Source organism: Phoenix dactylifera, chromosome 2 (assembly GCF_051530095.1).
Source record: "Phoenix dactylifera cultivar Ajwa chromosome 2, Ajwa_hap1_PhDact_Kaust_v1.1, whole genome shotgun sequence".
Classification (NCBI taxonomy): Eukaryota; Viridiplantae; Streptophyta; class Magnoliopsida; order Arecales; family Arecaceae; genus Phoenix; species Phoenix dactylifera.
The window spans coordinates 44,222,692-44,292,678 of NC_143191.1; the positions used below are offsets into that span (position 1 = coordinate 44,222,692).

Consider the following 69,987-nt stretch of genomic DNA (forward strand, 5'->3'; position numbering starts at 1 on the left):
CAGAGAGTTTTTTCACCCTTCAACCTTCAGCTTGTATCTTTTTTAGATAAAGGAGTTTGTCAAGTCAAAACTTCACTGCTCGTTAGAGGAGGATTGGGCTAAGCGGGATTGTTGTACCTTAGAAATGACATCGCCGCAGACATGCATGTAAGAAGCAAATCACATTCTTACGACAGTATGCATCATATGCCTTGATTCAAACAAGCACTTTTCAATCTCTTAATTTTATTCTAATAAATTATTTCTTTATAAAAATTTTATAAAATAAAAATATAGCAGGTAAAATATTTTCAACACCACCTTCCGTCGGGTTTTGGCGTGTAGAAGCAGGTTGAAAAGGCCCCATTGCTCTTCCATTCTTGCAACACTGCTATAGCCATTGTTAGTGCTCTTTCTTTGACCAAAAGGCCGCATAGCTGTTCCGTTCTTTTAGCTCATTTGCCACCGTTGTCTTGCCCTTTTTTTTTGTTCCTTCTCTTTTTCTTTTCTTTCTTCTAATACCGCTATTGAACTTTTCTTTACTCTCTCCTCTTTTATTATCTCTTTCTTTTAAATATTTCCAAATCCCTACATTTCCTTGGTTTTCGGTCTTAATAAATTTGATGTGGGAGCATGTCTTCAGTTTCCTTTCATAAAAAAAAAAAAGACAAATGTCAAATCATGATAAGATGAGACAGGTAGGGATAACATGAGGTAGGATTTTTTATTTTCTAATATCCGACCTATTCCGGATTTAATAGAATTGATTTAATAAAATCCTATAATTTTTTTTTAAAAAATAAAATTTAAAATCAAAACTCATTGAGATTTGAAAAAAGCTTGAAATTTAATCATTGGCTACCCACTACTTGAACTCGATTATATATAATATATATATATATAATATAAAATTTTACAAAAATATAGAAAAAATAGAGGTGCAAAGGGATTATGAACTTAAATTAATATTATGAATTATGGTTGTTTATTTAAATTTGAATTGGATGTTCGATATTTTATTGATTTTTACTTAATATTAGTTAAGTTCATGTCATTATGCAAAAATCTTTCTCTTTGTCCTTCCTCCTCTTTATTATTTTTTTTAAATTTTAGGTCACGTACTCAACCAACCTAAATAACCCGATCGAAGTAAAGTTTAACCAGACAGGTCAGTATCCAATGAATTTACTATTTTTTATAAGATGGGTTTGAAATTTTTTAATGAATCTGTAATCGGATTTGTGATATGTTTAAATTGTAGGATTCTGAACGGGTTCAGATGTGAATATGGCAAATTTTGCAAGATACTTTATCCATTATCATTCCTAGAAACAAGCTCACAATCTTTTATCTTCTTTGATTGGTTTTCATTCTCCAGTGATGGACGAATTAAACTTTAACTAATATTTGTTGACTTGCTTCAACAAGGAAAAAAAGAATAAAAAAAAAATCCTATGATTCATGCTTTTCCATCTCTAGTAGGTTGAACTTATGCTCTAGTTCCCTGCAATTATGATATCAGTGGTAGAGCCGCTAGCATTGTTGGCTTCTGCTGGGCTTTTAATATTTATAGTAGAATATTTTCAGCCTTGGGCATGCATAAAATCTATCTCAAGTTGGCATTTCGTTGTTAATAAAATCCAAAAACTATGTTTCGAGGTCTGGCATATTGCTAACCTTCCAAGAATTTGGCAAAGGCCTTATCTCGATTAGCATTCAAAGTACCATATCTTGCAGTGAGTGAACAAAGAACACATTATCAACTGTCTATTAATTGCAAGAGTACTCAACTGCTTTTAGTAAAAACTTGAGTTCAGCAAGCAAGAATTGCTTCTTGGTAGCTATAAAGGATGCAACCAAAGTTAAAAAGCACAGTAAACATAGTTCATGATGTCAAAGAACGATACTAAAAAGATAATAACTAATAAAGAAAATTAATAAAATCGAGTTTCTGACAAGACACAAGGTGTTCATGAAAAGGAAGAGCGGGAACAGATAGGGAGCAAATCTTGCACTTGAGCAAGGAAGAGGTGATTTGATCCAGTCTTTCAAATTAGTAGAAAGACTTCGAGTTGGATCAAATGTGAGTCCCAGAAGGAGCATGGCCAATTGCAACGAAGCTACGATCTCTATAGATTGATAAGCAACTTGGCTCCGAGTCATATGTGTTGGTTACTAAACTTAGTTTTAATATTTAGTAACTTATGGTTTTATTTTCAATAATTGTATGTCACGCCCCAAATCCGGATCATGACACGGCCGTGCTATTGCAATCTTATGCACACAATAACACGAAGCCACTTAAAATTTCGTAATGAAAATAAATAGTTTCATTTACTAATGTCATAACATTGTTCATGAAGTTGGAACAGTACAGAGCTTCTAAAATCTGATTATTACATAACATTTTCAATTACCCCAACCCTGAATAACATCAAGCTCCCTGCTCCTAGTGGTCTTAATCATCTGTAGGGAAAAAAGTAGATAAAAAGGTATGAGCTACACAGCTCAGTAAGTAACCAGGTACTATCTTATTGGATCAAGTACAATTATGCCAATGCAGCGATTAAAAAGCCAACAGTTGATGTAAAATAAAACATTTTATAGATGATATACACAAATCAGGTCATAAAGCAATGCATGTTCTATCCATAAAAGTTCATGATCATGATAATGCAAGTCATATAAAAATATTGCCATTTATCCATACTTTATAAAACATACTCTCAGACGGATGTGCTGCTATGGTCACTATAATCCCGTGACAGGGCCTGTTAATCTTAGTCGACTAATTCTGTTATTCGTTACCAACTTTAACCCGTTGGCAGAGGGCCTGTTATTCTTTGGATGCTAGCTCCAGGGTGTCGACTGGCCTCTATTTCTAGAGGTGGTCATAGCTATCTGAGAGTTCATAAATCATATTCTTTTTCTTTCATAAATCATAATCATCATAAATAGGTTTGAAAATGATAAATGGCATTATATAATTTAAAATGCATAAACATGCCTCAAATATCATTTTTCATACAATCTAACATAATCATAATTTCATAACTCATACACCATCAAATATTCATGAGGATGCTCTTTAATCAAATTCATGAATTACATGCAATCATATACTTGATCCTAATTTTGAGAAAAATATATCATAAGCAATACATTTTCATAATGATGAATAAACAGTAATTTAAAAACTTTAAGATCAGTGCCAAGGTTACTTACCGCAATATGCTTTCCAATTTCTTACGTCCGGGTGACAAATCCTTGATCACCTAAATAAATCACATAGGGGTCACATTATTCTCTATTTATTTCATAATTTTCTAATTTATCATAACATGAATTTACTTGCTTGGATCTCAAGTCCAATTTATTTAATTTAGAGCCCTTGGCCTCGATTTAGAACCAGATTGGGTTCACGTAGGTCAATTAGGTCTTTAATTAAAGAATTGGGCTCGGTTCCTGATTGGATCTAGCCCCATCGGGTTAATTTGGTCTTAATTTAGTTAAACTGGTTTTGATTTGGGCTTGATTCATATTCAATTTGGGTCTGCTGAGACTAACTCAGCTTAATTAGGTTCAGACCCAACTCAATTGGGCTTAATTTGGTTCGGATTTAACCCAATTTATAGTTTGGGTTCGTCCGGACTTAGCCCAATCTGATTGGGCTCAGTTTTAGTCAAATTTGACTAAACTCATTTTTTTTTCTTTTCTTTTATTTGGGCCTAACAGGTTCGGACCCAAACTCGGATCCGACCCGTTAGGTCGGACCCGTTAAGGGTCTCTCCCTTTTTTTTTTTTTTCTTTTCTTTTCTTTTCTTTTTCTTCTTTTCTTCTTTTTCTTTTCATCCCTCTTCCTTCCCGAACCTTCTTCTCCCCTTCTTTCTTCTTTCATTTTTTTTTTTCTTCTCCTCCTCTTCTCTTCTCCCGATTTCACCTTCCCCCTTTCTTCTCATTTCTTGTCCCGTGGAGGGAGGAGGGCGAGCTCGGGAGGTTTGGGAGGAACGGGCAGCGGCCAATGGCGCCCGGCGGCCGGCCTGCGGCGCCCTCGGCCACACCCGCGGCCGTGCCCGTGGTCGTGCTCGGGGGCGCATCGGCGGCCTGCGGCCGCGTCGGCGTCCTGCGGCCGCGTCGGCGTCCTGCGGCCGCGTCGGCGTCCTGCGGCAGGCAACCCACGGCCTGCGGCCGAGGCCGGCACCCGCGATTGCGGCTGCGGATCACCCACTGGTAAGTCTCTCTCTTTTTTTTTTTTTTCTCCTCCCCCTTCCTTCTCCCGTGAAGGGGGATCGGCTCGGGAGAGGGCCGGCTTGAGGCCGGCGGCACCAGCTGCGCCTATGGCAGCCTCGGTAGCCGCGGTCTGCCTCCCCTTCTTCATCTCTCTTTCTTCCCTCTTCTTTCTGTTTTAATTTTTATTTTGTTCTAAATCTACTCTACAAAGCATAATTTGTAGAGAACAGGAATTAGAGCTTACCTGACCTGAAGGTGGTCGTCCGCCTCCTACTCCGGCGATGCGGCCCTTTACTCCGGCGGCGTGGGTCTAACACCGGGTCCTGCCAATCGGAGAGGATTGTGAGAGAGGGAGACAAACAGTGGAGGAGGAAGATGAGCGGGTGGTGAAATGGTAGCCGATCGGGGCTTCTTGTAGCCTCGATCACTGGGAAGGCGGACGGTTGTAACCGCCCACCATCAGGCGTTACGAACGCCTGCACGATGGTGTAATGCCCTCCCCCCCTCCGTTTCTCTTGGAAGTGGGGCGGTTATCACATTCTCTCCTCCTTATTAGAATTTCGTCCTCGAAATTTACATACCTGTATTCTCAAAGAGTTGCGGATGTCTTGCTCGCATATCCTCCTCAAGTTCCCATGTGGCCTCTCTCTCCGAATGGTTGCTCCACTGAACTTTCACATAGGGGATGATACGTCGTCTCAGGACCTGCTCCTTATGATCAATGATGCGTAAAGGATACTCTTCATAGGTCAGGTCTCTATCAATCTGCAGGGGCTCGTGCTGTACTATATGGCTGGGATCAGAAATGTATCTCCGTAGTAGAGAAACGTGAAAGACATTATGCACACTGGATAACTCTGGTGGCAAAGCCAGTCTGTAAGCAACCTCCCCTACTCTGGCAAGAATCTCAAAGGGTCCAATGTAGCGAGGATTCAATTTACTATGTCTTCCAAATCTTGTAACACCTTTCGAGGGTGAAACTTTTAAGAATACAAAGTCCCCCTCCTGAAAGTTTACTTCTCTTCTTTTCTTATCTGCCCAGCTTTTCTGTCTATCTTGAGCTGCCTTGAGCCTTTTCCTGATCAGTAGAATCTTTTCCTTGGCAATCTGAACTAATTCAGGGCCCAACAATTTCTTCTCTCCAACATCATCCCAATGTAGAGGAGACCGACATTTTCTTCCATACAAGGCTTCATAAGGTGCCATCTGGATGCTAGAATGATAACTATTATTATAAGCAAACTCCACTAGTGATATGTGATCATCCCAACAACCTCCCAGATCAACAGTGCAAGTCCGCAACATATCCTCCAGGGTTTGGATCGTCCTCTCTGACTGACCATCAGTCTGAGGGTGATAAGCAGTGCTGAGTCTCAGATCAGTGCCCATGGCAGTCTGGAAGCTTCTCCAAAATCCAGATACAAAACGGGGGTCCCGATCAGATACAATGCTTACTGATACCCCATGTAAGCGCACAATATCATCAATATACCTCTGAGCCAACTTGTCAAGTGAAGTGCCAACCCTAAAGGGTAAAAAGTGAGCTGACTTTGTGAGGCGATCAACAATCACCCACACTGCATCATTCCTCCTTACTGTCCTCGGAAGCCCAATGACAAAATCCATAGTAATGTGCTCCCATTTCCACTCTGGAATCTCTAGTGGTTCTAGCAAACCAGCCGGTCTCTGATGCTCAGCTTTTACTTGCTGACATACCAAGCACCGAGCTACAAATCCTGCTATCTCTCTTTTCATGCCGTTCCACCAGAAATGTTCCCGTAAATCTCTATACATTTTAGTGCTGCCGGGATGAATAGAGAAACGAGACTGATGAGCTTCCTCCAGAATTTCTCTTTTTAGATCAGCATCCCTGGGCACACATAATCTACTGCCAAAACGCAGAGTACCATCCAGGTGGATTCGGAGTTCGGGTCGTAACCCTCTCTCCACATCATTTCTAAGCTGACATAAATGTGCATCTGTCTGTTGAGCAGCTTTTATTCTTTCTATCAAGGTAGGTTGCACCAACAAACTAGCCAACATACTTCCAGCACCCTTGGTAATCACCTCGATCTGCATCATATCAAAATCTTTCAAAATCTGCTTCTGAGTGGTAAGCAAAGATATGGAGCCCACTGCTGACTTCCTACTGAGAGCATCTGCCACAACATTAGCCTTTCCCGGATGATATTTAATGCTTAGATCATAATCTTTTAGTAACTCAAGCCATCTTCTTTGCCTCATGTTTAATTCCTTCTGAGTAAATATATACTTTAGGCTTTTATGATCAGTAAAAACCTCACAAGGCTCACCATATAGATAATGTCGCCAAATCTTCAGAGCAAAAACCACTGCTGCCAACTCCAAATCATGTGTCGGATAGTTCTGCTCATATGGCTTCAGCTGTCTAGAGGCATAGGCTACTACTTTATCATTCTGCATTAGTACACAGCCTAATCCTTTCTTGGAGGCATCACTATAAATGATAAAACCCCCAGTACTGGTTGGCAAAGTAAGAACAGGAGCAGATACCAGCCTTTGCTTTAGCTCTTGAAAACTTTGCTCACAATCTTCACTCCATACAAACTTTGCTCGTTTCTGGGTTAAACGAGTCAAAGGAGTAGCGATCCGAGAGAATCCTTCCACAAATCTTCTATAATAACCAGCCAAACCCAAGAAGCTTCTGATTTCAGTGACATTTGTAGGACGAGGCCAATCCACCACTGCTTCAATTTTCTTTGGGTCCACTGATACCCCTTCTTTAGAGATTACATGACCAAGAAATGCAATACTATCCAGCCAGAAATCACATTTGCTCAGTTTGGCATATAATCTATTCTCCTGAAGAATCTGTAATACCACTCTCAAGTGATCTTCATGTTCTTCTTTGCTCTTAGAATAGATCAGTATATCATCAATGAAAACAATAACAAACTGATCCAAATACTGCTTAAAGACCCTGTTCATCAGATCCATAAAAGCAGCTGGCGCATTGGTTAGTCCAAATGGCATAACTAAAAATTCATAGTGCCCATACCTGGTTCGAAATGCAGTCTTCGGCACATCATCTGCTAGGATTTTCAATTGATGATACCCAGATCGCAGATCTATCTTGGAGAAGACTTGGGCACCTTGTAGCTGATCAAATAAATCATCAATCCGGGGCAGAGGGTATTTGTTTTTCACTGTCACCTTGTTCAACTCTCGGTAATCAATACACAGCCGCATACTTCCATCCTTCTTCTTGACAAATAGTACAGGAGCTCCCCACGGTGAAACACTCGGGCGAATGAATTTCTTCTCTAGGAGTTCCTGTAGCTGGATCTTCAACTCTCTCAACTCTGCCGGGGCCATCCGATAAGGAGCCTTCGAGATAGGTCCAACACCCGGTAAGAGATCGATTCGAAAATCAATCTCCCGATCAGGAGGTAATCCGGGTAGATCATCAGGGAACACTTCTGGATACTCTCTTACAATATGGATATCCTCTAGCCTTATTTCTTTTGTTGTGTCTATCACACAAGCTAGATAAGCCTGACATCCCTTTCTGAGGGCCTTCCTTGCACTCATTGCAGAGATAAAGTGCAAAGAGGGATTCATAGTGGGTGCATCACCCTGATAGAAAATTTCCCGTTCACCAGGTATCTGAAACACTACCCTTTTGCCAAAACAATCAATGTGAGCATGATATTCAGACAGCCAATTCATACCAAGGATGACATCAAAATCATACATGTCTAACAGTACCAAGTCAGCCAATAATTTTCTGTCCTCTATCTGAACTATGCAGTTTTTATGAACAGAATCAACCACTACTGTCTTCTTAAGAGGGGTAGCAACAAGTAAAGGCTCATCTAACTTATCAGGCATAAGGTGCAAGGATGCAGAGAACTTGGAGGATATAAAGGAATGTGTAGCGCCAGAATCAAATAGTACTGAAGCATCAACAGAATTGATGGGAATCATACCTGCCACAACACTGTCACTGGCACTAGCATCCTGTCGTGTCAGTGCGAACACCCGTGCAGCTCCTTTCTGCTTCTGATCAGCTGGTCTAGAAGGTCCAGATTCAACCTTCTTTTTGTTTGGGCAATCTCTGGCTATGTGTCCTGGCTGCCCACATATAAAACAAGCTCCCATCCTCTTCAAGCAAGGACCAGTATGCATTTTACCACAGTAATCACAAGCTTTAAATTTCTTCTTGCTAGGAGGGCCTTCAAAGTTCCTTGACCGGTTCCTCAGATTTTTTGACATCTCGGGCCTTTTCTGTTCACCTCTTTCCTTCTCTGATTTCTTCAGATCTGTTTCTACCTTCAATGATCTCTCCAGGACCTCTCCATAGCTGGTGAGAATCAGAACTGACAACCGGGATCGAATGTCGTCCCTCAAGCCCTGCTCAAATCTATTAGCCTTGCTTCTCTCAACCTCTATCATTTGAGGACAAAACCGACCCAGCTCAGTAAATTTGTTGGCATATTCTAGCACAGTCATATCATCTGTCTGCCTCAGAGATAAAAACTCATTTTCTTTAGATATTCTGACTGACTCAGGAAAATACTGGTCATAAAACATCTTCTTGAATTCCTCCCATGTCGGTAGCTCATCCTCACCCTCGAGTGCAGCTTCAATAGCCGTCCACCAGAACTCTGCATTCCCCTTCAGCATAGGGATAGCCAATCTGACCTTTACTTCTTCGGGATATTGCAAGGCTTTGAACATCTTCTCTACCTCCCGAATCCAGGTCTCAGCAACCAGAGGGTCAGCTCCACCGTCAAACATAGGTGGGTTGAGCCTACGGAATCGCTCATAGTAGGACTCAATGGACTGTGCAGGTCGGACAGTGGCCTGCACATGCTGCTGCATCTGCATCTGCATCTGCTGCTGCACCTGCTGCTGCATCTGCATCTGCTGTTGCATCTGCTGCTGCATTTGCTGCTGCATCTGAAGGAGCTGAGTCATCACCTGACTTGCTCCTGCAAAATCGGCATGGGTGGCAGCTGGGTTAGGAGTTTGCTCGGCTGGCTGCCTGGCAACTCCTCTCCCTCTTGCTCCTCTCCTCCGAGCTGCAATATTTGCCAAGACTTCATTCTCTCTGTTCCTCATTTTCACCTATAAAAAAAATATTAGCATAATTCAATTAACTAATTTTCTTTATTTTGAATATGCCGAATTTAATTTAACAGGACTTAACTACCCATTTCCCTTACTAAAACTTTTTTTTTTTACCCTTTATTAAACCTATTGCTCTGATACCACTAAATGTCACGCCCCAAATCCGGATCATGACACGGCCGTGCTATTGCAATCTTATGCACACAATAACACGAAGCCACTTAAAATTTCGTAATGAAAATAAATAGTTTCATTTACTAATGTCATAACATTGTTCATGAAGTTGGAACAGTACAGAGCTTCTAAAATCTGATTATTACATAACATTTTCAATTACCCCAACCCTGAATAACATCAAGCTCCCTGCTCCTAGTGGTCTTAATCATCTGTAGGGAAAAAAGTAGATAAAAAGGTATGAGCTACACAGCTCAGTAAGTAACCAGGTACTATCTTATTGGATCAAGTACAATTATGCCAATGCAGCGATTAAAAAGCCAACAGTTGATGTAAAATAAAACATTTTATAGATGATATACACAAATCAGGTCATAAAGCAATGCATGTTCTATCCATAAAAGTTCATGATCATGATAATGCAAGTCATATAAAAATATTGCCATTTATCCATACTTTATAAAACATACTCTCAGACGGATGTGCTGCTATGGTCACTATAATCCCGTGACAGGGCCTGTTAATCTTAGTCGACTAATTCTGTTATTCGTTACCAACTTTAACCCGTTGGCAGAGGGCCTGTTATTCTTTGGATGCTAGCTCCAGGGTGTCGACTGGCCTCTATTTCTAGAGGTGGTCATAGCTATCTGAGAGTTCATAAATCATATTCTTTTTCTTTCATAAATCATAATCATCATAAATAGGTTTGAAAATGATAAATGGCATTATATAATTTAAAATGCATAAACATGCCTCAAATATCATTTTTCATACAATCTAACATAATCATAATTTCATAACTCATACACCATCAAATATTCATGAGGATGCTCTTTAATCAAATTCATGAATTACATGCAATCATATACTTGATCCTAATTTTGAGAAAAATATATCATAAGCAATACATTTTCATAATGATGAATAAACAGTAATTTAAAAACTTTAAGATCAGTGCCAAGGTTACTTACCGCAATATGCTTTCCAATTTCTTACGTCCGGGTGACAAATCCTTGATCACCTAAATAAATCACATAGGGGTCACATTATTCTCTATTTATTTCATAATTTTCTAATTTATCATAACATGAATTTACTTGCTTGGATCTCAAGTCCAATTTATTTAATTTAGAGCCCTTGGCCTCGATTTAGAACCAGATTGGGTTCACGTAGGTCAATTAGGTCTTTAATTAAAGAATTGGGCTCGGTTCCTGATTGGATCTAGCCCCATCGGGTTAATTTGGTCTTAATTTAGTTAAACTGGTTTTGATTTGGGCTTGATTCATATTCAATTTGGGTCTGCTGAGACTAACTCAGCTTAATTAGATTCAGACCCAACTCAATTGGGCTTAATTTGGTTCGGATTTAACCCAATTTATAGTTTGGGTTCGTCCGGACTTAGCCCAATCTGATTGGGCTCAGTTTTAGTCAAATTTGACTAAACTCATTTTTTTTTCTTTTCTTTTATTTGGGCCTAACAGGTTCGGACCCAAACTCGGATCCGACCCGTTAGGTCGGACCCGTTAAGGGTCTCTCCCTTTTTTTTTTTTCTTTTCTTTTCTTTTCTTTTTCTTCTTTTCTTCTTTTTCTTTTCATCCCTCTTCCTTCCCGAACCTTCTTCTCCCCTTCTTTCTTCTTTCATTTTTTTTTTTCTTCTCCTCCTCTTCTCTTCTCCCGATTTCACCTTCCCCCTTTCTTCTCATTTCTTGTCCCGTGGAGGGAGGAGGGCGAGCTCGGGAGGTTTGGGAGGAACGGGCAGCGGCCAATGGCGCCCGGCGGCCGGCCTGCGGCGCCCTCGGCCACACCCGCGGCCGTGCCCGTGGTCGTGCTCGGGGGCGCATCGGCGGCCTGCGGCCGCGTCGGCGTCCTGCGGCCGCGTCGGCGTCCTGCGGCCGCGTCGGCGTCCTGCGGCAGGCAACCCACGGCCTGCGGCCGAGGCCGGCACCCGCGATTGCGGCTGCGGATCACCCACTGGTAAGTCTCTCTCTTTTTTTTTTTTTTCTCCTCCCCCTTCCTTCTCCCGTGAAGGGGGATCGGCTCGGGAGAGGGCCGGCTTGAGGCCGGCGGCACCAGCTGCGCCTATGGCAGCCTCGGTAGCCGCGGTCTGCCTCCCCTTCTTCATCTCTCTTTCTTCCCTCTTCTTTCTGTTTTAATTTTTATTTTGTTCTAAATCTACTCTACAAAGCATAATTTGTAGAGAACAGGAATTAGAGCTTACCTGACCTGAAGGTGGTCGTCCGCCTCCTACTCCGGCGATGCGGCCCTTTACTCCGGCGGCGTGGGTCTAACACCGGGTCCTGCCAATCGGAGAGGATTGTGAGAGAGGGAGACAAACAGTGGAGGAGGAAGATGAACGGGTGGTGAAATGGTAGCCGATCGGGGCTTCTTGTAGCCTCGATCACTGGGAAGGCGGACGGTTGTAACCGCCCACCATCAGGCGTTACGAACGCCTGCACGATGGTGTAATGCCCTCCCCCCCTCCGTTTCTCTTGGAAGTGGGGCGGTTATCACAGTATGGTGAGGAGTTATATGTCTTTTGGGTTTTTGGTCACGTGGGAGTTACATGGAGTTATAAGAAATTTATTTAGAGGGAGTTATTTGAGATTTATTTGGGGTTATGAATGGTGTAATGACTAATTCAATTAGGGAGGTTAAAAGACCATCTAAAGTTCCTATAAATATTCATGTACTCTAATTGTTTTTATGTGAGTTGAATGAAAATTATTTTTCTTCCAAACTTTCTTTTTGAGTGTTCTTCCTAATATTTTTTTTATCTAACAGAGTGGCATCAGAGCTAGATTGATCCAATGGCCAACAATACAATGGCATTTTCGGTTCCTCAACTCACCAAAGACAACTATAAAAATTGGTGCATCAAAATGAAGGCACTTCTTGGCTCGCAAGATGCATGGGAGATGGTTGAAAAAGGCTATGTAGAGCCTGAAGACGAGGCGACTTTGACGGAGAATCAAAGGCAATCGCTAAGGGAGTCAAGGAAGAAAGACAAGAAGGCTCTTTTCTTAATTTATCAAGGGTTAGATGAAGCCACCTTTGAGATTGTTGGAGCTGCTACAACATCAAGACAAGCTTAGGAATTTCTTCAAAAAGCATACAAGGGTATTGATAAGGTAAAGAAGATTCGTCTTCAAAGCCTTAGAAGTGATTTTGAATCTTTACAAATGAAAGATTCAGAATCTATTGCTGATTATTTTACAAGAGTTATGGTGATTGTTATTCAATTAAGGAGGAATGGTGAAACTCTAACCAATGTTCGAGTGGTGGAAAAGGTGTTGCGGTCTTTGGACCCGAAATTTGATTTTGTTGTTGCATCCATAGAAGAATCCAAAGATTTGAAGGAAGTGACAATTGAAAAAATTATGGGCTCTTTGCCAGTTCATGAGAAAAAGCTTAACAAAAGAAAGGAAGAAAGCCATTGGAACAAGTTCTACAAACGAAGCTTACTACCAAAGAAAATTATGGGAGAACTCAAGAAAGAGCCCGAGGACGAGGTCGAGGCCGTGGCCGAGGATGAGGAAGAGGAAGAATCAATCGTGGCTCATCAAGCAATGAAGAGAAGGAGCAAGGTTCAAATCCTACAAGAGGAAGAGGACGTGGTAGAGGAAGGCCATATGAAAGAAAGTGGTATGATAGATCTAATATTCAATGTTATAATTGCAAGAAGTTTGGGCACTACTCTTCAAATTGTTGAAGTGCTACTAATCAAGTTGATGAGAAGGTTAATTATGGTGGAAAGAGAAATGAAGAAGAAGAGCTATTTCTATTATTAGCATATAAAGGAGAACAAAACAACAAAGAGGAAGCATGGTATCTTGATACTCGAGCGAGCAATCACATGTGTGGCAAAAGAAGCTTATTTGCGGAGCTTGATGAATCAGTCGATGGTCAAGTTACTTTTGGAGATTCTTCTGAAATTCCGGTAAGGGGCAAAGGCACTATTTTGATTTGTTTGAAGAATGGCACTCATACATTTATTTCTAATGTTTTCTATGTGCCAAATATGAAAAATAATATTTTGAGCCTGGGGCAACTTTTAGAAAAAGGTTACAATATTCAAATGCAAAATCATACTCTTTCTATAAGAGATTCAAGAAATAGATTGATTGCAAATATTGAAATGACAAAGAATAGAATGTTTCTTCTAAACATTCAAAGTGAAGTTGCTATGTCTTTGAAGGCATGTTTTAAAGATTCATCATGGCTTTGGCATTTGAGATATGATCATCTTAACTTTGGTGCTTTAAAGCTTTTATCTAAGCATGATTTAGTGAAGGGATTGCCATTCATAGAAGATCCAAAGCAGCTTTGTGAAGGTTGTCTTCTCGGCAAGCATCATAGAAGGAGCTTTCCAAATGAAGCAACATATCGAGCACGGGAGCCACTAGAACTTGTGCACACAGATGTTTGTGGGCCAATTGTTCCTACCTCTTTTGGTGAGCACAAATATTTTCTCACTTTTATTGATGATTTCAGTAGAAAAATATGGATTTATTTCTTGAAAAACAAATCTGAAGCTTTTAGTACTTTCAAAAGATTTAAGATATATGTTAAGAAAGAAAGTGGTTATACTATTAAATCCTTGAGATCCGATAGAGGTGGAGAATTTACTTCTAAAGAATTTGAAGCTTATTGTGAAGAGAATGGAATTCGTAGACTTTTACAGTTTCATACTCTTTACAATAAAATGGAGTTGTAGAAAGAAGAAATAGAACTATTCTTGATATGGTGAGATGCATGTTGAAAAGCAAAAGTATGCCGAAGCAATTTTGGGCTGAAGCAGCAAATTGTGCCGTTTACATTTTGAATAGATGCCCCACAAAAGGCTTGCAAAATATCACACCACAAGAAGCATGGTCCGGTAAGAAGCCTATTGTTTCTCATTTAAGAGTTTTTAGAAGTATTGCTTATGCTCATTTACCAGAAGAAAAGAGAACTAAACTTGATGATAGAAGTACTAAATATGTTTTCATTGGTTATGATGCTCGCTCAAAGGGGTATAAATTATATAATCTATGTAATGGAAAAGTTGTTGTTAGTAAAGATGTTGAATTTGATGAAGAAGGCATATGGGATTGGAGTTCTCAAGAAGAAAAAAGGCAATCCGGCACATTTATTGAAGAAGAGTAACCAAGAAATGAAAAGTTACAAGCACCTACACCATCTTCATCTTTATTCCCAGCAGAATGAAGTTCAAAGCCAAGCAAAATGAGAAGACTAAGTGAAATATATGAGGTAACAGAGAATGAAAATAATCTAACTCTTGTTTGTCTTCTTGCCAATTGTGAGCCTATAGATTTTGAAGAAGCCATTAAAGATCCCAAATGGAAGAAGGCTATGGATGAAGAAATCAAGGCTATTGAGAAAAATGACACATGGAAGTTAGCTACTTTACCACATGGGCAAAAGGCAATTGGAGTAAAATGGGTATACAAGATGAAGAAGAATGCACAAGATGATGTAGAAAAGTACAAAGCAAGGTTGGTGGCCAAAGGATATAGTCAAAGGTATGGTATTGATTATGAAGAGGTATTTGCTCCCGTTGCTCGTATAGAAACAATTAGATTGATAATTTCTTTGGCAGCTCAATTTAAATGGAAAATATTTCAAATGGATGTAAAATTGGCAGTTTGAATGGTTTTCTTGATGAAGAAATATATGTTGAACAACCACAAGATTCAAGATATATGTTAAGAAAGAAAGTGGTTATACTATTAAATCCTTGAGATTCAATAGAGGTGGAGAATTTACTTCTAAAGAATTTGAAGCTTATTGTGAAGAGAATGGAATTGTAGACCTTTGACAGTTTCATACTCTCCACAACAAAATGGAGTTGTAGAAAAAAGAAATAGAACTATTCTTGATATGGTGAGATGCATGTTGAAAAGCAAAAGTATGCCGAAGCAATTTTGGGCCGAAGCAGCAAATTGTGCCGTTTACATCTTGAATAGATGCCCCACAAAAGGCTTGCAAAATATCACACCACAAGAAGCATGGTCCGGTAAGAAGCCTATTGTTTCTCATTAAGAGTTTTTGGAAGTATTGCTTATGCTCATTTACCAGAAGAAAAGAGAACTAAACTTGATGATAGAAGTACTAAATATGTTTTCATTGGTTATGATGCTCGCTCAAAGGGGTATAAATTATATAATATATGTAATGGAAAAGTTGTTGTTAGTAGAGATATTGAATTTGATGAAGAAGGCACATGGGATTGGAGTTCTCAAGAAGAAAAAAGGCAATCCGGCACATTTATTGAAGAAGAGTAATCAAGAAATGAAGAGTTACAAGCACCTACACTATCTTCATCTTTATTCCCAGCAGAACCAAGTTCAAAGCCAAGCAAAATGAGAAGACTAAGTGAAATATATGAGGTAACAGAGAATGAAAATAATCTAACTCTTGTTTGTCTTCTTGCCAATTGTGAGCCTATAGATTTTGAAGAAGCCATTAAAGATCACAAATGGAAGAAGGCTATGGATGAAGAAATCAAGGCTATTGAGAAAAATGACACATGAAAGTTAGCTACTTTACCACATGGGCAAAAGGCAATTGGAGTAAAATGGGTATACAAGATGAGGAAGAATGCACAAGGTGATGTAGAAAAGTACAAAGCAAGGTTGGTGGCCAAAGGATATAGTCAAAGGTATGGTATTGATTATGAAGAGGTATTTGCTTCCGTTGCTCATATGGAAACAATTAGATTGATAATTTCTTTGGCGGCTCAATTTAAATGGCAAATATTTCAAATGGATGTAAAATCGGCATTTTTGAATGATTTTCTTGATGAAGAAATATATATTGAACAACCACAAGGTTATATCAAAAAAGGAGAAGAGGAGAAAGTTCTCAAGCTAAATAAGGTTTTATATGGCTTAAAGCAAGCTCCAAGGGTGTGGAACCGAAGAATTGATTCTTACTTCCTTGAAAATAATTTTATGAAGTGTCCTTATGAGCATAGTAAGGTGAATGAAAATGGAGATATATTTCTTGTTTGCTTGTATGTTGATGACTTGATCTTCACAGGAAGCAATCCAAACATGTTTATGCAATTCAAGAAATCTATAATTCGGGAGTTTGAAATGGCAAACATTGGCCTTATGTCCTACTTTTTGGGCATAGAAGTGAAGCAAAATGAAAATGACATTTTTATTTTACAAGAAGGATATGCAAAGGCAATATTAAAGAAGTTCAAGATGGAATATTGTAATCCAGCAAACACTCCGGTGGAATGTGGCACAAAATTAACGAAGTATGGTGATACAGAAAAGATTGATCCTACTATGTTCAAGAGCCTAGTTGGAAGTCTTCGTTACTTGACATGCACAAGGCCGGATATATTATATGGAGTTGGATTTGTGAGTCGTTATATGGAGGAGCCAAAATCATATCACTTGAAGACCGCTAAAAGAATCCTTCGATACATCAAAGGTACTATTGGACAAGGCTTATTTTATTCTTCTTCCAAAGATTTTTGTCTTGTAGGTTACTCGGATAGCGATTGAGGAGGAGACTTGGATGACAGAAAAAGTACTTCCGACTATGTATTTTACTTGGGAGACACTGCATTCACATGGTATTCGAAGAAGCAGCTAATTGTTACACTTTCTACATGTGAAGCCGAATATGTAGCTGCCTCCTCCGGTGTTTGTCATGCAATTTGGCTAAGGAAGCTACTAAAGGAGATACAATTTCCACAAAAACAACCTACAAGATTGTTCATTGACAACAAATCTGCCATATCACTAGCCAAGAACCCCATCTATCATGAAAGAAGCAAGCACATTGATACTCAATATCATTTTATAAGAGAGCACGTGAAGGACAAGGAGATCGAGCTTGTACATGTCAAATCTCAAGATCAAGTAGCGAATATATTCACTAAGCCCCTCAAGAGTGAAACTTTTTGCAAGTTAAGGAGTTTGCTTGGAGTTGCAAAACCAAGTTTAAGGAGGGGTGTTGGTTACTAAACTTAGTTTTTAATATTTAGTAACTTATGGTTTTATTTTCAATAATTGCATAATAGTATGGTGAGGAGTTATATGTCTTTTGGGTTTTTGGTCATGTGGGAGTTACATGGAGTTATAAGGAATTTATTTAGAGGGAGTTATTTGAGATTTATTTGGGGTTATGAATGGTGTAATGACTAATTCAATTAGGGATTGTTTATCTAACAATATGAAGGTTGGAGTAGAGAGATTGTGGCTGAAGGAAAAGCATAGAACAAAAACTCGGGAGTAGACCGCAACCCAACTAAGAACCACAGTGCACCCTGATACCATGGCAAATATTGGTGGAAATCAGAAAAATCTGATATTATATTGTATTTTTTTAGTATAATACAAGTTATATAATATATGATACATGGATAGATACAGAAGTAATTATGATCAGCTATCAAAGACAACATTTCAAGCTAAATAAAGCAAAAAGGATCGGCTATAAATGTCATCATATCAAGCTAAATAAAATAAGAGGGGTCAGCTATAAATGGTAGCATATCAAGCTAAATAAGGTGATGCAAATATGGAAGATAACTGCATGCTAACGTAGAAGATAACCATGTAGCTAGATTTCAGAATTTAAAACGAGCCAACTAATTAATTATTTCCAATTAGAGAGAACAAAAACAACGAAGTGGATGCAGATTGATGCTGCAGAATGCGAGCCTCCGCCAGCAGAGGTTTCTTCATTCTCTCTCTCTCAATGGCTTCTTCTCCTAGTACTCCGTCTTTCTCTATGTTTCCTCGTTTCCTCTCCTTTGCTTATGGTGTACTCATCTTCTCTTCTTTCCGCCATTGTCGGGGTCTCCAAGATTCTCTGGAAGGACCGACGCTCGACTCGGTGAGAGCTTTCCTCACCAGGGAGGAGGACACGATTGTGTTCAGCCTCATAGAGAGGGCCAAATACCCGTACAATTCCCCGACTTACGATCCCTCCTACCTCCATGGTAAGATCTCCCTTGCCGAGCTCTTTGTCGAGGAGACGGAGGCTGTTCACGCCAAGGTGCGATCTTTTTTCTCTTCTATCATTCTCAGCTTATCTTCTTTCGTGCTATGAATTTTGGTTGATCGTTCCGGGTTTTATGGCTGCGATTCCAAATGACTCGCTAGCTCCGGTCTGACTTATTTATGGCAAACACCAACCTATTTACTTTATCTCTATCTTATTTGTGTCAAATACTAATCTAATTACTCTATAGCATCCAAGTTATTACATCAGGAATTCATCACCACTTAAAACGTTTGTGAAAAATATTTTTTTCCGATAGGGATTTATTTGGGAGAGTGTACAAATGATGATCATTTTAAAGGAGAGCAGCAGCATCTGAAACATGGACAATATGAGATTGTGGTTTGGCATAGGATATATTCTCAGAAATATTTTGATTGTGGGATGCGGTTGTGGGCATTGTATAGTTGTTCTTGAGAGCTCGGTATTCACATTATGTCTGATTACCTATCCTTTTGCTCTTCGGTGTACCATTAATGGTTTCTAAACGGTAAGATATGAATTATCTGAGGGATATATACATCTTAGGTTTCTTTGTTTCAGAATATTTCCATTCATCTCTTAGGTTTACTGTTTTACTCACGTATGCTTATCCAACAAGGATGGATCGAGCTCATGTTTTGCTTTCTCTCAACTCTTATTCAGTTCGGATGGTTCTTGAGTTGGAGGACCTCACCCAACAATGGGCTATTTCTCCTTGTGAGGATATTCAGTTATTATGGCCTTGAATCCTACCATTAGAAATCTTGGTTTGCCAATTTATAATTTAATTGTGTTGGGAAAAAACATGTTGTGAAAAAAGATGGAAGAATAAATGAATAAAAAACCATAAAAGGAAGATGACATTCAGTTACTCTGCACTTGAATCCTCCCAATAAAAGTCTCAGTTTGTCAATTCTTAAGTTAATTATGTTGCAGAAACATGTTGTGCGATGTGACAGATGAATAAGAAGCCATAATAGAGAGATAAACGTGGTTTGGAGTAGTTGCCCATCTTCTAGCTTTTACTTTGCCTAACCATATGAAACATTCAGGCATCGTTGCTATGCTTTCCCATCAACATCTCCTCAGACATATCTTAAAGCATTGCCTCAAGCCATAAGTTATATCTGTAGTCTCGTGGTTTTGGACACTTCTTGGAACATTTACTTTACAAAGCAGTATAATTAATTGGAGAAAATTATTTTGGCAAACATGTTTGAAAATAAGTACCACGGTTGATTTGCAACACTTCACATTAATGAACAAAATGATGGTCTGATCTCCCAAGAACCAGAGTTAACAGTTTTCGCAGCCTACAACTGTTGGATATAAAATTACAAACAAATTTACAAACTATCTGCACAATGTAGATGAATGGTGATGGATACTTCTGATAATACAAAATTCTCTTGCTATTCATATCCATTCTGTCGATTTAAGGTGCTTTCGATAATTCACTCATGGGTATGAAGTGCATCTTGTGCAAAAATTGCATGATACTTGCATTGGTTTAATTCAATCTATAGCATGCTAGTAGATTGTAAAAAGTGAGCATCATTTCTTCCTGTTCTCAAGGCCAATGCACAAAGTTCAGCAGAAATAATTAGTGTCTTGTCTCCTTATCCCCATAGAGATTGGGTTGTTGCTCTATATCCTTATTTGTCATAATATTTTTCATTACATGAAGAATTTTAAGATCTGGTAAACATTTTATAGGCTGGACGATATCGAAACCCAGAGGAGGTTCCCTTCTTCCCCAATAATCTGCCATCGTCTTCAGTTCCTCCTTACAAGTTCCCACAGGTAATTGCCCCAGTCCAACATTTGGCTCCACATTTTCAGCATTTGTTTCTGAAGTGCTCTCTATTCTATTCCAAGTGCAGGTGTTGCATCCGGCAGCTGCTTCTGTTAATGTGACCAAGGCCATATGGTATATGTATTTTAATGACTTGCTTCCACTGTTCACCACAAGGGGAAATGATGGTAACTATGCACTAACAGCAGCAACAGATCTTGTATGTTTGCAGGTAACGGTTGTTAAATCTGAATGGTTTATCCTTATAACTAAATGCTGGTTCTGAGCAGCATTTTATTTTTCTCAGGCCCTCTCAAGAAGAATCCACTATGGAAGATTTGTAGCAGAAGCGAAGTACAGAGATGCCCCGCAAGACTATGATCCTGCAATCCGTGCTCAGGTCCACCATCACCCTTAAAATTCTAATACTGCTGTTCCATTTAGCTTAATGTGCTGATTTCGTCACCCTCTGTACAAACTTTCTTCGAGTTCAATAGTTATTATATATCCCTTTTATACAGGACAAGGATGCTTTGATGAAATTGTTAACATCTGAAAGCCAAGAAGAATTGGTCAAGAGAAGAGTGAAGAAGAAGGCCATGGTGTTTGGACAAGACATAAACTTGGATAAGAAGATTGATACAGGTGACGGTGACAGTAACCGGACCAACTATAAGGTTGATCCCTCGGTTGTTTATCGTCTTTATGGAGATTGGGTTATACCTCTGACCAAGATTGTTGAAGTTGAATATCTTCTCCACCGTCTTGATTGACAACATTGGTTGTATCTTATTCTGCGATGGTGGATTTGGATAGTTGGGAAGTCACAAAAGTAGCTATCCCATGTATCTCCATGCTCTGCCACACAAGTATGTTTCTAATTTTTTTCGAAATAAAGAAATAGATAGTATACTGAGGATGTTTGCTTCGTCTTCCAAGTCTTTGAAGTTTGACATGTTTATTTTCTCTCTTCATATCATGTGCAGAGTCGAATAGCAGAGCCTATTTTTTTCTTGTAGCAGCTTGTTTAATGATCAATTGCCCATAAAAGAAGCTATCCATGAACATGAGGTGGTAGCATTCATCAATATATTAATTTTTAAGAAGAATTCAACATTATATTGTTAGGAAACAGGAGTGTGGCTTCCACATGCAATGAACCGAGTGGAAATCAACAGCACAAGATCCTCCAAATCATTCACAGGGCTATAGTAATTGATGATTTTTTAGTTGGTCAAGATAATACCTTCATATGGTTCACGAATCACCAACCATTGCATTGTTTACAAATCCTGCAAGTCGAAGAATTATTCATGATGTATTAAGTAATCACAAATTTATCATATCCTCAGTGTTACCTGCTGTTGCTGCTTTTACCACAGCTTGTTGTCTTTCCATGCATTTGTATATATTCATAGTTATTAAATTGTTCTCTAGTTTTTAAGCTTTTGCTGTTTCTTCTATTTTCTTTGTTCGCCTAATACATGTTCTTGTTAAATAAAACCCAAATGCCAATTCCATTGATGTAAGTTGAATCATGATCTTTTGTCCTTGCTGTGTACTAGATAGCATTGCAGATCAATCTATGGAATCATTTTCATCTGAGAATGCTAGAAATTGCTGCAAAATATGAACATGAGAGAGTCTGAAATTAATCATTCTCCTCCAACAAACTAGGAAGTCATTCCTGTCACAGTTAAAACTGCCCGTTCCAAAGCATCTAAATCATGTTTTTTAATCCGTCTGGACATTTGGTTCAGTTGCCTATGAGGCAATAGGCATAGTAAAACTTCCACAAAACATCTAAAAAGAAAACCCAGAGGAAATCTTTGGAGAATATGATCGAACATTTGGAAAACAACTAGGGAGTACCGAAAACTAGTTTCTTAATCATATTAACTCTTTATATGTTTTCCTTGTGTTTCACTTTTAACTTTTGTGACCAAACAAGGTTGCACTATTCTCATGCATACGAATGTTTCTCCATAACCCCCGGTATTCTCCAAGTTACTTTGCGATTCCGCCATTTATCTTCGTGAAGGTTGTGATTTCTTAATCGACGCATGAGGGAAAAAAAAATAGAATTAGGATAGATCGCTGCCTTGCCAATCTCATGTTTTAAGATATCGAAATCCATTTAAAAGGGTGTTCTTGTATCCCGAAAATCTCTTATTTGTATAATTCACGGACTCTCAATCTCTCGAACTGTTTATTTGTAATTCTTTAGTCAACTCTGAGAGATAATGATAAATGCCAAGACATGCCCTGAGGATGCAAGGGTAGATTGGATTTTCTTTCACACCTAATTCAATTTGGGCTGGGCTATCCAAATTCAGATCCATGAGTTAGCTACAGGTAGGCTTATTAACGAGCCGAGCTGCTCGGGCTTGGCTTGGGTTCGGCCCGATAAAAACTCGGCTCGTTAGTGAAAAGAGCCCGAGCCCAAAATGAGACACATTTAAAATCGAGCCCGAGCCCAAGCAGCTCACGAGCCCAAACGGAGCTCGTGACTTAACACTGCCCACCGACGACCAAATGAGGGGGCGGTTTCAGGATCCGATGGTCGAGATCGCGCCACCAACGAAACGTGGGCAGTCAAATCTGGATCTCACTTGAAAACTCTGCGTCTAAGTCCAACCCAAGGGCCAAGGCCCTCCTCTCCTACCCCTCCTCTCCAACCCAAGGCAGATCTGGATTTGCCACGTTGGGGCGCTGCTCATCTAGAGGCTCCTCCTCTCCTACCCATGTGTCCAACCCAAGGCTCCGGAACTTAGCAGCAGAGAAGCTAGGGTTTCTTCAGTGCCTCTCTTCTTCTATCAAGTTTTTTTTGCCTTTTATCGAGCTCGAGCCCGAGCTCGGGCTTGAGATGGTAATTGAAACGAGCTTTACGAGCTCAAGCCCGAGCCTTTGCTTTGGCAAGCAAGCCCGAGCTCGAGTCCAACACAAAGTTCAGTACTGAACCCGAGCTCGAGCCCAAGCCTGAGATTCTGTGAAACGAGTCGAGCCCGAGCCCCGCTCGGGCTCCGTTCAACTCGTTAACTGGCCTAGCTACACATTCCAAAAGAAGATGAAGATTTTAAATAATTTAGATCCGCATTTTATTTTTTTAAAAAGGAAACGGTTTTTGAAATCGGAGCCGATTACATGCAGATTATTGAATCTAATTCCGTAGACTGGCTTAATTTCAAAGGAACCATGATTTGGTTGCGTCCAGCACCAAAACTTGACAAACATCTAGTTACTTAAATATCATGGCTCAGCAGCCCTAGCCCTTCCACTGGCATGTCGGATTTTCCTCAAACATTCCGTCAGAATTTTTTTGTTGGTACAACGGCGACTCATACACAACGAATGTAGATACCGTCCATAAGATCAAAAATAATGAGAGAATATAAGAAAGACAGAACCAAGGCATGGTTGTCCTAAATGAAACCTCCGAAATGCTGAGCCACAAAGGATGCCATCCGGTCAGCCGCACTATTTGCCTCTTTATAGGCATGAGTAGCCTGATGAGAAGTGCACTCACCGAAAAGTCGGCGGTTGTTGTGAATCAATCGCATCCTGTCCTGAATTCACTCGATCACCGTAGCAAAATCTCCCTCAAGGACGATACAGTCCGTGCCCACCACTAACCTTGCATAGAAGACACCCTCCCATAGTTTGCTCGAAGATCCATCGACCTTTAGCCGCCACGGATCTAGCCTTCTGATCTCTGATGACAAATCCGACACCCGCTGCCTTCTCCCTCGCTGAGGCCACCATCGAAATTCACTTTAAAAAAACTAGAAGGTGGGGGCTCCCAGAATACGAATATAGTCTTGGATGCTAAAAAACGGAATGAGAGTCCGAGATTTTCTAATTGGCCCAAAAGACGACGATATGGTAATGCCAAGGACCTCTGCCATATAAATAAGAGCCTGCTCTACTATCAGTCTCGGATGCGCGTTTTTGTCCTCAAAGATTCGAGCATTCATATCTGGCCAATAATGATAAACTAGATGAGCTGTCCAACGGGTGGGCTCAGAAAATTCTCTGTTATTGTCAGACCGGAAAACGCTGCCGTACATTCTCAAATCTAAACAGCTCGCCGATAACTAAAAAAAATTAGGAATTATAGCCGCCTCCGCCTGCCAACGGGCCCAGCACCATGGGGGAATACCAATTCCGCAAGCCAGCACTCCCTTGGCAGGCAGGCATCCCCGGATTCGCGAGCGTTTACTTCTCTCTCGGTCTTCTTGCTCGGGGATATCGGTCTTCTCGCTCTTCACCGAGCAAGCAAAGAGAAGAGAGAGAGAAAGAGAGAGAGAGAGGAGAAAATCCTCCGGCTAGTGGCTCATCTTCCTCCGAAAACTCCACCAATTTCATCCAATTAATCTCGATTTCTAGCTTTCTAATGGCGGAAGCCGCGGCCGTGTCCGCCCTTCTGAGAGTAGTAATCGGGAAGCTGGCCACCGGTGCGTGGAAGGAGCTTGCCCCGCTAAAGAAAGTCCGGAGAAACATCAGAAAGCTCCAGAGCGCTCTCTCCACCATCCAAGACGTCCTCGAAGACGCCGAGGAGAGATCTCCCCGCGAGAAAGCTCTCCACAACTGGCTGCGCAAGCTCAAGGATGCAGCCTACGATGCTGACGACGTGGTCGACAAATTCCACATCGTAGCTCTCCGGCGAAGGCGGCGACACGGAAAAGTAAGCAGACTCTTCTCACTTCCCCTTCCTCTTGCATTTCGCTTTCGGATGACTAGGAAAATCAAGAAGATTACGAAGAGATTGGATGAGATTGCAGCTGAGAGAATCAAGTTTCATTTGAGAGAGGGGCCTGTCTCGGATAGGCGGGTGGAAATCGGCCATCGGCACACGAGTTCGGCGGTAGATGAGTCTGAGGTTATTGGAAGAGACGGGGACAGGGAGAAATTGGTTCATTTGTTGGTTGATACCGGTAGCGACAAGGATGTCGTCATAGTTTCGGTAGTCGGCATGGGGGGTCTCGGCAAGACCACTCTTGTCAAATTAGTTTATAATGATGAAAGGATTAGTAGCGACTTTGAGCTTCGGATTTGGATCTGCGTCTCCGAAGATTTTGACATAAGGAGGCTGACAAGGGCGATGATAGAATGCGTCACTCAAGAGGATTGCCGCCTATGTGAATTGGAACCCATGCAGCTCCGTCTCCGATCGCTGCTCCGAGCGAGGAAATTCTTGCTTGTTCTCGACGATGTTTGGAATGAGAACGCAGAGAAGTGGGATGATTTCAAGTGCTTGCTGAGAGGCAGCGCAGCTGGAAGCAAAGTCATTGTAACCACACGGAACGAGAGAATTGCGGTGATGATGGGTAGCATTGCTCCCTTCCAATTAAAAGTTTTAGCAGATGATGACTGTTGGACTCTGTTCAAGCATAAGGCTTTTGGAATGGAGAGAGTGAAGGAGACTTCAAGTTTAGAAGCAATTGGAAAGGAGATTGTCCAGAAATGTGGAGGGGTGCCTTTAGCGGTGAAGGCTCTCGGAAGCCTAATGAGCACTAAAAGAGATGAAGCAGAGTGGTTAGCTATCAGAGATAGTGAAATTTGGAGATTATCACAGGAAAGGACTGAAATAATTCCTGCCCTAAGGTTGAGTTATGATCATTTACCATCTCGGTTGAAGCAGTGTTTTGCGTATTGTTCATTGTTCCCGAAAGATTATGAAATTAGGAAACATGTGCTAATTGAGATGTGGGTAGCAGAAGGTTTCATTTCGCCAACTGATGAAGGGATGCTTGAGGAGGATGCCGGTAATGAGTATTTCAACGTGTTGCTTTGGAGTTCCTTTTTCCAAGAAGTCACAGAGTATTTATATGGTAGTGTGATAACATGTAAGATGCATGATCTAGTCCATGACCTTGCTCAATCAATTGCAGGTGAAGAATGCTTGACCATGGAAGTTGGAAGCCAGAAAAATATTCCTGAAAGATGCCACTATTCATCATTAATTTGTAATGAGATGTCATTAACAATTTCAAAGTTCTCTTCTGAGGCAAAAAAGCTGAGGTCATTCCTTGTGCTGCAACCAGGTGACTATTTCTCCCACAGTCGCAGTCCTGCAGAGGTTCCTAAAAATATGCTATCTACTCTAACTCATTTGAGGGTTCTCGATTTGAGTGGGTGTAGAATTATAAAGCTTCCTAATGCAATTGGCAAGCTGGAACATCTGAGGTTTCTTGACCTGTCAAGGACTGAGGTTGAAACTTTACCGAACTCTATCACTCATCTCCATAACCTGCAAACACTGAACCTTCGAGGCTGCAGAGAACTGCATCAGTTACCTAAAGGAATAAAAAACTTGAGCAACCTTAGGCATCTGGATATAAGTGGATGCAAATTGTTGGAACGAATGCCCTCAGGAATGGGGCAATTACGTAATCTTCAGACATTAACAATGTTCACCGTGGGTGAGGATTGTGGGAGTACCTTTGCTGAGCTGCAAGGCCTGAACCTAATAAGAGGTTATCTCGAAGTCAATAATCTCCAACATTTGAAGAATCCTGAGGAAGCTGTGGAAGCTGAGTTGAAGGCAAAGAGGGGGCTGCGAATGTTGCAATTAAACTGGAAAAGAGAGGCAGATTCAGTGCCAGGCGAAAATGTTGAGAATGTTCTAGAAGGCCTCAAGCCACATAGTAATCTGGAGCAGCTGGAGATAAAAGAGTATAGGGGCATCAATTTTCCAGTATGGATGACAGCAATAGAACCATTGTCATCTTATACAAGTCTGGTCCGAATCAATCTATCTAATTTTGAAAGATGCACACGTCTTCCACCACTTGCACAACTTCCATCACTTAAATTTCTAATTTTAGTCAGTTTTTCTGCTTTAAGGACCATCAGCACAGAGTTCTATGGTGACACAGGCACTTTTCCCTCACTAGAAAGTCTTCAATTCAGGCACATGCCTAATTTGGAGGAATTGCTGCTTGCAATACCTGGAAGAGAGACATTCCCTCGCCTCACTTATTTCAGAGCCGTAGGCTGTCCCAATTTGACAGCACAACCATCCATTCCATCCTCAATCAGGAGTTTGGAAATACAGAAATGCAAAATGGAGCTATTGTTAGCTGGTGACAGAATCAATCTGGGTTCATCATCATTTTCACACCTCAGGAAACTGGTCATTTATAATTGTAGAGCACCATCACCATCCTGGTGGAACAGGCTGCAGTACTTCACAGCCCTTGAGGATTTAAGAATTGATGGATGTGAAGATCTAACTTGTTTGCCAGAAGGTATTGTGCAGCACTTCTCTTCACTTCGGATCATGACCATTGGCAATCACCCAAATTTGAGCTCTTTAGGGGAAGGAGGGCCGCAGCAGTGTCTTCTTACTTCACTCCGTCATCTAAAGATTTACAGATGTGCCAGATTGTCTGCTTTACCCGAATGGCTGGGTGGCCTCACATCACTCCGGCGTCTGGAAATTATAAATTGTCGCAATCTAGCAAGCTTGCCTGATGGGATGCGGCTGCTTACGACACTTCAGGATCTCAGCATCAGACATTGTCCTCTTTTGGAGCGTCGATGTGAGAGGGAGATAGGCGAGGATTGGGACAAGATTGCACATATTCCACGCATTGATATAAGGTTAACAAGTGCTTCAACTATGTAAATAGGTGCATCATGATCACCACATATTGTTGTCTTCTGACAAGCTCTTCACCTCACATCATTCTTGTCTGCAAAGGTAATCTGTTTCTTGAGTGTTGGACACCTAGCAAGTTCATTGAATGATAGTGGGATGATCATAAGAGAACTTCTTGAATGATTCTGCTTTGGGCTTTGTGACCATGGGCATTGAACATCTTTAATTAGGTTCTTGTTGTTGCTATATCAGTTTCATTGAGTTGTTATGTTTTACTAGTTTAATCTTATTTGCAATCAGTTTAATTTGTTGGAGTATCATTGCTTGGTGAAATCCGCCAAACTCAAGATTGAGTTCTATTATCAGAATAATCTTTCAGGCTATTTTTATATGGTTGGATTTATTTTTGAAGTCTGAACTGCATTTCTCAAAATAGTTTCATTTGGTTTATACTCTATGCATGCAGTGATTATACTGTGTAACAAATCAACTGATGGATAGTTCTTTCCTTGAATTATTAAATAGCTCGTATTTACAAAGCTGTAATGCTCTGTCATAGGGAATGTTTGAAACCTACCGACAACTATTTGTTTTTTAACCTGTCAGTTTCCAATAACTATTGATGTTTTTACAGTTTACTGCTATGTGATGGAATAATATATTATATGTGCTTAAATTCATTTTTGTGCTGGCAAAAGAGACAGTATTATTGCTGCCATACTAGTCCTCCTTGCTTTGTAAGCACAGCCAGGCTGAAGATCAACTTCCATAAAGGTTCCATTCTTTGTATAAACATGGATGACAGTGAAGCAACCAAAATTGCGACTATGATGTACTGCAGGAAAGGTAAACTCCTTTTCACATATCTCAGCTTGCCTCTAGGTTACAGGAAGCTATTAGAATAGTACTGGATGCCCCTTCTAGAGAGGATTAGCTCTAGACTTGCTTCATGTAAAGGGAAGCTTCTATCTATGGGAGGAAGAATCACGCTAATCAAAATTGTTCTAACAGCCATGTTATCCTACTTCATATCCATTGTCAAGCTACCAAGATGGGTCTCCAATAGAATTGATCGGATGAGATAAGCTTTTTCTTTGGGAAGGAAAGTGTGAATGGCTTCAATTGCTTGATGAATTTGGAGAGCGTCTGTTGTGTTAAGGAAGAAGGGTTCCTAGTTCTAAAGAATATCAGAAACTTGAATCAAGCATTGCTATAGCAAAGTGGGCTTGGAAACTCATGAAGGGCATGGGGAACAAGTTGGAGAGAACAAATCAACAGTGCCTATTAATGCTAATAAAAAGCTTAAAATGCAAACTAAGAGATCCTTGAGAAAAAACTTGTGTTGGCTCTGTTCCAAGCTCCAGTCTCTTCTAAGAGCTTTATGGCAGAGTGCTAAAAACTAGTATTTCAGTAGCTTCTCAGTGGAATTGGCGATCTTCGAAATGGAACATTAAACTGCTATGTCTCCTCTCCTTCTCTTTTTGAATTATGACAACTGGAAAATTCAAACCCATTAGACCTCGTTTAGCAGACATGCAGATGTGGAAGCTTACTAAGGATGGTCATATCTATGTCAACTCCTTCTATAAATTCATCAACAATGGTGGCAATCTCTATCTTTACTATGAAGCCATCTAGAAGGCAGTTGTGCTGAAGAAAGGTAAAATTTTCTTTTGACTTGCTTGAGGAATAGATTAAATACAAGAGATGTTCTTACTAAAAAAGAGCTTGGAAGGTACTCAGGTTTCCCATTATGTGGCTCATCTGTTGAAACTCGCAACTCATGTCTTCATCAAGGGTCTGTTCACTGGTCGCATTTAGGACTCCTTCAAGTCATGCCCTCAAGCTCTTCGGACAAGTTGGAGGGGCAAGAAAGTTCAACCAGCATTGAAGAAGGCATGGGATTAACTCCTAGTGGCTCTTAGTTGGCAGATGCGGCTCGAACAAAACTCAAGAATCTTTCTCAAGAAAAATTGTTCATCCATCACAGTTCTTGTAAGGACTCGTGTGAGCGTATGTTTAGTCCCATATCAGTTATTTGTTAGAAAAATCTTGAGTACTTATACGGAACTAAGGAACCCAAATAATATATTTTGACTAGTCTTTTTGGATGAGATCCTGAGTTGTAATAAATGGTATCAGAATGAATCTGACCCATGACTTATGTAGACTAGGAAACACTGCAGCACTAGCCTATTTGGATTAACCATGAGCTAATCGTAGTATTTGTAATTGGATTTAAATAGATTTGGACCCCTAGCTTCACGAAAACGCCAGGGCTTAAATGGGGAAGTATGCGAAAACCGTGCGGGCATGTATTTAGTCCCATATCGGTTATTTGCCAAAAAGATCTTGGATACTTATACAGAACTAAGAAATCCAAATAATATCTTTTGGTTAACCTTTTTGGATAAGGTCCTAGGTTGTAACTTTTTTGGATTCAAAGCTTTGAATTCCTTTCAGTTCTAAGGATATCTTTGTTTTCCCAAACAGTTGGTCAGCCATAAAAGCCTCCTGTCTTCCCTTTCTTGATTGCTACCAAATTGTCCTCTTGATCTTCTTGTACCTAATTTGGACTTATCTTGTACCCTCTGTCCCTATTTCCAATCTTATAAATGTTGATTATATTCTGCAATAAATCGAGGAAAAGTTCCTCACTTCCTTCATTACTCTAAAAAAAAGATGGATAAAATTAAAAAAACAACTGATGATTCCATTCTTTCACCTTATGACCTTTATAAATTTAATTTCAACCTTATAATATGTTTTTGCAATCCAGATTATGTTTCTTGTGGTATTTGTGCATGGTTTTCTTTCTTATCTAAAGTTCAGGAACAATTAATGTTTGACCAGAAGTTTCAGTTAGCTCAACGGTTATCTCTAATACTTATGCAAGATAGTTATTTTGTCTGCAGTTTCAACAGTAAAGTAAGAGATCTTCAAAGTTCGGAGTGCTGTACTGCCATGGATATCTTTTCTAACCCCCCCTTGGATATTGGAAATCATGGAGGAAACGAAGGTTCTCTCTCAAATGAGACAAATACTCATGTTATGACTCTAATGTGTTATCTGTCTATAATATTATATAGCATTTCTATTCATTCTTATCATAAATGACCATCTACGCTATGATGTAATTTTGGGATGTCTTTGTTTCTTTCTTTCTGTCCAATGATCTTTTCTCTTCTGGAGACTCTAGTTGGATTTCTGAAACTCAGAAGACTCCCCACATCTGTGCTTTCTAGTTAATCTCAAGTAAATAAAAAATAACATGCTCATGAAATTTCCGCAGTTTAATAGTTCCTTTTGACATAGGATAGGGAGATATTTCACTCTGTTTTTCCAGGGGCTTCGGCGATGAATGACTTGGCAGAAGATACAGCTTCCTGCATAGCCGAGCAGGAAATTTCTTCAAATATTGGTGCTTTGATTTTTATGTGTTACTGATCAATTATATTGAACGTTATCAGCAGACATGCATCATGAGAGTTGAAGGACAATTCTGATTGGTGGGTTAAATTGCAGGTGCACCTTTGCATCCTTTTTTTTTTTTGGTAAAAAAATCTTTGCATCCTTCAATCCTCATCCATAGATGAAACCAGAAGATCCAATACAAACTGTCGATCCAACTATTTTCCGTCTCTGTGTGAACGCATCCCAAGTGAGCAACTCAAGGCCAGATTAATTTTACCGTTATTGTACACTAATCCAGACACTGCTCTAACATGCAATATTTTTTTTTTCAGTGGGTGATAGACTTGTGCTTATGTTAAATCTGCATGTCTGAACTAGTTCCGGCAACTCAAGTGCCGGAATGGTCCATGCTAACTACAACCAATTTTGCATGCCTGTAGGTTAAGCAAGTTTTTATGCAATATTTCATTGTATAGGGGCCAGCTAAGCCTATACATGCTTGTGTCGAGTTTGAAGTAGTCCCAGCAACGTACATGCCGGCAGTAGTTCAAAGTTCGAGCTTCCTACGATAATAAAATATTGATGTTGCTAAAAATGCTAGTTGATTGGGTAGCTTTATTCGTGGTGTGTCGGTGCTTCATCTCCTGTGTTATTTTTTTAAAATTTTATTGGCTGCACCCATCTACAGCGGCAGGTGTGAACTACTGCGGTACAAAAAATAAAAATAAAAATAAAAATAAAAAAAAGGAAGAAGAAGAGGAGAGAGAGAGGTGCCGGTGGGTACTGCATTAGAAAATGATGGAAGATGGAAGCGGTGTTCCGAATGCAATCAATCTGGACCTCGTTTCAGACCTTCAGCCAAGCCCTTTTTTTTTTCTAATGCGTCCGTGTGTGTGTCTTTAGCGAAGAGCTTAAAATGCTCTCCGACGATCCAAAACAAAAATTAAAATAAATCCGCCCGGTTCGTCCGCGTCGGTCTCCACGCTTCGCCGCCGCCGCTGTAGCGGCAATACGAACGGAATAAGACAAACGAAAGTGGCGCCGTCCCCGCCACCGTTCTCCTCCAAAACTAATGGCGGACGGGTTCGGCCCTCCATGTTTCCTCTCCTTGCGGTCCCGCTCTCCGGCGCCGAATTCTGACCCGAGAGTTGCACCGCCCTCGCCGGCTTCGAGGCGGAGTCTCTCCATGCACCAGCAGCAGCTCCGCTGGATGGTCCGCGTCCTCGACGCCTGCTCCTTATCCGTCCGTGCTTTCGGCATGATCCGTAGCTCCGGCGCATACGGTGGTGGGGTGCCGCCGTCGACGGCTTGGACGACCTTACCACCGTGTTCCCCGTATCCGACCGGCGACTGACTAGGACGTAACCGCAACGAGAACCTCACCGTCCGTCGGGCGAACCGCACCGGGGATTCGTCCGCTGTCCATGCCGTCAGGCGGTCAGGGACGAGTCGACCGCCTCCGACTTCGGCCACGTCGTCCTCGCTCCGCCGTCTACGGTCTACCCTGAAACGGGTCCACAGACAACCCACGATGCTCGACAAGTGCCGGGCTCTGTCGTCGCGGTTCCGCGCTGGTGGACCCTCGTGTCCGAGGCGCCCTTCGTCAAGATTGGCCTCCAGTCGGCGGTGGGGTCGCAGGAGACTCTATCGCTTTCGTGAGGGTGGCTCTAGGGTCGTCGATCGTCTCCTGCCGACGCCGTCATGGCTGGGCTTACCGAAGAAGGCATCCGTAGCCGTACGACTACTGTTGGAAGTAATCCGTCCGAGAAAAAATAAAATCTAAAATATTCTACTTCAATAAATAATGGGTAGAAATAGGCTTAAAAAATAAATAAAAAAAGTGAAAAAATGGAACCCGAGATGCTGAGGCGTGATATATTGGTCACTTTCCTTGAAGTAGATTTCGCCGCCTTATAGTGCACTAGGCTTGGATGGCGTTCTACTCTTGAGATACAACAGCCTCTCGCAATGTTCCTTCTGCCTCAATGATTTGCATAGATCAAAGAAGCCTTCGAACCCAGAATTAGTATGCAGCAAGCCCGTTGATTAAAAGAAAAGTAGTAGAAAGGGAGAATAGAAGTTCTCTGCTTTCGATCCTCTCCTCTGTCTAATCCGTAGAGATCTATTTATAGATTTCTTCGGGACAGACGCGACCAAAAACCGATCCAACGGTCAAAATTAGTAAGAAAGTTTGAAAAAACACTGAGAGTGGAGCCAGCGGATGCGAGGTGAGTTGCGAAGAGGTGCAAGCGAGGAAACAACGTGGCTTCTCGCGCTTCGGGTGCGAGGCACGGCTCACGCACCTCAACTCATCGCACCTGTGGTGCGACCTCAGCCTCGGCTCTCACCTGCTTCGGACGAGCACGGGCGAGATACGACCTCGGCTCTTCGCGCTTTGGACGAGTACTCGCACGAGGCGAGACCCACCCGCCTCGAACGAGCACAGGCGCGCCTCCACGTGAATAAATCCTCGGAGGCTCGTGTCGCGAGGCGGGACGAGCTCAGGCCGAGCTACTGAGGGAATAAATCCTCTAATAAGGGCCTCCACCTGAATAAATCCTCCACGTGAGAATAAAACCAAGGAAAAGGAGAGTCGAACCTACGACCTCCTCCAAATCAAAACAACATACTAACTAACTAAGCCAAACTCCCATCTTAACATATATATAAATATATATGTTTTAAAGTATGAAAACTTTTAATCATTATTTAACCAAAAAATCTAACATTAAAGTTTACCTTGGCTAGAAACTTAGGTTTCATGAGTTGCTCATTGTCTTTCTCAAGATGTTGTTCTTGGATCCTAATGACAGACAGTAGGCTTTTCATTGTCATATCCTCGGTTTTATATTTTAGCGATAATCCAAAATCTTTTCAAGAATGTGGGAGCCAGTGCCGGCTCGAGCCTTAGGCGACTGAGGCGGTCGCCTAAGGCCCCCGACTGAAGGAAGGCCCCGTTTTGGCGCCTGCACTACTGCACAGCTACGGGCCCATAGCTTTCACATCCGCCTGCAACGCCGCCGCTACAGTGGGTTTCTGTCGACGGACACTCAGACAGCGAGACAGGCTATGGCTATAGCCTATAGGTGAGTCGGTGACTGAGGTGAACCGTGAGCTACAAGCCTACGACAAAGACAACCAACGGACATTTCCTCCCCCACTTTCTCTTCTCTGGGTTCTCTTCCCCCTCCTTTTCTCAGTTCTCTCCCAGTGCTTTTTTTGTTTTCTGAACCTTCTTGGCAGTGACTCAGTCCTCTCCGGCTCTCCCCCCACCACCAGACTCCAATTCTTCTCCAGTTTCTTGATAACTCGACCATCGACGGGCGCTTCTTCGGTTCTTGGGCCGCCGGCCGCCCCTGCTCCGGAGTTCGGAGATCGGAGTCCGGACCTCCTCTCTACTCTTCTCGGCTCCTCGCCCTCCGGCCTCCGCTCTAATCCGCCTTGGCTCCTCGCCTCCTCGCCGCCGCCCGCCCGCCGCCCCTGTTCCGGAGTCCGGACACCAGAGTCTGGATAACTGGACCTCCTCTCCAGCAGTCCAGCTCTCCTCGGCTCCTCCGGCCTCCGCTCCTCGCCGTCCCCGGCTCCTCGTCGTCCTCCGCAGCTCCGTTCCTCCCCGTCCTCGGCTCTTCGGCTCTTCGCCGTCCTCGTTAGCGGCGAGGGGTCCACCGTCCACCAACCACCGTCCTCCGGCTAATAGGCAAGAACTTAAGGTTCATTTGCCGAAGTCCACCATCCACGGGCCTCACTTTTTAACTAGCTTTGGGGAGACATGAGACATCAGTCATCACTCATCACTCATCTAATTTTTTTAATGCTTTCTTTCTCTGTCTTCTCTCAAATATATTAGATTTGGAGGAATGAGATACCAGGGGGCAGGGGCCGCTGAAGGAGAGAATAGTTTCATTTGAGGTCAGTAAGAGCATTTAGTTCTCATACCTTGTTTTTGACATTCAGGGTTATCTTTTTGTTCTTCTTTTTGGCGTTCATATGATAAAGATTGAATCTTTTTTCCTGTATCTGGTTTTTTCTGGAGAGTTTTGGGGTTCTTCACGCTTTTGATCATGCTTTGGATTGAGTTGAGGCTGGCTTTTTTTTTAAAGTCATTCTCTCCCCAGAAGTCCAAACTCTTAGACATCCTTTCAAAGTTTAGAATGGTTGTCATCTGAGAGAGCTAGGGCCGAGCAAATTTGTCTCGCACAGGTCTCTACATCTCAGAGAAATAATTGACCAATGCCCTCACCTCCCTATCGTGTTGAAGGCCACCCAACTGGCTAAACCTTTTCTGCATCATGATGACTTCGAGCCTCTTCACTATGAAGTCTATCGACAGGCGGACAAAGGAGTCATAGTTGCTGGATGTAGCCACACCATATTGGGCACTTCCAAGTTCCAACAAGCAATTTTTGCTTGCAATTTTTGTTGCTTACTCCTGATGAGTTTCTTCAAAGATTTGACTTTTTTGATCAAAGATTGAGGTCTTTGGGTTTCATTGCACTTATTAAAAAAATTTCATAATTTAAAAAAAAAAAGGCCTCTCTTACTGAGTTCGCCTTAGGCCCCCAAACGCATTGGGCCGCCCCTGGTGGGAGCTTGTCAATAGTACAAGCAACTTGAAAGCTCTCAGTTATACCCATTCCCCTTAAACCTAATTCATGATCAATCATTGTTAACTCATGGGCTTGGTCAATTATGGGCTTGGTGTCAACCATCTTATATGACAGGAATTGACTAGCAGTAACTTGTCCATTCTGGCATCTTGGATACTATATTTCTTATTAAGATCATCCCAAATCTCTTTAGAGGTTTTAAAAGTACAGTAAACATCAAAAAGGAGATAAAAAAGATAGGACCAAATCCTTCTGATGCTATGTTTCTTGATTATTCTCTTAATAGTGTTACTTATAGATTCTTAGTCATTAATTTTGATATAAATGGCATAGATAAGAATACTATAATTGAATCTAAAGATGCTTCCTTTTTTGAAGACAATTTTCATTTAAGGATAAAATAGAAAGGCATGTAAAAGATAGATCTAATGATGCATCTTGTAGTACACCCTCTAATTCTCTAATTATTCCTGCTAATGAAAATGAAAATAAATTTATTGATATTAATGAACTTAGTAAAGGCAAAAGAATTAAGAAAAAGAAAAATTTTGGATCTGATTTCTATACCTTTACGGTTGAAGATGATCCTAAAACATATAAAGATGCTATGAACTCATCAGATTCTATGTTTTAGAAGAAAGCTATTAATAGTGAAATGAATTCACTTATGACTAATGAAACGTAGTTTCTAACTAACTTACCACCTGGTAATAGGGCTATAGGCTGTAAATGGATATTTAAGAAGCAATTAAGACCTGATGGTTCAATTGAAAAATATAAAGCAAGATTAGTTGCTAATGGCTTTTCTCAAAAAGAGGGTATTGACTACTTTGATACGTATTCCCCTGTGACTAGGATAACCACTATACGTACTTTAATTGCACTAGCTTCAATTCATAATTTGATAATCCATCAGATGGATGTCAAGACTGCTTTCCTCCATAGTGATTTAGAGGAAGAGATTTATATGAATCAGCCAGAGGGATATGTGGCTCAAGGACAGAAAATAAAAGTTTGTAGGTTAGTCAAATTCCTCTGTGGTTTAAAACAAGCTCCTAAGCAATGACATAACAATTTGATAAAATAATTGTTTCTTATGGCTTTAAAGCAAAAGAATCTGATAAGTCTTATATTCTAAGTTAGAAAATGATTCATGTATTATCTTGTGTTTATATGTTGATGATATCTTAATTTTTGGTGCTGATATGAATATGGTGACTATTATCCAAATTTTCTTGTCTAATAATTTTGATATGAAAGATTTAGGTTAGGCAGAGGTAATTCTTGGTAACAGGATTACCAGAATACCTGATGGTATGATCTTTGATCAATCACAATATATTGAGAAAATATTGAAGAAATTTGATAAGTACAACTGTAAATCGGTGAGTACATCTTATGAGCATGGTTTGAACTTGAAGTGCAACAAAGGTGATCTAGTGGCCCAAGAAAAATATGCTCAAATTATTAGGACACTGATGTAACAAGTAGACCTGACATTTCCTATGTTATAGGAAAGCTCAGTAGGTTTAATAGTTGCCCTAATATTAGTCACTAGGAAGCACTGGATAGAGTACTTAGATACTTGAGAGGTACCATGTATTATGGTTTACTTTACTCAAGATTTTTCTGTTGTACTTGAAGGATATAGTGATGCTAGTTGAATCATTGATTTAGTGAACCGAAAAGGAACTAGTGGATACATATTCATGTTGGTTGGGGCAGCTGTTGCTTGAAGATCATCTAAACAAACTGTGATCACCAGATCCATTATGGAGGCTGAGATTGTAGCCTTAGATTCTGCAAGTCATGAAGCAAAATGGTTTAAGAATCTTATATCTGAAATACCTATTATGAAAAAGCCTATGCATGCTATCTCTTTGTTATGTGATAATGAAGCTGCAATTAATACTTGTAGAAATACTGAGTATAACAAGAGAAACAGAAGATACATTAGTGTGAGACATAAGACTATTAGATACCTAATTAAAAATAGTATCATGACTTTGAAATTTGTTAGATCTAAAGATAACCTAGCAGATTCTTTGACTAAAGGACTAGCTAGAAGCAAAGTCATGGAAACATCAAAAGTGATGGGACTGAAACCCATAAGGAATCATTGATAATGGCAACCCAACCTATTCTGGCTGGAAATCCCAAGATGAAAGGTTCAACAGGAAAAACAACTTGCTTAATGATTAGTTAGCACTATTATAAAATGACTTTATGTCGTTTGATCTCTCCCTATGATGTGAGTGCTAAACACAACAGAGGTATACGGAAGAGTTTAAAACTCTAAATGAGTCCGAGTCTATGGCAAGGTGCTATGCTGCGAGCACCCTTGGAGGACTCACCTATGTGAGTGTGACTGTATGGCCGTAATCTATGGGGATAAGGGTTTAACCCCTAGAGCGCTCATGAAACTGAGATATTGATGTATGAGGCAGGAAAAAGCACCACCTATGACGAAGTCAGTATTTGCATTTGTCATAGGCGAAGTATATAGAAATCTGAACCAAAGAATTTGGTTCAAAGCTTTTTAGCTACCACTATACCTTTCAGATGAAAATATATTTTCACTAGGTAAAGGTTCAAAGCCGCAAGCTACCTTTATTGAAGTCGTGACATAAACAAGCCTGGTTTGACCATTTTGTGATTTTATAAAATTTTGAAAACATTTTAATCAGGTGGAGGAATGTTAGATTTTTTTGGTTAAATAATGATTAAAAGTTTTCATACTTTAAAACATATATATATGTGTGTGTGTGTGTGTGTGTGTGTGTGTGTGTGTGTGTGTTAAGGTTGGAGTTTGGCTCAGTTGGTTAGTATGTTGTTTTGATTTGGAGGAGATTGTTGCTGAGGGAATAAATCCTCCAATGAGCGCCTCCATGTGAATAAATCCTCCACGTGAGAATAAAACCGAGGAAAAGGAGAGTCGAACCCACGTTAGTGGGTTGTTTTGATTTGGAGGAGGTTGCGGGTTCGACACTACTTTCCCTCGATTTTATTCTCACGTGGAGAGCCGGGGGAATAAATCCTCCAATGAGCGCCTCCACGTGACTAAATCCTCCACGTGAGTAAAGGAGAGTCGAGCCCACGACCTCCTCCAAATCAAAACAACATACTAACTAACTGAGCTAAACTCCAACTTTAACATATATACAAATATATATGTTTTAAAGTATGAAAATTTTTAATCATTATTTAACCAATCTAACAACTACTTCATCACCCAGTACAGTAAGTGCCGGCCAAACAAGGATGGGAAGGTCGAGGACATCTGCCTGGAGGCTCCAATCCTACTGGATCAATGAACCACACTGAATTGGTTTATGTCCACCGGAGGGATGGCATCTCCTTTGTCCGGCACCGCCGTCCCCTCGTGTCGCCGAATGGAAAGTTTGATATGCCTGCGGACAAATCCAAGAACATGACTGTGTATAGGTGCGAGAATCGATGCGGCCCGCCAATGCTCTATACCCATGCCACCTTCCACAGAACCATGGCGATCCCAGACTCGCAGCTTACAGTTTTCTTTTTTTTTTTTGGTCAAAATGGCGTTTCATTCCAATAACTCAAATTTAAGTACATCCTGCCAAATCAAACGAAAATAAGCAGTACAATATATGGGAAACACCTGCTAAACTCGTCCAAATGACGTCTCCAGAATGACGTGCCACATATGAGGCGACCCAGTCTGCTGCTCTGTTCGTCTCTTGATACACATGAATAATCTGGATAATGGACAACTCTTGTACCAATCTGCGAGTATTCCGAATCAACGGATGACCATCGCCATACCTATCCACTCCCCGTATCCAAGCAATCACCATGGTAGAGTCTTCCTCAATACACAATATGTCGACACCCAGCACACGTCTCGCATACAAGATGCCCTCCCAGGCTACTCGTAGCTTCGCCCCTACAGCAGTCAAGTCTGGTGTGCTCCGTCCACCAGCTGCAATCAATCTACCATAATGGTCCCTAACAACAAAGCCCACTCTACCAGATGCTCTATCTATCACCATATCACCATCAAAATTCACCTTAAGATAACCAGAAGGTGGGGATACCCAAGAAAGAGATGCATACCTGGACGTTGCAACAGCAGAACAAGTACTTCAAATATCCCTTGCCAACCCAAATGAAGTCGATGGTGTCACCGAAGAGACCTTCGCAGCCTGAGACACGGCTCTGTCCATCACAATCCTAGGAAGCGACCCTCTCCCCTCAAACAGGCGACTATTCTTATCTAGCCATATATGATAAGCCAAATAGACCACCACTACTCCCAGCTCAGCTGTGCTAGGCCTTTGAGAGGAGTTCCTCAAGAGCAATAACAAGTCCTCCACTGACTATCACCTTGAGGATAAGGATGCAGATAAATAGCTCCAAATTTGTACAGCCCTGGGACAGTGAAGTAAGACATGGAAGCTTATAGTTTCATCAGCCTCAATTATATCCATCTGAGGTCAACCACTGCCTCGGGCTCATGGAAGCTTATGACAAAGGAGGATCAGGACATCATTGCCGTTAGGTAGACACCATTGGTCGTGGCTTCGGGACCAGCTCTGCGCTCCCCGAACCCTCGTCAACCCTTCAGTGGTTCTCTACGTCAACAAGAAAGAAGCTCCGCTGCCCAACGGTGGATTCGTGATACAACCCCTGACCTTGCCTGACAGGGATTCGCCCATCCAAGTTTTAGCACCAGTCCCTTTATAGGTTAAAAAATAGGGTGAAAAAAGAAGCGAAGCGGCTTCCTTGGAATTGTTGGATTCGGTAGTGAAATGATCAATAGCTGTGCTACTCTGGGTTTGATAGAAAATGGTTGGCAATGTCGAGCGAGCGTGTACCTGGGTTGATGGACAGGGATGAATACATACAGTGTGCATCCAACTTCTCCAAAGCTTACTTTGCCCGATGCAGAACAGAATACGGCTTCATTACCTTCTAGTTTCCTCGTCCTTCAACACCTTCATGTGCTCGGAGGATAGAGTGTAAGAATATAATTGAACCGACCACTCCTTTAAAGGTTATTTGGGCAATGGGTGCCCAGTGGTCAGAAAACCAATTTAGCGAGAGGGCCGTGCATTCAATTATGAATGGAAGGCCTGTCCCTGTCCCTGTTCTGCCGATGCAAGGATCAGCAGAGGCTGAGCAGGGTTTGCCCTCAGTTTTAGCTGTTCATGGGTTCATGATGCTTGTTGCTTGTGGTATCCTTTTTCCCAGCGGAATACTGGCTGCAAGGTACTTAAAGCATGTGAAAAGGGGCGAATGGTTCCAGCTGCATGTTTCCCTGCAGCACTCTGGATTAGCTATCATGTTGCTTGGCATTCCTTTTGCAGCTGCTGAGCTACAATGGTTTTTAATCAGCTCGATACCTGTTAAACTTGGTGCACGGTTGATATATAAATGCCTATCTAACATCTATGACCTAAAAGACTGGGCAATGGGGAGGCTGCTTCTTCGAAGAGGGTAATCTCGGAAAACATTCACTTGGAATGGTTGGGCTTTGATGTCATGGGTTCCGGTTGGTGCATCTTTACTTCTCTACTTGGAGTACTTGGAAGTGGAGCAAAAGAAAGGATCTTTACTCTTTCAAAGGCAGTTGGGTGTTGTGGGAAAGCGATGAGGAAGATGACTCTATTAATATATTGCATCCGAATGGAACAGTTACTAAACCAGATTCCCATCCATCTGGAAGGAGCTTGCACATCTGAGCTCATTGAGTAAAAATACATTCATTTACAATGGAAACAATGGTTGGCTTGCAAGATTTTGCTTAAACCGGGAAATCGGAAGCTTCGATGATACCGATGGCATGAAGTAGACCTGCAAGGGAAGAACATACAAGTATGCAGATACGGGATGACTACTTGCTGGTTCACTGTTGCAGGATCTCTGGCACGGGTGCATTGCTTATTTACATAGCCTTCGAGCAACAAGATTTTTAGCAGACTTACCAGTTTTATACACTCATCTCATCATATGTGACCTTAGGGTAAGGTTGTCTTTTTGAAGCTACAAAAACAATCTGCTTGTACTATTTTTACCAAGATGACTTCAGATTTTCCATGTCCTTTGATCTATTCAGAAAAAATACTCTGGCATTTAAGAGCATTTTTGACAAATATATATTTTCTGGATCGTATCCCATTGCATATCATGCTTCTATACACATGCTTCCAAGCAGTTCCTGTCCAAGTTTGAGAAAAGTAGGTTGTTTTTATTCTATTTCATGACTATTTCTTTACTTTTCATCCCCACTTAGTGATGCTCTTAGACATGCATTCTCTCTTAAATAACTGTGACAAAACAGTATTAATTGGTCGATAGGAAAACATGGTAATTTCTTGTCTGGTATTCTATGTACAAGTTTTACTATTCAAGCTCTCAATCTGCATTTGATTGGTGCTAGATGACAGAAATAAGTTTTTTATATTTTGTCTGCTTTGCTTCACTGAAACTGTGTTCGACTTTCATAAGTTATACATGCTTTGGGGCCTCTGTTTTAGCTTATCTAATGCGTGCTCGGATTTTATTTTGATAACTGCTCGCATATCTTGTGGTTGAAAGTGCAATCTCAATCTATCCCTTCAGTTAGCTATCCCTTCAATTATACCGTCGAATCCTTTTAAATTCAATATCATGTTCTATTTCATTAATGTCTCAATAGTCTCAGGTATGTATGAGTTTAATTGTAGTTTATTTTTGCGTGAACCCCTATTAGAGAAAATTTGATTATGGAAAGCCAGGTGATCGAATGTCTGCCTCTTGAGTATGCTGAGTAGTGTATGTATGCCATGGAATGTTAATCTCATCTGAATAACAATTATATTTATATGTCTTTGTGCAACAGCCAATGCAACTTTATAAAAAAAAAAAAAAAGAAGAAGAATAGATCCAGCATGATCATCTGTTATTTGGTATCTACCAATAACGTAAAGATCTTAACCCTATTTGAATGCCAGAGGCTAATATGTTCGCAATATGGTCACCGCAACAAGCCAAGTCTGAGGATGATGTATTTATTGCTCCTTTGCATGGTTAAGTTCATTCAGTACTTGTCAGTTAAAAAGGAAAGATTTTTGGGCTCATCTTGTGAAGTGATCTATAACGCAGTGACTAAGAAGAGCCACTTTTGTTTGTTAGGGCTAAAGTTGATGTGGTCTGTTTTTTATCTCATAAAATAAACTTTTCATTTGAGATGAGCTAATATGATCCTATGGCTTCCACAGCATTAAAAGATTTCTTCCATTCCATTCTTCGATGTTGGTTCTATCTCTCTTTTTTCTTTTTTTTTTCTTTTTCAGCTGACAATATTGAATCAGAGTTGCTATGTTTAGTAACCAAGAGAGGGAAGTGGGACTAAATTCCAAAACAAGGATATGTGAACTTGCAACATGATAGTTCAATAAGTTAGTTCTAAAATGATCTCCTTTTTTTCCTTGAGGAAAATAATCATCTTTACTCGAGCTTTTTTTTTGTCTTTTTGCTTGCTTTCTCAGAAGCTGCTGCAATGAAGATCTCTTGGATGCAAAAGCTAGGCTCTACTTACAGGCCTTCTTTTTTTTTTTTTTTTGCATCCTGCCTTGAGATTGAACTGCATTGAAACCTTGCTAAACTTTTCAGACTTGAGGCCAAGCTACTAGGCGAGCATCAAACATCACAGTTTATCAATGAAAAATACCTCAGGATCTCCTGCCAGAGTATCAGATGGCGCAATAATACTAATGTTCTTGTTGGATTAATGCCTATCTCTATAATTTATTGATTAGAGAGGCTTGTGTAACATGAACTGTGATCAAAAGTGAATATTTCACTTGAAGATACCGCAAATTACCAAATTTCCATAATGATGAGCGTGGCTTGAAAGAATTATCTCCAACCATTTGTACGGCTTTTTAGACAAATCTGACCCTTTTGAATATTAATAACGAGAATTGTTATTCATATATGCTTGTTTACCTTTTGATGTATTAGTGCCATTGTGCTCCTATGCGCTTATACCACTTTGTATTAAATCAATGTTTTCCAAACACCCTAAAAGGACGAGCATTGGAGCAAAGCAAAAGTGATCAAGTGTGAATGATGGTATGAATAACGCTGTTGTGCATAATAACCTATATGAGCTCATCATGGTCTTACATTGAAATTATTGCATGCACTACCACGTTGGTGCATGCCACCAATCACCAAGATGCATTAATATGGGTTCCATTCATCCCGTACTTATCTCGGTGATCAGCCTACAGCAATCGGCTATTAGGGCGTGCAAAGCCATGCTCGTGCATACAGCGCATGCTATAATTTTTTTTTTTTCTCTTGTACCGAAGCATAACCAAAGTTAAATTGAATAATGCTAAACTAACAACTCTTCCCTGGTAGCATCCAGGTGTTCTACCTGTAGGGTGGCCCTCCATCCAAGCACCCTTCCCTCACCCTTGAAGATGATTACTTGGGTCTTCAAATTCTGAAGGTGTTGCAATGTGATCTTTGTCTCTTATATTAATTCTTTTCAACCGTAATATTAAGGCGTCGTGAATTACAATAGTTAATTGGGTTTGACCACAATCTGAGTTCGGTACGCTTCTCCAAATGGATATATGCGAAGGGGGAGGTCGTTAAGGATTTAATTCGTGATAAATTTGGCGTTTTCAAAATCTCATGGTCATCCCCGCTCTTACGCCAAAACAAAGCAGGAGGACAGAAACGCCGAGACGATTTGAAAACGGGTCCCTGTGTACTATACGGAGGTCAAACCCCGAAGACAAACGGCCGTCCCTGCCATCACCAAATCCGTCAACCCCCCAAGGCGCCACCGCCCCCTTTATCCCCTCTAAAGTCTCCTCTCCCACCAACGGAAAACAAACCGCCGTCAAAGCCTCTATTATATCCCCGGCCCCCCAAATCCACCTGGTCAACACCAGTCCAAAGATCACATGCTCTGCCCCCCTCGCCTTCTCTCTCTCTCTCTCTCTTCTCTCCAACCCTCTTCTCAAACGCACGAAACCCACTCTATATTCTTGAACTCATCCCGCTTCGCTTCGGGGCTCCGAGTCGCCGGAGAATCGGAAACCGGCTCCCTTTCCCCGGAGGCTTCGGGGAGCTCCCATGGCGGAGGAGCCAGGCTCTGGAGCTCCGGAGCACGACAAGGCCGATCGAGAGGGGTCTCCGGAGAGCTCTTCTTGTCCTCCTCTTGAGGCTGAGGGGGGTGATTCCAAAACCCTCGGCTCACCCGATTCCTCCTCCCAACCCGGCGGAGATGGAGGAAGCGCCGGCGACCGTCGCTCCTTCTCGCAGCTCCTCGCGGGGGCCATGGCATCGGCGGCGCCGGGGAGCGCCGGTGTCGCCCCGTTCCTCACCGTGCCTGTTGTCACCATCCCGTGCTACATCGCCCCCGCCGCGGGGCTCGCGGTCTGTGTCTCCGATTGTTCTTCCAAGTCTTCCATTTTTTTTTTTTGCCTATTTCTTTAGTTTCAAACTTTTACCTTTCTCGATATTATCTTTCTAATTTTAGAACGGCAGCTGGTTGGTTTTTTTTTTAAAAAAAAGAAAAGAAAAAAGAATTGCATGAAACCTTGTGCTGATTTGCGTTTGTTATTGGAATTGGAGATTATTAATATATGAAATAGTTGACCAAAACGAACAAGAAAGTTCTGCTAAGAAAAGCTGACAAGTTCAGCCCCCAAAAGCGGCATTCAATAGAATAAGTTATACTGCTGCACGAGAACCCTTCTTTTTGCTGGAGTCATCTCGAAACAGTTGTTGACTTGTTCTCTTGCTTGTGCTTGTGCTGGTTCTGTTGATTCTTCGTGCAGTTCCATTTTATTTATATGATAAATATGTTTGTCTGTCGCATAGCAATCTTATCCATTAATGACAAGGAAGAAGATATTAGCTTGTTAGGTCTTTGAATCTGTTATGGATTCTGACCTATCGGATTATGCAACAGCATGCTACACTTACTAAATCCAAATAATGTCCGACCATGCTAACCATTTGAAAGTCTCTGAGATGTGCAGAGTAAGGATTAGAGCATCGCATGTTGTGTTTGTGCCTGCAAAAAGATGGCCTGCCACTATGCATCATTAGCATGGAAAGATATACGTCTTCCTGAAAACATGCAAATAACATGCCAGAATAGCTATAGTACTAAAGCAGCTTTTAACTTAAACTGAATTTGATATTGCTGAACTAGTATTTGGATGTCTCTCAATAAGAAACATTGTTTTTTGACTAGCTATGCAAATCTAGCATCATATTCTTCCTCCATATACGTAGCAATAGGCACCATCTCATGTACTTAAATTGAGATGGACATGACTGACCACCATCAGCATAGGTATGCTGCATTTAAATAGAAGGGCAGATGAGTCAAGGTAGATTTTGCATGCATCTGCTAGACATGAGGGTGTATGTGCATATATAATTTCGAAATTGAATTATAGATACATAAGATGATAAACCATATGGGAAATAATGATTAAATAGCTTTTCTGAAAAATTTATAAATATGAAAACAGGAATGTAATGAGCTCCAATCAACTTATGATTTACTGATTTACTATCATCGACCAGCTCATCCCTATCTAGTTCATTTGGAGGACCTCCTTCCTTGCTTCCATGCCCTTGATACTTATCTTGAAGGATCTAGCCTTAAGGTAACTTCTATGTTGCAATTTCATGTATTTCCGCAGCTTCATTCAAATGTAAAGCATAAAAAAATATCAATTAATTAATTTTCGGACCACGATAAAGTGAAAAAGGATTTTTGCATGAATACACTCCAAAATATAAAAATTGCATAACCATTCATGTGATTAGATAACATCCTCCAAACAATAAGTGATTTTACCATATATTCTTACCATTTGGTCCCTTCGAGGACTTTTGCATATATACTGTTCTCAAAGTGCTTAATTCCTTTTTTTTACAAGTGAGAAAGTAAAATATGCATATAAAATATTTGCACAAAATTTCAAATATTTGTCTTAAAATATTTGAAAAATTATGTATAATGGGGGGGGGGAAATAGTTAACAGACTCGTCAAGTTAACTTTTAGCCTAACTAAACTAAGGTTAGAATGTTAAAAAAATGAAAGCAGGATGGTGGGAAGGGTCTGGTTGTAAATTTTTTAGACTTTTGCAGAGGCACTTATCAATGATATACTTTTCAAAGAATAAATATTCAAATAAGAAAAATTCCAGTAAGGGCTTAGCTTTCAATATTCTCTTTTATTTATTACTAATGTGGCTTCTCATATAGGCTGATATTGAAGGAACTTGTTTGATGGAACTTGTTTAACTTGATTTTTAAAAAGTTCTTGGGTAAAACTCAGGTTTTTGATTGTAGGGCTGAATAATTCCTGTTTTTTTGGATTATTTTATTTGGCAAGTGCTTTTTGTCCAATTATGTTTTATGTAGAAAAAAATTGAATTATGTAAATGTTGCAGTCCCTGGTTGGATGAATTTAGAAAGATTTTCTGGACCCAGGATTTATTTACTCATGCGGAACGTAAGTTGCAAAAATTGAGAAGTATTATCAAAGTTTATTGATATTCAGCAATTATAGTTGATGTAGATCCTCTTATTTAAAGTAAAATGCTATCCAATGCCCTGGAAATTTGTAAATACTTTTCTTTTATTTACCCTACATATGATTTCAGTAAACAAACATGGACTCTTAATCATAGGTTCAGATCACCATGTATTTCATGTCACTATTCAATTCCCTGTTTGTCACTTTCATGAAATTCTGCATGTTGTTAGTTATCAATGTAGTGGCAAGTCAAGTTGATGAGCGGGCCAGTTTGCCACTTCCCTCTGAACAGTGTTCCTTAGTTCTTGTTGTTTGAAATACTTAAATTGTCAGCATTTTGTATAATGGGATGTCCATAACTGCAATATTTTCATTTTTGTCTTTTTTCCAGGGGCAGTTTGCAATGACGCATCAAGCAGTCTTGGCATCTGTCATGGCTCAGGCACTGATGCAATTGCAAAAAGCATATCCCTCTTCCTCATCAGAGTTCTTAAGAAACTCTGTAACACAACCTCAAATATCCAACATTACTCTGTTGCCATTGCAACAAGACCCATTGTCTGTAGCAGGGAACAATGCCTGTGCACCACAGATGGAGCAGCCACCTTCATCTCACCAGAAACCTCAGTCTGCTTCTATTGTTGTAAAGACAAGCTCTGACGATGAAAAGACTAGCTCAGATGATGATTACAACTGGCGGAAATATGGTCAGAAACAGGTGAAGAACAGCGAGAATATCAGAAGCTATTATAGATGTGCATATGCTAACTGTTCTGTTAAGAAGAAGGTCGAATGCTGTCAAGATGGCCATGTCGCTGACATAGTTTACAGCGGCTGTCACAATCATGAACCACCCCTGAGAGTTAGAAGCTCTAGAGAGAGAAAGGCAAAACGTAGTGCCCCATCTGTGGTAAATAAAAAATTAGATCTTCCAGGAGCAGAAAATAATGCAACAGTTTCTTCTGCATCTAAACTACCGCACAGTTCTGGTAATGAAACCCTCGAACAACATTTACCCTGTTCAGATGGCCATGAAGGAGATTCTGCGGTGAAGACTGAAGAAGATCTTGGTGATAAACCAGATCCAAAGAGAAGGCAAGTAGTTAAGATATATTAGGATTTTGATTCTTTAGTTCTAATGCTACAATTGTGCTTAAAAGTTTCTCTTCTTTGTAAAGCAGAAGCACTGAAAACACCATTCTTGATCTAGCTCCTGTACTCAAAACTATTAGAGAGACTAAAGTTATATTGCAGACAGCATGTGATGTGGGCCTAACAAGTGATGGCTACAGGTGGAGGAAGTATGGACGGAAATTTGTGAAAGGAAATCCGAATCCCAGGTTTTGCCACTTATTCATATTTATTATTTGGATGATTTCTAATTTTTTGCATATCCATCAAAAGGAATATGTAGAATTTGGTTAGATATGAAATTATTACATGGTCTAATCAGTTAGTTTTGAACTACCAAATTGGAAAAATGTGCTATGGTGATTCTAATTGCTATCTTAGACCAAATATTTTCCTTAGAACAATCATAATTTGTTATAACTAACAATCTAACATTATGATTATTACTATAAGAATAAGTTTGTACGAATTGTTCATGCGGAAGGCGTCTAAATCATGTATGCAGTTTACTCTAACCTCATGAACAGTGAAATAGTTCTATATAGTGCCTAAGACCCGGACTTTAAGGTGCTATTGAGGTACAGTGCTCTCATTTATTGCTTTCAATCCATCTGCTTGACAATGACCTTAAAAATTGTTTACTAGAACATAAAATAGTGTGCATATGCCCAAGTAGATACATGATTGGCATTTTTCTCTCTATGCATCACATAATTTTGGTTGCAGGAGTGTAAATGGGTTGAGTACAATTATGAATAACTTAGAGTTGAATACTTCCTTTGTGTTTGTTTGTCTGGGACATTTGATTCAGGCTTGGCTGGTCTTGGAATGCTGTTTGATTTCTTCCCAGATCAATTTGAGGGCCTCCTTTTTCAAAAGAAAGAAAAATCAAGGACCTTTGCATGAGCATGTATAGAATATTTTCTTGTCTTTGTGGTAATACATTAGTAATAATTGCAGTCTAATTGAAGCAACTTATAGAGGAAGTAAAGTTCAAGCACAAAAGATGTTTCAGTTCCTTTGAGCTCTATTCATGATAGTATTCAGAAGAAAGAAAAGAAGGAAAAATAGAAATGATTAAGTTGAAAGAACAAAGAACTATTCTCCCCCAAGTAACTTAACAGTGGTATAATAGAACTAGATATCTTGCTAGGGTCTTATAGAGGTGTCTCTATGAGGAGAAACCCCAAAAGGAGTTAATTTTAAGTTTAGGGGTCTCATAGTAGTTTAGGTATTCCTTTTTCTTAGGGTTTTCTCTTTGGTTGGATCGGTCATGTGACTAATTTAGTTAATTTTCTGAATTTTAAGTGGTCAGACTCATATGAGTTTACCATTTCATCATGTTGCCTGTCAGTGAGGACCAACAAAAATTAGGTGTTGATGCAAACAAGGGTTTCACAACAAAATTCAAGTCGAAACCAGAAAATCCTTATAAAGCCTAGATATTAGAGAAGGGAGATTAGAGCATGAAACCTCATGTATTGAATCTTTCATATTTTGTATTTAAAAGGTAGCAAAAGAAGTGATTGGAAAATCTGAAGGCAAATGCTTTGAAATAATGAAGACACTTACTTTCCCAAAGAATTGTAGGGTACAGATTCCAAAGCATTTAGTTGGATTAACTTCTCCCTAAGAGGAATAATGTGAATATGAATAATATTATGACAAGAAGAGGAAGGTCATTCCCAATCATCAGCTCAGGAAGAAGGCTGAGCTGGTACACATGCATGCACGCAAATATGTATCATTTCTGATTCTGGACTATTCAGTTGAGCTAGTACCGTTCCAGTAGGATTGAAGTCTCAATTCTACCATCAGAAGATGAATAATGAGCCTTTAAAATTGAGGATTCATATGAATAATTTCATAAGTTGTTTAATTGCAAAACTGATTTGATCTGTATTACGAGTATAGGGTTCTTTAGAAATTGGACCAAGGTCAGGCTTGTTTAAATTAAAGATCAGATTTTGGATTCATTACTGGCCTGTACTTAGGAGGTCATAAGTTGTTACTTGTGAGAACATCTTGACATTGTTAGTTCTTTTTTTGGAAAAATTGAAGAAGATAATTTGTTGAACTGTTAGATTTATTGAAGAAGTCTCTTTCAGAAGAGTTATTGGGCTATTGGGTCCTAACCAGCCTCGTGAGAAATGAGAGGTATTACAATTTTTTTTCCCAATAAGGTTGCATTTAATGACCAAATTTATTGAAAACCTACATACTTGAGCATTAGCGCAACTCATGCACCTAGGCAAACTTGTCCCTCTGAAATGTTCATTAGTTCAAACTGGTTGCCAAAAAAGTATTGGTAGAATACCATTAGTAAAACAGGAATAAGGTTTGTGTTATTGTAAATGAAAAGGTAAATTTAAATTTTGTATCTATCACTTTGTTAAATACTTAACAAATTTTAGATTATTCAGGATTTATTTGCAGAGGTCTCAGTAAAAAAATTGTGCATACACTGAAAATTTTAATTGCAAGTTGGTCTTCCTGCCCATTTCATTGCAATTACGTTGTGCTGGTATATGAATAAAAGTAGAAGTTATCGGAGAAGTGCTGCAGATTTGTTGCCCCCTGTCACCATTTCTGTGCCCCCAAAAGAAAAAAAAAAGATCATGGATTTTATTTGTTATTGCAAATGTATTGCCACTTTTTTGTTGTTCTTAATTATTTAATCTCATGAGTGATGGTAGAGTACTAAGAAACAACGAGTCTCAACATACAGTAAATAAATAGATAGGTAACAAAAAAATTCCACATGCAAAAGGTTGCTGGGGAAAAGCCTCCTTGTTGCATTCGAGGTTTCTAAGATCTTGCTTCAGAACAGAGTAAGCCTTTGGTTGGCCATTAAAAAAAAAAAAAAAAAAACTTTGGTTCAGAAGTTGTATAGAAGAATATCTTTTGTTTCTTCAGTTTTTACCTGTTTGTGAAGATTTCTTTGGTCATCCTGCATCAAGAACTTGGCTATATTAGATGCCTGGTAGTTTACAAACTATGTCTTGAGGTCAAATTAGAATGCTTTAATGCTCAAGTCTAATTGTAAAATCATTATATGCATGCTGCTGGTGCCTGCTAATTTATTCCAATTTGTTTAAGCGATATAAGCTTTCCCTTGAACCTAATCCTTCTCATTAATGTGTTCTAGAAGCTACTATAGGTGCACCCATATTGGATGTCCTGTACGTAAACATGTAGAGAGGTCTTCTGAGGATGCAAAATCTTTGCTCATAACATATGAAGGCAAGCACAACCATGAGTTGCCACCCCTAAAAGATGGCAGCAATCCACCTGATAGCGCTCTTCTTACCGCTGCTGCTGCGACTGCTATGACCACTAATGAGCAAACACCAAAAAATGTCCCCTTGTTATATGAAACACCCACAACCAAATGGTTGCCGGATGTGGATGGGAAGGTATCTAATGAGCAGGTTCAAGAGCTTGGAGGTGAGAAAGCAATAGAATCTGCCCAGACTCTTCTAACTATGGGACTAAGTGCAACTTCAGAAAACGCTGGCAGTAAAAATTCAGGAGGTATTCAGCAGCCTCGTTCAAATGGGAACTGCGCAATAGTTCCGGTCGAAAACTCGTGAATGGATAGGTCCATTTAGTTTGTTATATCATTCTGCTGTATTTTCTTTACTTTCACTCCTATTGGATGCCTATGTTATATAAATACTTTCCTTCAGTGCAGTTGTTGAGCTGCTTCTAATTTCCCAATATCATACTACAAAAGACATTTTTTTCAAATGTATTGGTTCCAAAGGAGGGTTTTTTTTTTTTGAGGGTGGGGGGGGGAGGGTCTCAACAGAGTTATTTTAATGGTGAGGCCTAGCTCTATAGCCTGTATATTTTTTTGTTAAATGTGCAATCAGGAACTGCATCTGCCACATCAAACTTGACTGGATAAAATGTAACAGTGTTGGGGCTCTGGAGGGTGCTGCCTTCTGGTTGTAGAAAGATGACATGCAACCTAAGAGATCATTTGGAATGTCAGGCTAGTGTTTGCAGCGGTACATGCAATGAAATGGACTGGATGTGTATCGTACCAGCCGCAGGTAGATGTTTGACGATGGTCGAGTGCTGCTATTCATGGTATGCATGCAAGATGGACACACTATCGGACCTTGAAGACTATGATACGGTGCATGTTCCATCTCATTCATGGCCCAAATTATGCCAAATTATACGATTGCACTGCGACCACTTTGTTTTTCCATTTCTTTCCATGATTAATAACAAAGCCCATGAAAGTGACAACTTCTGCTTTTCCGACGAGGGGATGTTCTGGTGTCATTCTTGTACCGCCATATTTAGATGGAAGGGAATATTCTGGTATCATTCTTGTACCGCCATATTTAGATGGAATGAATTCACCTGATCTGATGCACCTAATAATTTCACAATTTCAAGATCTTTGTCCTTTGTTTCCGCATAAAGGCAGCCCTGTGGTTTCATTTTCAAGATTTGGTTGCACACTCCGCTGTTTGGCACAACCTGGTCGTCATAAAATATTCACAGCAAATCCTCTTGGAAATCCAGAGATTATGACATTCACTTGATGATTAATGTCTATCTTAATTTCAGCCTTAAACCCTTCCAAGAAATCTAGCTCCTTTCTTCCTCCTTACTGCCCATCTTACTCCAATAACCAAATAATCATTCACCTCGAAAGAGATTAGAATCAACCAGTTGAGCAAAAATATCAGTAAGTTCTGTTCTACTTTTCTGACGTTCGATAGCATCGAAAACCGTCAAATAGCCTGGCCGCCCATACCCACTTTGCGAGTAAATACTGAGCTCTCCGATTGTTTAAAAAATCTCACCCCGCCCCACAGCAACTAAAAAAACAGCACCAACAAAAACTACACATAAGAGTACATGTATACTTCCTCTGACGGCAGCAATGACATATGCAAACCAAGATTGCATAAAATTCACAAATATCTACACAGAGGATCCCCTCATTCCCAAGAAAGGGCCAGCCACCAGCCAGTCTAATTGTACAAAGATATTATAAACTCCAAACCCACCCAATACCCTGCCCCCATCTGCTATGAGATGCTCAGTCCATCCACAGCTCCAGACAAGTCCAAGTCCAGGTTCCCCGCCTTCTCGCCTGCCTTCGTATTCTCCTCCACCTTATGCTTAGCCATGATAGCATTCCCTTCATCCTCATCTACCGATGCGGCAGCTGATATACATTCCTCGAATCTGTAACAACTGATGATGTGGTCATTGGTTATCCCTGAGGCCTGCATGAAGGAGTAGATGACTGTTGGTCCAACACTCCGAAAACCCCTTCGCACCAAGTCTTTGCTTATAACATCTGCCTTCGGAGTCTTTACTGGGACTTGATGTGGGTAGCGAAATCTGCTCATGATGGGCTTCTGGTTCACAAAGCTCCAGCAGTACCGACTGAATGATCCAAACTCTGCTATGATCTACACCGGTAGAACCAAAAGTAACTGTCATCAATTTGTACCGAAGTAGAATAAAAGGATTACTTGAAACTGGACCGATTGCTATTGCCAAATAGCATACTTATGATGATAGACCCTGAATAGTCAGTATACATCATGTTACTTTCTCAATAATTATCCAATGAGTTTTGCAATTAACCGATGCTCATATCATAGAAGAAAAACACAAACCAACCAGTGGCTTATCCCAAAGTAGTCTGCATTAATGCAGGCAGGAATAATTCCAAGCACCCAAATAACTATATATTTGCAATTATAATGATAAGGATAGTGAGAAAACAAAAAAGAAAAGAGAGAGGAATCTACCTTGAGTATTTGGCATGCATTTTCAATGATGGCACGCAGCTTTGGCTCTGATAAAAGCGAGCTGGCAGTGCTTCCTGGTGCTATAAGTTTCTTCTCATTTAATTTAGAAACCAATTCTGGGTCAAAATCCATGAAAACCTCCCTGTGAAAAGGTATGTCCAAGAAGGTGGTAAGATCATATACTTGAAAAGGAATACAATAGAGTCTCATGCCAGAGGCAAGAGTTACCTAAATATGTGTCTCTTGCTGAGAATTGCAGGCCATGAAAGTTCGGCCAATGCACCTGATAGTACAAGCAGCTCAAACAGTTTCCTGTATATATTTTTGAGATTTTTAGACACCAAAGATCACTTTCTGTGATCTGACAAACAAATAAATATTAACTTCTTGCTGACCAAGCAAAGTGAGATTAGAGTTGAGATTGCATACTTATCATCATGTACTGGGACTCCCCATTCTTCATCATGAAAGGCAGCATAACAAGGATCTGTTATAACAGATAAACCAAGAATATTTTTAAGAACAACAGCACAGAAGAAGCTACAAATGAACATTGATAAGATAGAATTCATTATTTCTGACCAGACAATCGACATTATTTAAGGCTGAGAAGTGGAAGATATGAATAGCATAAGCACTCTCACTGAATAGAAACAACATAAATATAGTGCATCAAAGGAAAAAGGCAAATAAAGCAACCATAACCATCAACATTAAGGGTTGGCTTAATGAATCTCTCCACTAGACCATCTAACCCATAATCACATTACATTAAATAATGCAGCTCCTCCACTTTCTAGCGTACCAAGACCATATAGACATGTTTGGCAACATTGCCTTAAATGATACAGCCCCTATGCTTTCCAATTTATTGAACTTTTTCTTTCTTAATGTGACTATCACCACCCTAACCAAATTTATTATCACCTTAGATTGTATATTATCCAACATTATATCTATACAATATTGCTAACCTTATTATGTGCTTATAAATTTTTTAACTTAGTTGCAAAAGCATGAAGCAATAAAGCTTTATAGCAGAACACTCAAAATAATAATACAATTCTACTGTTCTAGCCACTTACAGGTTTGGTTTTCATCAATCAGATGTGTCATGACCTTTTATCACCAAAGTATGTAAACTTTCAACCAACAGGGAGTGCCTGACTTGACATAGTTAAGCAAACACCTTCTCCAAATATGTTTTATAGATATGCCAATTGGAGAATATCAGTACTTGATATAAGGAGATTATCGGAGTCATGAAAACTGCGGTGGTGAATTATCCAATGTTTAGAGTAGGGTCTGACCCTTAACAAAACAACATAACTACATGTGCTGGCAAATATTCTGACAACAAAATCCAGGAAAGGGTGGTTGCAGGGAGGCCAGTTCCAGTGACACTTCACCGCCTTAATCAGTGCAAGCATTCGCAAAACTCATCTACGATGTATTAAGACATCAGAGAACACAAAATAGATGCCAATGCAGTCCGACTGATCATGAAGCAGAAAAAGGGACAAATTATATATTAAAACAAAATAAAAGCTTCCAATTCTAGCCCATTTCACAGCACTTGTTTTGGAAAAACACTGACATAGAGGAAATGAAGCAGAAAAGTAGAATTTTTAATATAAAAAAGCAAATCATGTAAATTTCTGGTCACTCTCAACTTCTCCCTGGAGATCCTCTTTTGTGAGTCAGGCCTTACTTCATGACATGTGATGGTCATGTAAACAGAAAGTAATACAAACAGAGGAAAATGGTATCTAAAATTTTAATCTTATATTGTAGTAAATTTGTTTTTTAAATGTTAATGAGGGAGTTGCCGTTCAATAATATATGTCAAATGACCTAAACAAGCTTATGATCCTTAGTATAGAACTTCAAAATGTCTCTATTTCATTATTTTCCATCTACATCCCAATTCCATTCAACTAATATCCCTTTGGTGTTACGCAAAGCCATTTATGATCTATCCATCGCTATAATATGGAACATTAAGAAATCATATCAGAATCAAGAAGTTGCAAGAAATAAAGCCGCAAAAAGGTTTACAATAATTTTATCTTTTCTGTTAGAAATGTCTTAATACAACATCCCTAGACATACATCAGTTATCACTTGAACTCATCCAAGAACAGTAGCATTAAGTTAGGTTTTGAAAAGGAGGAGGACTGTGCCTAGAACCTATGATTACAAAGCTTAGGTTTTTTATATGGAATTCGTGCTCAAGCAGTTAACAGAAAATCATCTTGGCGGCATAGTTATTGCAGATTCCTAATCTAAAAGGCACAGCCAAGGTCTGCATGTACCTGACGCATAAACAAAGAGACCTGGTACACCACAAGGTTTTTTGTTATTTTAATAAAACACCTCCTTGAGGTACGCTTATGTCCATTTTCTATATCTTATTATGAAAGAATATGATGATGCAAGAAGAGAATAGCAGGCCCGATGCAGTATGAACTGAGAAGAAAAAAATAACACGAGCAATATACAACCTCAAATACCCACTGCTGAGCACCAAGTGAAAGCCAACATCCATTGAAAAACTAAATCACTAGCCAATGAAGAGATTTTATATGTATTATTAGGCAGCAATAAATAAGTTCAGCTCATCTGGGAAGATAAAATCACACCACACCTTACAAAACAAGCAGATAATCTGGATGATATTCTGGAAGTTACTAGATAAGAAATGTTTGGAATAGTTCAATAATAGAGAAGGAATCACAATTCCAATTGTAAACACAATGTCATAGCAAAAACAGAAGAAAAAGACATTAAGTGCCTCTTCCATTCCCATTTCATGTATGCAAAAATATTACAGTAGAGCTGATCATAGGGCAGGCTTCGGGCCTAAACTCTATTCATTTTTAATCGGGCTTCAGGCTGGGCCTATATAAAATTTGACATTTTTTTGTGCCCAAGCCCAGCCCACGATCAGCTTTATATTACAATGAAATACTAAAAGATGCATACGATGTTTGAAGTTCTTGGCATATAGACGTTATAATAAATTATGGACCAATTTGAATTAAAAAATGGAAAATTTGTGAATAATTTGTCCTTTATCTTACTTGATAAGTGGACTCAAATTGCCAAGCATTACTGTTGAGAAATTTGACCGTTGACCTGAAAGATGGGTAGGCCTGATCATATGCCAGGCTGGCTTGTGCATCGGACACGTCAGCCATCAACAAGACTGTAAGCTCAAATGTTTTTAGATGAAAGAAACACATGCAGAAAAAACAGGAGAGAAGAGGAGGGGGGGGGGGGGGGGGGGGGGGGAGCTACCCTCTTAAATTTTAAATGACAGAAGTGCTCCAAAAAATATGTAAAATTATTAAGGTCAATGAGACTGGGACAAAAGATGTGGCATAACAGGATTTTGTTTCAGAAGTAATTATAGATACTCGAACCACTTCAGCGTGCGGATAGGCTGAGACATTTTGCTTTCATCATACCAGTGGAACTTGATTATGCCCGTTAGCAAATCTCTCACTTGCATGGGGAAGAAGTTCCAGGTTGACCAAGAAATGTGGCAATCCAACCACTATACTCAAAATTTTGTCATCATCATTGTTTTGGAATCAATGTAGAAGGACTATATCCTAGTTGGCAAGTTTTTTGAACCAAGATGATGCTCAAGGAACCTGAAGGGCTAAAACCAGCAAATGTTGTGGATTAGAACAAAACAGATGCCAGAAAATAGAAGGTGCTTTACATTTATGTGAATACAGATAACTCTCGCAGCATTCTTTTAATTACTAAAATCTGATAGTCCAGATCCACTACCCTAACATTTTTAATGCATCCATGAACTTGCCACCATACATATGCACCTAAATATACCTAAAAGTATTATTAAAGGCATGCCAAATTTGCTAATAGAAACCCCAGATACAGGATAAACTGCATTAAATTTCCATAAATATGCAGTGTACATTATTTCACAAGCAAACATACTATAGTATCAAAAGCATGTACCCTTCAAAAAATTTTGTAGATTAGATAATACCATTTGCATGAATCCCGAACAACAGAAAAAAAAGATCCTGAGCTAGTGTGAAGAAGACACTAGCCTTACCAAGCTATCGTAGATTCCCACCCCAAACAAAATATCTTTCTACGTAAATTAATCAGTCCTCAAAATTACAATTTGTGAAAGAGGAGAGAAAGAAAGGGAGAAAAAAGGAGAATTGCTTAAGTTAAGAGAGTAAAAGGAACACCAAAGGGTTTATATGACGATGCTGCAAGATCGCAAAAATGCAAATGGTAACATTTGTTTCCACACAGTATGAAAAAGTTTTGTAGACATTAACTCGTGAAATGGTTCTAGGTACTTCCACATAATTATTGTAATTACAAGAGAGACAACACAAGCCGAGCCACACACAAGCCACTCACAATGACCAAAATAGAGAACTCACCAGTATTTGCTGTCACCCATGCACACCTCCTCTTTCCCTTGAAAATTTCCGGCGAAGACAATGAAACGCCATCAGGAACAATCTTTCCCAGCTTCACACCCATCTTTTCTGGCTTGGAAATGCTCTGCCTTCGGCGACTAGTGAGACTCAGCCTCCCAATCCTCCCGGTGGACGCCCGGCTGCAGAAGGAATCAGTGGAAGCATCCGAGGAGCAAGAAGCATTGAGTGACAAATTGGAGCGGATAAGCAGCTCATGCCTCCTTAGAACCGAGGAAGCACTAAAAGGTGGTGTTAGAGGTGGTGAATCAACTGCTCGAGGGGAACCCTTCTTCTCTGTTGCCCCGACCTCTGCTCTCTCCACCTTCCGCACAGGCTTCAAAGCAGGCTTCCGAGCCGTACCTGCCATCCTTGCTTTATTGCCAGCGGGCCCAAGGACTGGCCTCACCTCAGCATCCTCGACGTTCATGGACCGGACCTTCGGGGCGCCTGACATTGAAGAAACTACTCGCTGATCCTCCGATCTCAGCTCAGATGCTCACAAAGATCTCTTAGTTTCTCCAATTTTTAACATGCCTAGGGCTTGATTCAGCGGCCCCAGCTCAAAATCCTCTCGCTATCCCAAGATTCCTTTTCTCCAAAAGAAACGTCACGAATCTCTCTTTCTTCGAACGAATCCACAGACGAAGCTAATGGTGAAGGCTCCGATCCATCCACCGCTCAAATCGACACAGATGAAACCCTAAGCTCCACATAGAACAGCAATTAGGGTTCGGAAACGTCTCCACTTCCCATCCAGTGGACAAACCCTAGAAAGAGCGGAGATTTCATCCAGCATTGCCGAATGCGACTCAAAGACCGTACCCAAACGCTCGCCTTCCCAAATTTCTACCTTCCAATATCTCCCCGCCTCTGCAAAGCCCCTTCCATGGCATCAAGAACCCCTCCAAAACCCTAGAATCCACCTGCCGGCTCCAAAATCGAGTTCCCGAAACCCTGGAGGCTGGCGAGAACCCTCCGATCCGAGCTTTCAAGTAGGTGGAGGATAACAGCGAGCCGGCGGTCCCCGGCAAGCGACACAGGGAGAGGGACAAGAGAGGCGAGAAAGAGAGAGACGGCAAGCGTGGATTTTGGGATTTTAATTTGAAAAGGAGTGACTGGGAGAACCGGGTCGCATTAGGTGGGCGACCGGCTGTAGCCCGTGGCTCCGTCGGGGAGGCGGTCGGGCCGTTCGCGCCGGGTTAGCACGATCCCTTGAGTCCCTTAGACTCTTCTTCGTATTTTCTTAGTTTATATCAATTAATTTCTTCAGAAAAGAATTTGATTTTATTACAGAAACTGCCATCCCATGAAGAGCCAGCCGTTAGCGGCTTCTATCGCCTGTCGACGAAGGGGAAGGTTCGGCAACGTCTTTTTGTCCTTGCTCTTTCTTTCACGAAAATGCTTACAGAGACCCAGAACTGCCCCAAAAAGCAGCCCGAGCCGAGGAATCACATGACACGTATGGTTTACAGTATAATTGTGCGTCCAATCTGGTCGAAATGCACCTACTTTCGGTGTCTTTATTTCTCTTTCTTTTTCTGATAATGTCGTGAGACCTAAGAAAGAAGCGTAGATGATCCATTGGTGGGACCCGTTGGCTATGTGGCTATTATTTTTTTAATCCCTTTTGAGGTTTTTTTTTTTGGTGGAAGTTTCCTTGGGGGAGGTTGCGAGCATGTATGCTCGTACCAACTTCTTCATCTCTACGTCTCTCTCTCTCGTAGCTGAAAATTCTACTTCTTAAATACTTTAATTTGTCATCCATGTTTATCTTTTAGTATGAAATTGTTGCTGGAAATTGGACCCGGGGGCCGCCGCGAAGCTGGGGAAGGAGGAGCTCCGCCGCGGGGAGGGCGGACGGCGGTGCGCCGGCCGGCTGCGTCCTCCTGTGCCCTCCTGGGGTGTGTGAGAGAGCGGGGAGGAGAGTGCGTCCTGTCCTGTCCCGTCCTGCAAAAAAGAAGCCGGTGGCCGGGCTCCCCGGCGCCGGCCCTCCGATGCTTAAGTCAGAGGGTGAAGAAGAATAAGAAGATATTGGTGCTTAATTATCTGTGCTGTTGTGTTTCGGTCCCTCCTCCCTCTCTTTCCTCCCAGGCTCCCTTTTATAGAGGGATTTTATGTTGCCCGGGAGGTGACAGGGAGTTTGTCCTCTTTTGTAATAATTGGGCACGATTTGGCCCATTAATGGCATAGTGGAAAGTAAGGCCGACTCAGACCGGAACCAGGGAGTTGTCACGGTCGATCGGTCCTGTTGGAGTGGTTGAACCGCCGGCCGTGGTAGGCCCGGGGTCCATGGATGGTAAGCGCATTTATTACCGAATGAACCGGCGGTCAGGGAGAGCCATACGCTTTGATGGTTCAGTGATCCAGAGATCGTCTTGAGCCATGTTCATTAAATGACTGAGCGCATCGGAGACTTGAAGAGGTCTCATGCATTAATGGCAGGTCGTGCCAAATACCTACGGAGATCTTATGCCTTGACGGCTTGGAGATAGCGGCAGGTTGTAGTGGAGTTGTCAAGTCCCTCAGGGGGTTAAGTAGGAGTTGAACATCTGGTCAAGGCAATCGGCTCGGCAGGGGTGCCGAGCCGAGCTGGTCGCCCAATGGGGCGCCCTGTGGCGGGGTTGCTTCTAATGCTCCTGGTCGGCGCTCTTTGGTCGGCTCTTTCTAGCCGAGCGCCTTTATTCTGCGCGCTTTCCTCTCTGGTCAGCACCTTCTAATCGAGCGCTTTTCTAGTCGGCGTCCTCTGGTCGGCTCTTTCTAGCCGAGCATCCCTACTTGGTCGTTGGTTGGTCCGAGCGCCTCTTGGCGCTCCGGTCGGCACTCTTGGGCCGAGCATCTTTTCAAATCGGCGCTCTCTAGCCGAGCACCCCTCTGGTTGGTGTTCTTTGGTCGGCACTCTTCGGCCGAGCGCCTTTCCGGTCGGCGCTTTTTGGCCGAGCGCCTCCGTGGCGGTATGACTTGGGGTTTTTCCCCCAACAGAAATATTACCTAGAATTCTCTTGGAACGAACTACCAGTAGCAGCCAGGGCCGGCCCAACTCTTAGATGACTAGGCGGTTGCCTAAAGCTTCGGCTCAAAAAAAGCCCACCGTAGGAAAAACTTTAACGATAAAATAGAAAGAAAAAAGATATCTCTCAGTGAGTTCGCCTTAGGCTCCTAATATATTGGGCTGCTCCAGGTAGCAGCCACAATTTCTTGGGGAAGATATGGGAGGAGGCCGCCACCAATTCCTACTAGCCTTTTTGCTTTAATACCGTGATCCAGGAATTCTTTGTTTTGTCATTTAGTTCTTTGGTCAGCATCATTTTTATATCTTCTCAAAAACAAAATGAAACTCCTCTTATTGCATTGTATATTCTACAATGACAAGCCGAAAAGGCAATAGAAGTTTTATTTTCTTCATACATTTTTTTTTGTCAATATGCTATGCCATAGAGTGAACTAGGTGTTGTCTCGATAATGACACCTTCCATTTTGAAGAATGTCTTAGTTTCAAGTATTAGAAGGTGCATCCTATTATTTAAACTTCAATAATTTAATTTGTGTAGAAGTTCCCTCTATCTCGAATAGAGAGAGGAGAAAAAAATATTTCTAAGCTGTTTTTTCTAGCTAATTTCATTCACCAACTAGAAAGCAGCTGATTAATTGTTCCATCGTATGCTTCCCATTCCATGCACCTCATTTGAACTAGAGCCTAATTTCTTATCTAATCCTCAAAATTTATACGATGGAACCTAATTTGCTAAGAACTAAGTCTAACAGGAAGTTCCGATCGTTGGATCATGAATCTAATAATGCTCCTTTCGTAATGGAATTAACTAAACCATTTGCAATTCAATTCTACAAATCCTCCCTATTCAACTTTAATCTCCATCAACTTGGGTGTCCATAATCATTGTTCATTACTGTTGTTCATACCAATTGGGCATGGCCACTTAGTTTTAGATAAATGATATATTTAGACCTAATCACAAGCCTCACAGTAGGTAGGTTGGGTAGACGACGATTTGATTACATGAACAAGTATGAGGTGGGTCCAATGGTGGTTGGGTTCCGAACCTAACCTAGCTTCCCCAAACCTATCACGGATTAGTCTTAGAAAAGTGGATTAGGTCCAGTTGGATATAAAAGTTATCACCCCACGCAAACCATGTAAGCTTTACTGAAAAATGAGTCAGAATTCATACCCAGGTCGTAAAGCTTCTCCTTTCTTTTATTGGTGAAGAGATAACTAGTGATCAATTGTGGGATGGCCTTGCAGACAAAGCACGTGTATCGTGAGGCCAACAGGGCAGCAGACTAGTACCCTCATATGTAGCTAACTATTCTGTAGAGATTGAGACTTGAGAGAGCAAAATATATGGTGTATTTTGGAACTTTGTTATCTTTTGATTTTATTTTTTTTTTTATGTATTCATATTCATATTTGACATTTCTGAGGCATTCGCTTTAGCATTAAAAAAAAAAAAAAAAAAAAAAAAAAAAAAAAAAAAAAAAAAAAAAAAGTAGCCTTTCCTATTCCAGATAACGACCACTTATCTGACCGAAGGAAGGTATGGTGTCACGATGGTCTAACCCCCAGCCGCTTTTGGCAGCTTAAAGTTAGAAGCGTTGAAAGTTTACTTCCATTAGCCGTAAGCTCTGAAGCTTATATTTCTCTCTTCGGAAAAACCAGATGAAAACGAAAGAAAAGTTTTGAACCTTATGATGAATACCTGCCATTGCAGGTGCAGTTCTATGCCAATACTGGAATATGGTCCGAGGTCTGATTTTTTTAGTGATTTCAGAAAACATTGATAAGTTACATCTGAGCTACCATGATTCCTGCTTGTCATTCGTACCGAGGAAATTAATTTTGAAAAAATATGATATGGTTTAGCGCAGATATCTTTAATTATGGGGTCGTTTCGTTCGAATAGTTTTTTTAATAAAATATTTTGTTAGCAAGCTCATGTTTGAGTGTACGATATCTAGAAAAATATTTTTTTATATTTTGTCAACCATGAAAAAATAGCGCAATTGAGAGTAGTCTTTAGAGTTCGTTTGGTTCGTGGAAAAAAAAAGAGAGGAAGAAAAGTGTGTTAATGGAAAAATAATGAAATGGTTCTTGTTTGATTGAAGTTTTCAAATGAGCGACACGAAAAAGTTGTATTCTCATAAAAATATATTTTCCACGTTTGATGAAAAAATTTTTCTCATGAGAAACATAAAAAATTACTTTTTCGTGAGCCGAAAATCACTCACTTTTTTATATTTTTTTTTAAAAAAACCCTTTGGTATTAAAAAAAGGCATTAAATACCTAATTTTTATTAAGGATATAATAGGAATTACACATAACTTTCTCAGGAAAGTGGATGATCAACCAAATATAAGCACTCTGAAAATCTATTATCACTTTTCAATTGTCAACAAAACATGCCAAAAATGCTTTTGTAGGCATTCTCTTTTAAGGAATCTGTTTTCTAAGAATCCTATTGCTAAGAGGGAAAAATGCTTCCCGCGAACCAAACGAGTCCTTAAAAAATAGTATAAAATCTTTATTACCCCAGTAGTAAAAAGAAAGATCGTAACCAATTCTATTTAAAAGTCTAAAGTATTTTTATAAAAAAAAAGCTCAATTTTCAACTCATGGGAAAGTGACCTTTTTATCTCCCTTGTTGAATTTTCTTTCCTATAAAATATGAAAACCTTATTTATATTAAAAAAAACTACTTTTCTATTCCTTTTCTTTGAAATCTCAAACGAAACATCAGCATTTTTTAGTTTTCCGTTGGTCACATTTTCCTCTCTTCTCTTTCCATAAACTAAACAAGTCCCAACTCCCAAGGGCAAGTTTCATGGGTAGACTATCCAGGATTTAAACCAGTGTCTTCGAAAATTCTACTTGCCTCGTGGAGGAAGTTGAAAAGCCTTGTCCGTCAAGGTAGTGGATCCTTATAAAGAACGCAAATTGACTGAGAGACCATAGGCAAGTCTAAGTTAATTTCAGAAATGATTAACTTAAGGAAGTCCTAAAGTTGGAACATGGATTGAAAGGCCAGAGAATTACCATACCAAAGAAGCACCTGGGAATTACATTATATATGGAAGGAAACATGAGATATAAAAAGGCTCTTGATAGGCTTTTCCTGCCTACGGATCAATCACACACTCGTAACATATCTTTAATTGGTGTTGTTGGGGGAAAAGCAGATCGCCCCAAAAATGCATGAACGCATCGTCGGCACGTGACGAAAGCGCCCGACTTAAGGGCATCCGACCTGGAGGCGCCCGACCTGGAGACGCCCGACTTCAAGATGCCCAACTGGAAACCCGACCTCAGGGCTCTCGACCTGGTGCCTAGCCAGGCGCTCGACTCCGAGACTTCCGACCTAGGCACCCGACCTCAGCATCCTCGACCTCGGAAGTCCGACCTTGCTATCCACCTGCTGCGGTCACATCCTTCTGTAGCTCGACCAAGGACCACATCCTGCTACTGCTGTCAACAATTAATGCGCATGGCCTCCACTGATCTCCGGCTCACTCAACAATTAATGCGCATGGCCTTCACTGATCTCCGGCTCACTCAATAATTAATGTGTGTGTTATCTACGGATCTCAAGCCCTCCACGACAAATAGCTGACCTGCTCGGCTACGTCCGATCAGCCACGACGACTCATTGGCTCCGGCCTGATCTCCTACGGCGATGCATTAATTCACACGATCGTGCATTAATTCATACGACATGCTCAATCATGACGGTAACCCGTCCGCCCCGTTATATCACAGGTAATCCTGTACCCCTTTATAAAAGGGAAACCCCTCCATCCTAGAGGGGGTTGGACTCTAAAACTCCTGAGACATATTTTCTCTCCCTCCATACATTTGCCCCCTCTGACTTAGGCATCGGAGGGCCGGCGCCGGAAATCCCGGTCACCGGCTTTTTGCAGGTCCCTCGGAGGACGCCGCCCGCCGACGGACTGCCACCCGCCATCTCACGCTGAAGCTCCTCCTTCTCAGCCGACGGCCGCCTTCGGGTCCAAATTCCAGCAACAGTTGGCGCTAGAGGAAGAGCCCGAGTTGTGGCCATGAAGTTGAGAAGCAAAGGAGCCTCCAATGCCTTCCGGCATCTCCCATCAAGTCCTGGACACTCTATCCAGAATTCGCCATCTCCGCCTGACCCAGTTCCCCAAGTCCAGCCGAAGCAGTTCAATATCCTGGTGCAGCAGGTTCAAGCCTTGGCCGTAGTTGTCCAAGGCCTGCAACATGAGGAAGCCCTACCTATGCCGCCTCCACAGGCCCAAGTCCAGCCAGTGCTTCCTCCAAATGGACCGGTGCCCCAGGGCCAGAATCTTCATGGCTCCTCGAGGGCCAACAATGAAGAATGATGCTGTCACCAAGGCTCAGCCCGAGCGTCTCTCCGGAGAGAACTGCCAGGGAGGAGCATAGACAGAAGGCCCCAGCTCTCGGAAGCTGAGTCAGCCCCGGACCGACACGAGCCGGAGCAGACTACTGTGGCAATCCCCCAAGCTTGGGAGCTCGACAGGAAGGTCAAGAAGCTTGAGCGACAGATTGAAGCGCTTTACAGCAGGAAGGCAAGGCACGAGGGTGACTTTGAGTTCACCACTAAGTCCCCCTTTTTCCGCCAGATCGAGGATAAGCCGGTCCCACCGAGGTTCAAAATGCCCCAGGTGGAGCCCTACAATAGAGCTGTCGATCCCCTCGACCATTTGGAAAGTTACCGAGCCCTCATGGCATTGCAGGGGTCCTCGGAAGCTGTGCTTTGCAAAGCCTTCCCAGCAACTCTTTAAGGAACGGCTCGGCTCTGGTTCTCTAGACTGAAGCCAAACACGGTATTCTCTTACGAGCAGCTCGACAGGCAGTTCGCCACCAACTTTGCTGCTAGCTGACGCCAGCGGCGAACCTCAGATTCCCTCCTCAACATCAAACAAAAGGAGAGAGAATCCCTCAAAGACTATCTCGACTGTTTCCCCGCTGCGACCTGAGAGGTTCTCGAGCTCGACCAGTCGATAGCCATGTCGGCACTGAAGACTAAGGCTCGATCCTACAGGTTCCTCTTCTCTATTGAGAAAAGCTTCCCTGCCGATTTCACCGAGATGTTGGCCCAAGCTCGGAAGTATGCGAAGGCCGAGGAGGCCATCGCCTCCAGGCGAGGCGCGATCGAGCAGGCCTCAAAGAAGCAGAAGAAACGTCGTGAAGAGCGAGGCCGCCCGAGCAGCCGATCCCCCCGCCGAGATAAGAAACAGCCTCAGTTGAGGAGTCTACCTCGACAACGAGAACAGCTTCGACCGAGGTCCCCGCCTCGACCGAGTTCTTCGCCGCAGCCACGAATGCCCTTGGGGAGGTATGAGAATTACACTCCCCTGAATGTTCCCCGGGCAGAGGTCCTAATGGAGATAGAAGGTCGAGACTATTTCCGACCTCCACCACCGATGCGGGATACAGGAGCTCGGCGCAATCCTAGGAAGTATTGCTGTTTCCATCGGGATCACGGCCACGACACAGAGGATTGCTTCCAGCTTCGGGATGAGATCGAGGCGCCTATCCGCTGTGGGGTACTCAACCGGTTTGTGTGGAACCGGTGTGAGGAAAAGAGGCCAGTGGAAAATGCAGCACTGCCCGAAAATCCAAATGACAATAGGCCTATCGCTGGCACTATTAACACCATTGGAGGAGGAAGCTCGGCTGAAGAACCAATCAAGGGAAAGACCCCTCCGAAGCGCCCGCATACCTCCGAAACCATGTCATTCTCGGACGAGGATTTGGAAGGAGTTGAGACTCCTCATGATGACGCTGTGGTCATCTCCATGATTGTAAACAAATTTGATGTAAAGCACATCCTAGTTGATAATTGAAGCTTGACAAATATTTTATACTGCGATGCCTATCAAAAAATGGGGATGACGGAAAGCCAGCTTCGGAGAATGAACGCTCCACTGGTCGGTTTTACTGAGTATTCGGTCTCGGTCGAGGAGGAAATCAGAGGCGGACTACGCTATGCGAGAGGTTCATGAAGGGATATGCGGAAACTATCTAGGAGCCCGAGCATTGGCCCATAAAATCTTGCGCCAAGGATACTATTGGCCCACAATTCAAAAGGATGCAACGGACTTCGTCCGAAGGTGCGATCGATGCCAGTGCTCGTCCAAGGGTGGAACATTACGATGCAGCCTCCAACTCCTCCCAGCTCAGGGGCAACTTGGACCTCATCGAGGAGACGAGGGAGGCAGCCCGAGTTTGCATGGCGAGATATCAACGAAAAATGGCACAGTACTACAACTCCAAAGTAAAAGTCAAGCTCTTTAAGGCAGGAGATTTCGTCCTCAGGAGAGCAGAAGCTTCTCAGCCCACCGAGCGGGGAAAGCTTGCCCCGAACCAGAAAGGGCCATACCGGATTGCACGAGTCCAATGGCCCGGAGCATACAAGCTGGAATCTCTCGAAGGGACCCTCGTTCCGCGAAGCTGGAATTCCGAAAATCTTCGGATGTATTACCAGTAGAGCCCTAAGGGGCCCTCGACGATTGGGAACACGATTCTCGTCCCCTTCTCATGTTAATTCATTCACAGTTCTCTAATTATTCTGTGCTCCTCCTGATATTGGGACACTTGTGATCTTCAGAAAATCCGACCAAGCTCGGATGCCCGACCAAGTTTGGATGCCCCAGCCAAGTCTGAAATACCTCGCCACAACGACGTCGAGCTCGGTCTCGATCTCCATCAAAGACCCCGATCGAGATCGGGATGCCCCGCTGAGTCGACAGTGAGCCCAAGCTCCCTCAACCTCGAGAAGCATCACCAAGTCGACAACGAGCCCAAGCTCCCTCGACCTCGTGCTCAATCCCCCGATTAAGGTCAGGATGCCCCGCTGAGTCAATAGTGAGCCCAAGCTCCCTCGACCTCGAAAAGCGTCACCAGGTCGATAGCGAGCCCAAGATTTCTCGATCTCGTGCTCGATCCTCCGACTAAGGTCGGGATGTCCCGTTGAGTCGACAGTGAGCCCAAGCTTCCTCGGCCTCGAGAAGACATTCAGGAGATTACGTGGACCCCCTGGTGTGCAGGCGCGCCCAGAGCGAACTATAGGCCAAAGAGCACCGCTGAAAGCCAACTTCGGAGCGGAGTCGCTTACCTCAACATGAGATGTCCGGCTCCGATGGTGCGAGAGGTATATCCTACCCAGCACCTACATCATTGTACTTACTTGCTTATATTACAGGACGGTCAACGAAATCCCGACTAAGGCCGGGATGCTCTCCTGAATCGATCACGAGCCGAGGTTCCCTCAACCTCGCACGTAATCTCCTGACTGAGTGCGGGAAGCTCCTCACCGTCAATCTCCAGCTCGATCTTGCCCCGGACCCCCCTGGACGAGGGCTTTGCCGAGTCCGAATGTCAACTCAAGCCGAGACGGCCTGTAACAGCGACCTCGAGCTCCGCCTGATGATGCTCTAACCGAGCTTCGAGGTGCCAAGTCATTCACCATGAGGCCTAACTCTACCTGCTTCCACGCCGACCAAGTTCAAGATTGAAAGCATGGAAGCTCCAACGATATTCCGACCTCAGCCTATGTTATCTTCGGAGTCCGAGCTCAAAGCTTCGGCAATCTGGAAGTCGAGCCCAAAGACTCGGCAAAATTTTTCTAGAAGATAAGCCTCAAGGCCTAGCGGAACTTCTTCGGAGTCCGAGCTCAAAGCTTCGGCAATCTGGAAGCCGAGCCCAAGGACTCGGCGAAATTTTTTCAGAAGATAAGCCTAAAGGCCTAGTGGAACTTCTTCGGAGTCCGAGCTCAAAGCTTCAGCAATCTGGAAGCCGAGCCCAAGGACTTGGCAAAATTTTTCCAGAAGACAAACCTAAAGGCCTAGCGGGACTTCTTCGGAGCCCGAGCTTAAAGACTTAGCGAGTTTTCCTAAAGTCTAAGCCTAAAGCCTCAACATGATCCTTCTTAGAGCTAAGCCTAACAACTTGGCGAATTCTACCGGAATCTAAGTCTAGAGACTTGGCCAAGCTTGAAGACTTGAAGAAATTCACCAAAAAGGAATCCAGCTCAAGCAGCTAAAATACAAACAGAAGCAGGCACAAGTTTGGAAAAAGAAAAAATCTTCATTGATGAAGGCCTAGAGGCCAAGT

The 69,987-nt window shown here is 41.4% G+C and overlaps 5 protein-coding genes, 1 long non-coding RNA gene and 1 pseudogene across 15 annotated transcripts; 6 read left to right on the forward strand and 1 right to left on the reverse strand.

The window, feature by feature from the left end:
* The first annotated feature begins 2,216 nt into the window (after positions 1-2,216).
* LOC149768349 (uncharacterized) lies at positions 2,217-5,098 on the forward strand. Its single transcript, XR_016399481.1, has 2 exons — positions 2,217-4,209; positions 4,421-5,098. It is a non-coding gene; the product is annotated as an uncharacterized LOC149768349 (long non-coding RNA).
* Positions 5,099-11,327: 6,229 nt separating this feature from the next.
* On the forward strand, positions 11,328-12,589 carry LOC149768350 (uncharacterized). 2 transcript variants are annotated; one of them, XM_089929048.1, is made up of 2 exons: positions 11,328-11,469; positions 12,277-12,589. In XM_089929048.1, the coding sequence occupies exon 2, from the start codon at positions 12,303-12,305 to the stop codon at positions 12,585-12,587; it is 285 nt and encodes a 94-aa protein (XP_089785174.1). In that variant the 5' UTR covers positions 11,328-11,469; positions 12,277-12,302; the 3' UTR covers positions 12,588-12,589. The 2 variants fall into 2 exon arrangements, with proteins under 2 accessions (XP_089785174.1, XP_089785173.1); XM_089929047.1 differs by having other exon boundaries at positions 11,356-11,469; positions 11,681-12,589.
* A 754-nt stretch (positions 12,590-13,343) lies between these two features.
* Positions 13,344-22,383, forward strand: LOC120106195 (chorismate mutase 2-like). Of its 5 annotated transcripts, XR_016399480.1 has the most exons (7): positions 13,347-13,946; positions 18,326-18,516; positions 20,221-20,307; positions 20,388-20,531; positions 20,607-20,699; positions 20,821-21,168; positions 21,286-22,383. XR_016399480.1 is itself a non-coding variant. In XM_089929043.1 (6 exons), exons 1-6 carry the CDS (start codon positions 13,349-13,351, stop codon positions 21,070-21,072), a joined length of 1,365 nt encoding a protein of 454 aa, XP_089785169.1. In that variant the 5' UTR covers positions 13,347-13,348; the 3' UTR covers positions 21,073-21,237. The 5 variants fall into 5 exon arrangements, 4 of the variants coding, with proteins under 4 accessions (XP_089785172.1, XP_089785169.1, XP_089785171.1 ...); XM_089929043.1 differs by lacking the exon at positions 21,286-22,383 and having other exon boundaries at positions 20,821-21,237; XM_089929045.1 differs by lacking the exons at positions 13,347-13,946; positions 21,286-22,383 and adding an exon at positions 18,056-18,193 and having other exon boundaries at positions 20,821-21,237.
* Positions 22,384-24,309: 1,926 nt separating this feature from the next.
* On the forward strand, positions 24,310-31,089 carry LOC103717202 (putative disease resistance protein RGA3). Of its 3 annotated transcripts, none has more exons than XR_016399479.1 (2): positions 24,310-28,004; positions 30,818-31,089. XR_016399479.1 is itself a non-coding variant. In XM_088716559.2 (2 exons), exons 1-2 carry the CDS (start codon positions 24,447-24,449, stop codon positions 27,927-27,929), a joined length of 3,357 nt encoding a protein of 1,118 aa, XP_088572685.2. In that variant the 5' UTR covers positions 24,396-24,446; the 3' UTR covers positions 27,930-31,047. The 3 variants fall into 3 exon arrangements, 1 of the variants encoding a protein (XP_088572685.2); XM_088716559.2 differs by having other exon boundaries at positions 24,396-26,064; positions 26,191-31,047; XR_016399478.1 differs by having other exon boundaries at positions 24,397-29,897; positions 30,818-31,047.
* Positions 31,090-40,794: 9,705 nt separating this feature from the next.
* LOC148714847 (cytochrome b561, DM13 and DOMON domain-containing protein At5g54830 pseudogene) lies at positions 40,795-41,710 on the forward strand (annotated as a pseudogene).
* Positions 41,711-44,841: 3,131 nt separating this feature from the next.
* LOC120110781 (putative WRKY transcription factor 4) lies at positions 44,842-52,347 on the forward strand. 3 transcript variants are annotated; one of them, XM_039126360.3, is made up of 4 exons: positions 44,842-45,340; positions 47,858-48,561; positions 48,648-48,806; positions 51,746-52,347. In XM_039126360.3, exons 1-4 carry the CDS (start codon positions 45,038-45,040, stop codon positions 52,188-52,190), a joined length of 1,611 nt encoding a protein of 536 aa, XP_038982288.3. In that variant the 5' UTR covers positions 44,842-45,037; the 3' UTR covers positions 52,191-52,347. The 3 variants fall into 3 exon arrangements, with proteins under 3 accessions (XP_038982288.3, XP_038982290.3, XP_089785168.1); XM_039126362.3 differs by having other exon boundaries at positions 44,851-45,340; positions 51,749-52,347; XM_089929042.1 differs by having other exon boundaries at positions 45,198-46,587.
* A 1,116-nt stretch (positions 52,348-53,463) lies between these two features.
* LOC103717200 (uncharacterized) lies at positions 53,464-60,073 on the reverse strand. The gene is made up of 5 exons (XM_008805495.6): positions 58,823-60,073; positions 54,816-54,873; positions 54,615-54,698; positions 54,387-54,528; positions 53,464-54,041 (listed from the first exon to the last, which is right to left on the reverse strand). The coding sequence occupies exons 1-5, from the start codon at positions 59,313-59,315 to the stop codon at positions 53,652-53,654; spliced, it is 1,167 nt and encodes a 388-aa protein (XP_008803717.4). The 5' UTR covers positions 59,316-60,073; the 3' UTR covers positions 53,464-53,651.
* Between the last annotated feature and the right edge of the window lie 9,914 nt (positions 60,074-69,987).

Excerpts from the sequence above, each read along its gene's own strand:
- LOC149768350 (XM_089929048.1), top strand. The coding sequence starts at position 12,303 with ATGGCCAACAATACAATGGCATTTTCGGTTCCTCAACTCACCAAAGAC.
- LOC120106195 (XM_089929043.1), top strand. The coding sequence starts at position 13,349 with ATGTGTGGCAAAAGAAGCTTATTTGCGGAGCTTGATGAATCAGTCGAT. Across the intron at positions 13,947-18,325 it reads AATTGTTCCTACCTCTTTTG|ATTCTCTGGAAGGACCGACG; the intron begins GTGAGCACAAAT and ends GGGGTCTCCAAG. Across the intron at positions 20,308-20,387 it reads CTCCTTACAAGTTCCCACAG|GTGTTGCATCCGGCAGCTGC; the intron begins GTAATTGCCCCA and ends TTCCAAGTGCAG.
- LOC103717202 (XM_088716559.2), top strand. The coding sequence starts at position 24,447 with ATGGGGGAATACCAATTCCGCAAGCCAGCACTCCCTTGGCAGGCAGGC. Across the intron at positions 26,065-26,190 it reads GATGCTTGAGGAGGATGCCG|GTGAAGAATGCTTGACCATG; the intron begins GTAATGAGTATT and ends AATCAATTGCAG.
- LOC120110781 (XM_039126360.3), top strand. The coding sequence starts at position 45,038 with ATGGCGGAGGAGCCAGGCTCTGGAGCTCCGGAGCACGACAAGGCCGAT. Across the intron at positions 45,341-47,857 it reads CCCCCGCCGCGGGGCTCGCG|GGGCAGTTTGCAATGACGCA; the intron begins GTCTGTGTCTCC and ends TCTTTTTTCCAG. Across the intron at positions 48,807-51,745 it reads AAAGGAAATCCGAATCCCAG|AAGCTACTATAGGTGCACCC; the intron begins GTTTTGCCACTT and ends AATGTGTTCTAG.
- LOC103717200 (XM_008805495.6), bottom strand. The coding sequence starts at position 59,315 with ATGTCAGGCGCCCCGAAGGTCCGGTCCATGAACGTCGAGGATGCTGAG. Across the intron at positions 54,874-58,822 it reads ATGGGTGACAGCAAATACTG|ATCCTTGTTATGCTGCCTTT; the intron begins GTGAGTTCTCTA and ends CTGTTATAACAG. Across the intron at positions 54,042-54,386 it reads ATGCATGCCAAATACTCAAG|ATCATAGCAGAGTTTGGATC; the intron begins GTAGATTCCTCT and ends CTACCGGTGTAG.